Genomic DNA, 72,089 nt, shown 5'->3' on the forward strand with positions numbered 1-72,089 from the left:
TGATGGCGCCAAAGTGTAGCTAGTTAAATAGTGGTTTATATTAGCGTATTACATTAATAGATCCTGTAGATCCATGCTTTAAGTTTAGCGTCCAGTGCAGTAGAACGATATGTTATACGCTGGTCTACAGCATAATTTGGGATCTAAAATACTCATGGAAGCGTTTTCTAAACAAATAAAATTGATTCTTACCCCTCCTCCTCTTTCTAATGCTAGTGTTATAATGTCAATTAGAAAAAGTTAAATTTCTTTCGTTTTTAGATGAAACCATTTCTCAGACTGTTCTCTTTGCACATAGGAAAACCAAAACATTTTAGCATACATAAATCCAATGAAAATATTTTAGAGATCCCTACTCATTCTCCTAAGTTTCACTCATATTCCTTGCCTTTCTAGATACTGTTTCAAATTAAACGATAGTTATTCTCATATGGGTACTGCAATGTTGCGCCACATACAATGTACGGCATAGCCTTACCTAATTTAAGGAATTTGCTGTAAACCTGATGTTCCAAATTTAACTTTAATTTATATATTAAATCTGAAACGATTTGAAATGAGACATCGTAACTACAAATAAACTTCGACGATTATCCACATATGTTAAGTTGCAAACTATTCTTTTTACGACACGGTGAATACTCTTCTTTGTATTTAAACTTACTAAAGCAGAAGCAAACCAAATTTAGACAGAGGAAAAAATTTTTATGTATTTTTGTCAAAGAAACAGTAAGTTTTATTTTGTTAATATTGTAAAGATCACCACATCAGGACAACAGCACATGGTAACACATGTGCTATTGATCATAAAGAGAAGAGCAAAAGAAAAGCTGACACGAAAGGCACCGAGGGTCGCCGAAAGAAGACGGATCTCCCGGAAGGATCCGAAGAGGACAGGACCACCGAGGGACCCAGCATCAGTCGTCCAACTGATCAAATCACCTTCACCGCCAAGAGGTCGCACTGGACTAGGGGTAAAAATATCCTTCCCTAGGTAGCATTGTACTAAGGGTCCTTTCTACAACCAAGCCCTGCGAACCTGCCTTGAGCTGAGGGGGCTATTCTTCAAGACTCCCCAGAACCGGCATTTCCCTTGGAGACTGCCCTGAGAGAAGGGGAACCGTGGAAACACCTATTTTCCTCTAATCTGAATATAGCGAGATATACATTATTCTACTCTTTGTAATCAAAGACGTTTTGTTTTTAACAAATTTGATAAATTGGTGAAGAGGACAAATCTCGATCCATTATTGACCCTAGCAAAATCATTACATGGTGATATGCACAGAGCTCGTACGGGACGCTCTTTTTATTAGCATTTTAACAGACCAAAGGTCAGTATCATAATCTGTTTCATTTAACTTTTACTATCAAAATTCAGCTAAAACATATATAAATTCTTTCACACCGCTTTTCTTCTCTTACGGTCTTTAAGTGCGATTTATGCCGTAAACTACCTCACGTAAACAAACATACAGACTAGGAGAGAATAACACGAATATGGCAGAGGGTGTATCTAATATATCCCTTAACATGTTACATTTGACGATATATGTGGGACACGTACATGAAGACGCGGACATATTTTTGATGCTATTCGACCAAACCTGCAGTCATGATCACCGGACAAGAAGAAACAAACTCTACCAATATTATTACAAGACACAGCAGTAGATCTCGTATTACAACTTAAAAATCAAAATCCATTTGATAGGATGTCCTATGACGATTTCAAATCTAAGTAGTAGCATTATGTAGGCCAAAGGTCCCATGGTTTAAAGCAGAATAGTTCTAGGTTCAACAGGGAATGGAAGAGTCCATAGACACTTTACGTAAGCTTCGAGCAATGAGGCAGTTAATACCCGAAGCGACTGAAGAAGAAAAGATCCATCATTTATCCTTGGGATTGCAGAGGGATTTCCTTAATAAGAAATTCTACAGACTAAATTAAACACTTTGGAAGCCGGAAATGACCTTTTAAGAAAAAGAGAGAATAAGGAGCTACCACAAAAAATACACTTGTTGTACGGCCAGAATCAGATACCTAAGCCGCAGAATATATCCTATGACTTACAAAATGAACCAAAGTCAATATCTCCTGGACAAAAGTTATATCACCATACCTATCCTGTGCAAATGCGACCTGTTACATAACCGATGAACATATATATACCTGTACATCAACAACGAAGTAATCCTACGATGACAATTTCTCCACCCAACCCTCAAGAATTTCTAACCCCAAATCACGAACCTAAGACCGTTCCCCACCATAAGCAAAATCCTCCACAAAGTGACTTCTTCTTTGACCAGAATTGTCGCTGGTGATAACCTAGACGAATTACAGTAATCAGCCGAAAAATAGGAACCAGGGAATCAGAAAGAGAAATAAAAAGAGTAACATGAAGAACAATCCGCAAGCTACACCCACGGAAGATCAACTTTTGCTGTGCGTAGTATGCCAGAAGCGGGGGCATGGTGAATCTGTTTACTACAAGCGTCAAAAAACGCATAAGGCAGCTATTCAAAAGGGGCCGACAGTCATCATCACACGCAACGAGGAGACTAAACAGAAGCTGGAAAACATTAGGAAATTCCATTAATAAAATAACAAACAGAACGATTGGTAGAAAGAAGGAATCTACCTATATTAGAGGACGACAATATAGGTCGCATTTAACAACTAAAACTAAATGAGGCCCTCAGAATGCGATAATTGATACAGGAATTACGGTGTCCCTCTGGCCTTCCGAGGCCGTTCCCCCTCGGACAAATATAATTTCATTTCAGATAATAATACTGGAATTTCAGGCAATAACATTAATTTGAACCAAATATATATAATAAAAATTTAAAAGGCCAATACAATCTCCTTCTTTAAACGTGCAAGAAAACCACAGCTACCACTCGGAAGCAATGAAAATACACTGCTAGCATTTACGACTGAGATAGTATCGCAGACAGACCACAAATGTTTATACGTCAGTAATGGAATAACTGTACCTTCATGTTCTCATACATATATACAAGTAGCAGGATAGAAAAAATAACTGATAAAGAAGATTTGTACTGTATGTATCACTGCTTTCCGGACTACGCGAGAAGCCTAAATTGAATGTCTTCCCTCAGAAGATAGAAGGAAACAAAATGGAATTTATTTCAGATCCCAATGGCAAAAGAGTAACTTTAAAAAGAGATACATCAGTGGCGGGTCTTGAGGAAGGACAAAGTATGTATTTGACGCTCTAGAAGAACCAGATTTTTTTGAAAAATCATACCAATTTAAGACAAAAAAGGAAACGGAAGTACGTCTAAAATAGACACAAACATTTCCAAAAAAAGTGCTCTTTGACGTTAACCCTGACCTGGAGAGAAAGCAAAAACAAGTAGTTCACGACTTATTATTTAAATATAGAGACCTTTCTACATATGCAACTGATGATATCGGACATTTTAGGAGATACGTTCACGAAATTAGAATTTCTAAATAAACCGTATTCCACGACCGCTCTCCAGCGATCCCATTAAATCTTAGGAGTCAAGTAGATAAACAGATTCAACACCTTATCAAGGCAAAAATAATCAGTCCTACTGACAATAATGAATTCTCTTCACTTCTTGTGCTCAAGAAGCCTAATACGAAACATTTCGAATAGTTCTCAATATGCAGAAATGTAACAGTTATACCAATTATTTGTCTGTGAAACTTCAATCAGCAGAGGACGTGTTAAATTCTATAAAGGAGAAAATTTTCATAACAACTGTCGATCCTTCGAATTCCTACTTCCAAATTCTGTTGCATTCTAAGAGCCGTAAATATATGACTTTCTTGCCCAATCATTGTTACAAATCATACGAATTTTTGAGTTGTACTTTGGGCAACCCTATCTAAAGTCAAAGCTTGTCTCTTGCTACTGGGTTGATTTTGAAGGATTACCAGACAGAATTACAAATTTTTCTCACGTTTTGGTCACTACTTCATATAATTTTCCACAGCAACTGCAGGATTTATAATTATTGTTTCAGAAACTTAGAAAACACGATTTTAAGGCTTACTCCAAGACGATACACATTAGCTACCAGGAACTTGACGTATTACGACACCTTGTTAGTGGGGAATCCACTAAAATATCTCCAGAGATAGACAATAAGATACAAAATTTTAGATGACCGAATACTAAGCGGATTTTTAAAAGCTTTATCGGCCCATGTCCACACCTTAGGGCGCATATCAAAGACTTTAGGATAAAAATTGAGCCTTTTCAGCAATTAGTAACATCAAATCTAAAATTAATGCAAATTTTTATCCTGCAAATTCTAGTAATGCAAATTATGATTTTCACGAGGACGAGTTTTGATCTCATGTATAATTAAGAAGTAATAATGCTGATGGGCACCAGAAATGGTAAAAGATAGCTAATGCAAATTTTTACTTAAAACTGAAAAATAGAAATGCTCCTTTACACTTATTTCAATTATTGGATTCAACGTACATTTTTCCACGTTGCCAATCAGCCTTTTAAAGTAACTATCGCATATCTTCTCCAATTTCAACGAAATTTTCACAAGTCTTCCTTCTACTTGCGGAATGAACTCTATTTCAATTTCCAGCGAATCAAGAGTAAAGGTGGATATTGACAACATATAAAACATAAAAATATTTTAAGACTAACGTACAAATAGGAAATTCATGTTGCTACAAGATAGTGGACCTTTCAATTATTTCATTTATTACCGATGTCTTGATGATGAAATCAGCAGATTATAAGCTCACACAAGAAAGTGAATTCATTCCAAATCTCAAGTTTACAACTTAATTAGTATAAGAAAAAATGTTTCATAGTCTTCATGGAAATTATTTAATTTTAGTGCAATACGACTTATGTATTATTTTTAGTAAGTTTGAAGCTAAAATCTCCTACCAACGGGGATTGACTTGGTTGAGGTCGAGTTTAACCTCCTGTTCAGCAGTTAACCTATATGAGACATGACGAACGGGGATAAAATTACACGATTACACATTGAAACACATCAAAAGTACGATTCATGGTAATTCTTGTAAAACAAATTCGGTCTTAACAAAATATTTTACTTGCGCAACATAATTCTCATTATTAGTGGATTTAAAATATATCAAAATGAGAAAATTATTCCCCCAAAATATTTTTAAACATAATACATTCTATACATTTCGTAAAAAAAATCGCATACGCTGCATATTGTAGATTTGTTTCATTCAAATAGCTGATCCGAAAATCATTAACCTGAAAACGCCCACGTTAATTTTACCCTTAAAAGGCCCAGGGGTTGCCTCTGAGGCTCCCTGCTGCATATTCAAGCTACCTGAACTCACCGCGACTGCTTTTATTTTCCGTCATTAATAGGAACGCCTAGTCACAGTTTTGCTATAAAATAACTTGCCGATGGTAATAAACAATGAACAGTATCAAATAATTAAAAAGTACATACTTCAATAGGAGTCTCAAGGCACCCCTGGGGCCTTTACGTTAGTATAAGAAATAACGCTAATGTTTCTGAAGTAAAGTAAAAAATGCTTACGAAACGGAATCAGACGGGTGTATTTCAAAGAGATACAAAAATTTTAGAGCTGCAGAACACGAGACGAAATATAGTAGTGAATAATTCACTACAGCAGCGTGGGAAAAGTTTGACCCTAAAACCGTTATCAGGGGTCCCTAAACCGGTCTAAACCACTAGGTTGCTATGCTAGAATAAGGAACTAGACTCGTGGACACCTACCGGCAGTAGGATCAAGATGAAACATGCCTTTTTCGTGTTCTGGTGGTGTATTGTTTAGTTATTTGAACCCACGCCCCCGCCCTTCCCGCAAAGAGCACATGGTAAAATTTTGGTCGTGGGAATCATTGTTGCTGTGTTCATACTCTTGGACGGCTACAGGATCTTCATCACAGTCCTTTCAGTTATTACGATCCAAGCTTCCCAATTGATAGGTCTTCGTCTTTTCGTTTTGTATTGAATAGCTATTTTGGACCCCCTTAGCTATATATATATTCATTGTCGTTAGATCCTCTGTAGCGTAGTATATGATATATATCGTTCGAAGCTCTTCATTTCGAAGCACTATAAGGTTTTCAAGTGTTCAGTGATATAGCCCCTTTGTCCTATTCCCAAAAATGCCTGTAAGTTATGAACTGAAGGCGCGATATTCAAATAATCGAAACTTCTCAGCAGATTGTATTAATATTGTCTTAGTTGCTAAGGTAAATATTATATTTCATGATTTTTTTTAAAACGTGAAATGTGAAACGATATATGCATCTCATAGCGAAACACATACCCATACAATATTGTGTTGCTAAGTGATAGGTCCCATGTGGGAAAATTTTCGCCCTGGGAACATTCCCTGCATTGCTAAGATTTATATGTTTGTTTTAAACTCGTTGGATTCCGTTGATTGAACGTAATCTAATAACGGAAGCTTCCCATACGTAATGAGATATTGCTTTGAAACACATTCCCATAGAGATGTCTGTATAAACAAAATGAAACACGGCTTTCTCAAATCTTTGTGTGAAATAGTAATGACATATGTTTTCGATTACTAGTATGCGACCTCGATTATGGTAGGCATGATCGAACTTGTTCTGACATGATTGTCGAAGGCAAACACGTATGTGTGTGTATATATATATACATGTGATTCAGATTTAAATGAGTAAACGTGTGTGGATTACATCCTCTTCCGCGTAAAAAAAATTGGTGTTCAACGTACTGTGAAGATGTGTGAGTACCGCCTTTTCCGCCTAAAAACTTTAGTGTATTTTATGAGATGTATTTTTTGAGCTGTTAACAAAGTGTGATACCGGTCGTTCTTATTAAAATAGGTAAGTATATATATCTTAGTAAAATAGGTAAGGTGTGTGTGTGTGTGCGTGTGTGTGTGTGTGTGTAGGTGTGTGTTCTTTCTTCATTTAGTTATAAAGGCAGTTGAAAGAACAAGATATAAAGTGTATTTATTCATGCCTCAGTTTGTATGAGTCCAGTTTCTAACATTAAAAAAAAACAGACAAATACAATCATATATGTGAATGTCTGTTTGCTAGTTTCTCTTTCTCTCTCTGTTTGTTAGCACATTGAATTTCGTTTTAAAAGTTTTCTGTATTTACAAGTGTGCAAAAGGAGCATCGAGCCCGGTTCCTCAGTGTTCACTTAGCTTCATTTTCCTTGATCAGTGAAACTTACTTTCTCCATTTTTCCAGCGTTCGTGTATGATGTGTGCCAAGAAAGTCAAATTGAGAAGGGGCTTGATCCCCCTGAGCTTCCTTAGTTTCTTTCACTAGTTTCTTTTTATTGTTGTTTTTGTTTCGATTTTTTTAGTTGTTATTATTCTTATTGTTATAACATTTGTATACTTCATTTTGTCTTTAGGTTGGTACCACAGTTTCTAGTTTCTCATAGACTGTGTTCCTTCCCTTGTTCTTTTTTGCTTGTTTTGTTCTTCGTTTTCCTTCTTGTGTTTACATCCTAGTCGTCTGGTTTCTTTGTGTTCCGATTTTTCTTTTCCCTTTTCTTATGACATTTATTTCTATTTCTTTTGGTTTTGGTCTTCCCTTCTTTTTTGTTGGGGTCTTCCTTTGGTTGGTTTGTAGTTTGTCTCAATTTGTGGTTTTCAGTTTGGTTTAGGTGCCTTGACGCTGTTTGGTTTTTCTTTTCCTTTCTTTTCTTCTTGGTTTTTCCAGTATTTTCGTTTTCTGTTTTCCTGATTTTTTTGTTTTCTGGAGTCCTGTTTTCGCTTTTTTCTTTTCTATTTTTTGTTTTTTCGTTTTTCCTTTTCCACTTTCTGTTTCTTCCCTTTTGCTTTCTCTTTTGTTTTTATTGCCGCAATTTTTTTGCCTTCTCTTTTCTTTTTCGTTTTCATTTTGTTCTGTTTTATTTCTCTTTTGTTTTTATTTTTCATTCTTTCCTTCCGCGTTTTCTTGTTTTCTGTTTTTCGTGTGTTAGGTTCTCTGTTCTTTTTGTTTTTTTTTTCCGGTGTGCTTTTTGTTTTCTTAGTGTTTCCTTTTTTACTGGGTTGTTATATATTGCTTTTGTGAGTTATTCTTTTAGGGTTTTGGGTCTTCTGTATGCTATCATTGGTGTTCCTTGGGGCATTTTTGCCACCAGTCTTCTGTTTTGTATTCCATTTATACTCTTTCCCAGAATTCTTTGATAATTGTTTTCAGTTGTTTCTCATAGTTCGGGTTGTAGAGTAGTGGGAATATTTATCTGTCTGTCCTCTGTTTTCCCTTTTCGTTTTTTTTTTTTTGTTTTGTTTTGTTAGCAGGCTCTCAATTTCGGTTTTAACAAGCGCTTTTCTGTAGCCTCTTGTTATCAAGGTTCTGCCTAGTAGTTTTAGTCTGTTTTTCAGTTTTTGTTTGTTATCAATGATTCTTATTAGTCTTAGTCCTTGGCTTGTTATTAGTGAGTTTTTCAGGGTCGTGGGGCTGCTGACTTTGCTCTCAAGAATTGCTGTTTGTTTGTGGGTTTGTAGTAGATGTCTGTCTCTAGAACCCGCATGGCCTTTTCACTATTGTTAATCCAGGAAGTTTATTCGAGTCTGGTCGGTTTCCATGGTGAATTCTAGTCCTCGTTTTGTTTCTTTGTAGGTTTTCAATATATGTTTCTAGTTGTTGTTTGGTGCCTGGGAATATTCCCATGATATCGTCTACAAATCTATATTCGTGTAAAGGCTTTTATGGGGTCCGTTTCTTCCCGGGTTAGCTCCATGTGAACATAGAAGTTCGGATAGGCCATCAACACCGAGGCTCCCGTGGCTGTGACTTTGCGTTGGAGAAATATTTTGTCACCAAACCTGATGTAGTTGTTGTACATCAGAATTTCCAGTCCTCTTTTTACTAGAGCGTGGGCTGGTGGCTCCAGGGTTTCCCCTTCGCATTTTTTTTTAGCCAGTCATATCTTGAAGTGTAATAATGTGATACAAGTTCTATGCCTCTTTTGCTTTCTATGCTCGGGTACAGGTTTTTTTATGTCTGTGGTGTATGGGAGGTTCTTGGGATTCGTTTTCCTTATTTTTCTGATTCTCTGCAGGAAATCTGTGGTGTCTTTTAGCCATTCCGGCAGTGTTGGTAGGAGTTTCATAAGAAAATGTGTTAAGTATTTGTCTAGGTTTTTTGTGGGGCTTTTGCAGCTTGATACTATTGGTCGCCCTGGGGAAATATTCGTTTCTGGTCTTGGTTGTTTATGTATTTTTGGTAATAGGTAGAATCTCGGTAGGTTTGACCCTCTGTTTATTGGTCTTCCTGCATGAAAGTGTTTTAGTGCTCCTGTTTTAATCAGTAGGTTCTCAAAGAAAGTTATCTTGTTTTCTATAATTTTGATGATTCCTTGTTTTGATTGTTTTATTTCTATGAACGTGGTTTGTCTTCCAATTGGAGGAGTGCTTTTTTCATAGTCTTTTGTGTTCATTGTTACTAGTCCTCCTGATTTATGAGTGGGTTTTATAATTATATCCCTTTGTGATTTAAGTAGGTACAGTGCGTGTCTGTGGCGTCGGGATAGGTTTGATTCGTTTCTGTTTTAAAGAAGTTTGAGGAATTTTTCTTCTATCTTACCTATGTGTTCCTGAATGCAGTGTATGGTCAGGTCTGGGTCTTTGTTCTCTTTGCTTTTTACCAGGGGGTTTGTGTTTTAAGTTCTATTCTGCCTCTTTCTTTTCTTATTGCTGTCTAGTAGAGTTTGTTTACTTTTGTGTGATTTTTTAGGTCCTTTCTAAGGACCATTGTGTTTGTTTTATATTTTGGGCAGAAGGATAGTCCTTTTTCCAGCACTTCCAGTTCGTCTGGGTCCAGAGTTCTATTTGAGAGGTTGTATATGAGTGATTGTATCTTTACCATGTAGTTGTTTCTGGGTTTGCTTTTTTCTTTTTTCTAGTTTGATTGTTGGGCCTTAATGTAGGTCCCACAGATGTATTAGGGTTTGGTACGTTTGGTTTGACTCTTTTCTGGGTTTTTGTGGTCCTGAGAAGGACCTTGGGTTTAGATTTGGGTCTAGTATATTCAGTTTTCTCTTTCCTGAGATTTTGGTGGTCCTAGGAAGGACCGATGGTTTTTGTTTAGGGTTAGCATATTCAATTTAACTATTTTCTGGTTTCAGGTTTCAGGTTTCTGGTTTCTCTTTCAGGTTTCTATGGATAACTGCACTATTGGGGGTTCGTACTAACAAGTACGGCTCTGACGCGGGCTTGTACTTAGTACAATTACGGTAGAAAAATTCTGTTTAGTACTAAAAATACAGTAGTACTCGCCTCACTTGAGGCAAAGTTTTCCACCACCTATGAATAACTATAAATTTGGGTGGTCTACCTCGTTCCCTTTAGGAGTACAAAATTGCTAAATTTAATGCAACCACGTGTTTGTTTTTTTGGCTCAATTTATCCCCTTGGACGAGGTCCTATTACCCTATAGGGTTATATGGTTATGTATAGGGCTCTTTTTCCTATCATAAAACATAGGTAAATTTGTGCACCCCTTTAAAAATTTGGGAGGGGTAACTTGGCCAACCCTTAAATTTTGGAAATTGCCCATTTTAGACATTTGGTATAATAGTATAGGACCCTAATATATATTACTATAAATTTGGATGGTCCATCTCGTTCCCTTGTAGGGGCAAAAAATTGACAAAATATAAACGTAAGCAATAACTTGAAAAACGTGTTTCGTTTTGGACCTAATTTATCCCCTTGGATGAGGTCGTATTACCTTATATGGTTATATGGTCATGTATATTGTTCCATTCCCTATCATAAGACATGGATATAATGATGCATTCCTTTAAATTTTGGGGAGTGGTACTTTGGCCCACCCCTTTAGTTTTGGAAATTGCCCAATTTAAACATTTGGTATTATAGTATATATTACTATAAATTTGGGTGGTCCATCTCGTTCCCTTTTAGGGATACAAAATTGCCAAATTTTAGTACAACCACGTGGCCCAATATATCCCCTTGGATGAGGTCCTATTACCTTATATGGTTATATGACCATCTTTAGGAGTCCATTCCCTATCCCCTTAAATTTTGGAAATTTTCCAATTTAAGCATTCGGTATCGTAGTACATGACCTCAACATGCATCATGATAAATTTGTGTGGTACATCTTGTTCAATTTCATGGGTAAAACATTGCCAAAATCTAAACATAAGCAATATGTTGTACCACGTGTTTGGTTCTGGCCCAATTTATCCCCCTTGATGCGGTCTTATTACCTTATATGGTTTAATGGTCATGTATATAGGTCCATTGCCTATCATAAGACATGGGTACACTGATGCAAACTTTAAAAATTTGGGAGGGGGTATCTTGGCTGATCCACACAGTTTTAGAAATTGTTTAATTTAATCATTTCGTATCATACTACAGGGCTTCAATATGTACCACTATAAATTTGGATTGTCCACATCGTTCCCTTTCATAGCTAAAAAACTACCAAAAATCAAATTTCGGTGGTTATTAACCCCTTTGATAAGGATTTAGGACGTTATATAGGTATGTACGAAGGTCGTCACCTTTTTATGTTTATGTTCCCTTTTAAATTTGGGAATTATCAAACAACAAAATTCGGTAAACGCTTTTCTAGGGCCCATTGTAAAGGTTGGTGTTCCTCTTATGGCCAAATATTCAAAATTTAAAGGTTATTGACCCGTTTTATTTTTTTTGATATGGCTATATAATTGAACGTGTACAGGATTTATTACTTTTTCATAAGACGCAGGTGTATTTATGTAACAATCTTAAATTTTGGGAGGGGTATATTTCGTATTGTGATATCAATAATTGGTAATTGTTCTTAAAATATGATGGTATGTCATTCATTGGGTATTTCATTGTCAAATATTACTATGATCACGTGATCTATTATTGACCTATGATGGGATTAGGTGTTCAGGACATTGGTACATTTAAATTTTGTAGTATAATTTCAGAATTTTCAAATGAAATTACGTCATTGGTTTTGATTATTCCAGCCTATGTACCAAATATAAACGTAAGCAATACGATGTACTACGTGATTGACCTTGATGAGGTAGTGTACAGGGATTCATTTCCTTAAAATGCGTGGAAGTTATCAAATAACACGTTTATAGACAACAGTTGGTTCTGCTAAGATAAACAATTGACCTAATTGAGACCTAAATACAACATGTAATTATATGATTAATTCTAAGACTTAGGTATATCGAGAGAAATATTGTTTAAATTTGGGAATTGTGATAAACAGAATTTTAACATAAGGCGCGAAATTTGAAACACTGAATTGAACTTTAGTTAAGCCCATAGTGTTACGTCCCTATCCAGTAACATTCTTGTAACTGAGGTTTTGGGTCCAAACACGCCACCTAGCTTCCCCTTCAAACAGGGCCAAACACCAATGAAACCTTTTTCTTTCGAGAAATAAACAAGCCAATTAATCTATATTTTGGAGGCAATGACACGACCAACATTACACGTCACAAACATTGGACAAGAAACATTAAATAACTTAGTACAAAATATTTTAACACTCGCCTCCTTTAATCTTCAGTGGTATTTTACCTCTTTGCAATAACTCCTGGTTTCTAAAAACTTCTGGACTACTCCATGCAAACAAGAATAATTTTCATTTATGAGGAGGAAAATAACGGACAAAGAAATCACATGGTCGGGGACCACGTATTCCAAAATAGGATCCCTTCATTTCCCAGGAATGAAACGAATTAGTTACCTCCATTTACATATAGTTCCATCATTAATTTAAAAAAAAGACTATAATTCAAACACGCCACTCTTAAATCAAAAAAAGAAAAGCTGACTCAAACCACTCACTCAACAATAGCTACAAGTATTAAACAATATTTTACTGAAACACACGAAAAATTGCTTCATTCTCACAATTTAAATACGTAACATATTAACTGGAACAACACGTACTCCTCATTACACAAATTATTCTTAATTTGCACTGTTCTTTCCTTTCAAAAAGTAATATTTCGTCGAACAATCCAATAATCTCTTCCAATCGACAGGATTCCATTTCACTGCAACTCCATTTTACAAGCATAGAAAGCGCGACCACATTGAAACATGCAAGCACACAAAAGCGAGGTCACAAGCAATCCTAGCAAGTACGAATGAGTAACAAGAACAGCAATCCTTAACCATGATCCGGGCCACAGGGCAGCTTCCTTCCAAGTTACCACACAAAGGTGAGGCTTGGGGAAGTCAGCTGCGGATATGCGCAAAGAACAAAAGGTCACAACTCGCAATCCTAACTCGACCGTAAGGTCACACGGGAGAGAGGAAATCTTTTTACATTCTATATTTTTTTCTTTTTTTGGTAAACCTTGATAATATAAATAAACAGTAGTTAATGACATGAGTCTATGTTTTTAAATGCCACAAACAAATAATACAAATGGCGATAAACAAAATTATTTTTTGAAAGCGTAACGGTACGTTACAATAGTCTAAGATCATTGGTGGTGGTTGATTTTACTTTGAGATTTAGAAATCTGATAGCTACCTTATTGAATCTTGTGACTTATAGACGAAAGGCAACACATGCTACAACACTGGCAAAGTTATTGTTGATGCAATTTGATTGGCTGATCACTATCTTTCGTACAATTTGCTTGGCTGATCACTATCTTTCGTGCAATTTGATTGATCGATGATTTTCAAATCTTTGCTGCAATCAGTTTTAAGTTTTGTTTAAAATTTAAGAATCTTGGTTTCGTTCAACATATTGCACACATTGATAAATGTGATCAAAACCGTTTATTTGTAATTCAAATAGTTAAAAACCGGATAAAGTTTGACGGTTAACCGTGAAACGTGAAATAAATTTAGTTGAAATTTTTGGTTTGAATTCTTTTTGTTTGAAAATTTATTTTGAAAATTTTTGTTTGTTGTAACTTTGCTTTGAATTTTTTTCGTTTGAAAATTTTAGTTTGAAATTTTTGTTTCGAAATTTTGGTTTGAATTTTTTTTGAAATTTTTGTTTTAATTTTTTTTTTTTTGAAACTTTGGTTCGAATTTTTTCGTTTAAAATTTTTAGTTTGTAAATTTTTGTTTCAAAATTTTATTTCAAAATGTTCTTTGAAATTATTGATTCAAAATTTGGTTTCAAATTTTTCTTTTAATTGTTTTCATTTCATAACTGAAAAATTTTTTGTTTGAAATTTTAGTTTAAAAAATTGCTCGAATTTTTTCTGTTTAAAGATTTTTGTTTCACAATTTTTGTTTGCAAAATTTTGGTTTCAAATTTTTCAGTTTGTGCACTCATTAGTAAAGAACCGGAACTGTTTAGAATAAATTTGGTTTGTTTTTTTTTCCTTTGAATTTTTTGTTTGAAAATTTGTATTTCAAAATTTTTGTTTGAAAATTTTTTTTTGAAATTTTTGTTTCAAAGTTTGGTTTGACATTTTCTAAGTTTGTGCACTCATTAGTAATGAACCGGAAATGTTTAGAACAAAAACCTCTGGCAACATTGTTTATCATGCAGCAATAGTACACGTCAGAACATGTGGTTGTACTTGAAATGAAATAACACAATTCATTGAAACGGATCATTTTATTACACTGACCTGGTTAATCACATACATCCATACCACATAGTGGTTCTGGATATTGTCGATACAATGTATTTTCAACTGCTTGCACTAGTTTGTCTTTAGCATATAATTTTAATTCCAATTGAAGTCTTTTAAGGTATATTGCAATGTCAATAGGTAGAAACTCAATGTCCATTTGATCACAAATTAACTGTTTATCAATACAGGTATGCACCCACGAACGATGTTGACAACCATAACAACATCTAGATACATGTTGTACAATATGCATTACACGTTTCTAAAAATAGTACTTTTTCAGGAATATATTTGTTTTGTTACATACTTCCACAGCATGTTTAACACATTGGAATAGGTTGATGAATTTGTTCCATTCCGTTTGCGTTAGATACACCATGTTGCGAGGGACATGCAATGTACTCTTTTTACGTAACATCACCTTCTTCTTCTCGAGGACTGTACGTAACACCACTTCATGATTTGAGCATAATGATTTGACTATGGTCACATTTAGCTCATCATAAAAATAATCAGTCATTTGGTTGATTCGTGAACATAATATTCTCCATTCTTCACATGTCAGTTGTACACCAAATTGTTCTGCTTTGCCCAATCGAATTACAGGTTCAAATGTCGTAGCACTGATACCAATCATCTCATGTTTTTTTTTTAATATATTTATTGGATAATATCTTGCGAAGAGGAATTCTTTATCGTTAGAAGTACACATCTTTCATGCTGAAACGCACTTGTTATGTTATGCATAACGATCTTGGTGTAGTGTCTCAAATATTTAATAGTGCAAACTTGAAGTAAACAACACTAAAATAAGCTCAGAGAACATCATTATATAAATGGCTGAGAAACTACAAAGACTCTGATGAATCGTAAACGAGGTTCATAGCTTGTCAAGAATTGACCAATTCCAGAAGATGCCACAGAAACTCGTTCGGTTTCGCAACATTAATTAAAATACTTAAATGTGTAAGGAAAGCACGTTTTCTCTAATGGGCAGGAAAATTAATAATACAAATCATATGATAGAAATATAATTCACTAAAATACTTGATATTGTATATCTTGTGGTCAATGTAAGTCAATATATTTAATAGTTTTGTTGTTATTTGCTTTAGAAAATTCTCAAATGTGCACCTTTTTAGTTGAACAAAACATGTTTAGTGGATGCTTCTATATATTCAATTCCAAATACCAATAATGTAGAGCTAAATTTGCTATTCATAACAATACACACTGGTACAGGTATAATGAACTATCACTATAAATATGTTAGCATATTGTATTGAATATTAATACTTTACTGGATAATTTGATTAATCGTAAAACTCAACAGGACTTTTTATTAATAAATGTATATTTTTATTACAGGTCAATACAACTATTTTTTTTCTCGGGGTTATACAATGTGATACGCTTCTCAAGATATAAACGTCATAAACATAAGAAGTAACAATCCTAGCGCATATATTGTAAAAGTTAATAAAGTATCAACATATTCAAATGGTTATAAAATATAATTCTTAGAAAATTATATTAACGCATTATATTTCGGCCCCTTCGAAATAAGGAAAATCAATATGCTAGACCAATGTAATATTATTCTGTCACAATTTTGGACATACCTTAATGCTTTATAACCCAGAAACTATATTTAAATTGTACTTTATTTCGCTGTATTTTTTTAGAAGCGAGCCTGTATGAGATGTGGACCTACACCTTCACGTGCAATCATAAATAACGTGGAATGAGTTTTATAAGTTTCCTCCTATCTATCGAACATACACAATTGTTATTTAGATGTGCCATTACAGTTTTTGACATGTACGTAAATCTAGGGATTTCTCTTAGAATTAAATTGTATTGTGTATCAAATTCCGAATAAAAAACACAAAAGGGACCTTAAAGTATTGGAAATTGATCTGAAAATTATAGTATTCATGTTCCTTTCGATCCTTATTGTATTAAATATTTTCATATTTTCAGTTACAAAGAATGGGAAGGAAGTTTGTATACCAGAATTTGGATTCGTCTAAAACTTTTAAGCTACGTAACAGAGTTGCGCGCTACCCGAGAGATGGTTGACATTGTAGGTAAGTGTGCTGTTATTATACTCATATATTCCATTTAGCTACTATTAAATACATTTTTAATGCACCGTGTGAATATATGAATATTTTGTACCATATTTTTGAAATGTTTTGAAAGAATTGTCACTACTGAAATTGTAGCTTGAAATATGACTCATTCTTCGAATTCTCAAAATTATCTCAAAAGTGCAACACGGTCGTAGAGGTATACATGAAAAGAGTATACGTTGTAAACAAATATATTATAACTCTGAGGGTCATCCCTAAAAATTCAATAATCCGATAGAAATATATAAAGGAGCTAACACAAGATAACAATTTGAACTTACAAATATACTTCAGTATATCAGTCTAACCACAAAGTAAATAATGCAAGTAAATAATGCATGTTTTATAAAATGTATTTACATATGCAGAAATGTATTTCTTTCAGGTTTTCTTATAGATGTGATTAGAATCAATGTTTACGTTTTCTATATCTAACTTACCTTATATCTATCTTAGATTAAAATTTGATTATGCTTATTTGCAATAACATCAGTTTCCACAAGCATACTCACGTTTTGCACATAGAAATAGAGAGTATATTTATTGATGTTCAAGAACAGCATTATAAAACCATATTATTATTAGTAAGATTCTGCCTGTTGTTAACTTTATGTTGTTTTAAGCATCATTCTGTTTTAACAACAACACCATAACCGCGTCCATATACAATTTATGTAGTTTCTCGTCAAAATATTTCTGACAAGTGGGTTTCACAAGCTTTTTTTTAAACTACCTAACCATCATTCAGCCGAAACTCAAGCAAATAGTAGTATCTTTGTGTGTAATTTCTATGCTTTACGATGAATTCATTACAACATTCCAACCAACAGTTGGTGAAGAATTCTCACATATGTATACGGTTTGCATTGTCATCGTGGTAGATGACTCCATATAGCTTGACGTTTTCAGGGCCGTTTCTTCAGTTTGCTACGTGAGCTCGAGCTAATTGCACTCGACCTCCTAGTCTGTCGTAGTGCCAGGCGGCAAGAGCTCATCGTGTGCGATCCTGTTCCAATCTCACCAAATGCTGCGTAACCTTCATCATCGTCAGTGTATATTTTGCTATAGACTGTGGAGTTTTTCCTTGCTTGGACCAAGAACATGCCCGTTTACTGTTGCTTGCGGTTCTATTTTATTTTCATTAATCGTGAGGAAGCTCTTAAAAAAGATTCAATTTCGTTAGTTTTCAGTAAAGATTCGCACATAGGAAGCAAGTAATTTGTGTTTCAAATAAACGAAATACCACCATCTACTATGGCAGCTCTAGTTCAAATCTGTTTCTGCTATACTGAAATTTCAGATACTGATAATGCACAGGTTAATCCGATAATTAATTCTAGGATTATAACTGGAAAAACACCGTGTGCGTGGATTTTCTCAGGGTTATCCCGTTTCCTCCCACTTTCTACATTCCAGCATTTCATTCATTACTCACCATCACCGTCTCCTTTAGCCTAACCGGCATAACCGTAGGACGTAAAACTCAAAGATGTAATTTCATTTTCTAGGATTATAACGAGGTAAACGCTGGCAAGAAATATTAACGGCCTCTGCCTCCAAACCAACGCTTTCAGTATAATCATTCCTATTCTCAATTTACTCCTTCTATTATAACTCTGAATTTCCCAGAAGTCACTGGCCACCATACACACACACACACACACACACACATATATATATATATATATATATATATATATATATATATATATATATATTATAGCAACCTCGATTTTACTACAATACGCGGTATAGTGTGCTTCAGCAGCATAATTATCATTATCAGTGCATTTAAAATAAATCAAAATGAGGAAATGATTCCTCATTATATTAGAAAAAAAAGCATTTATGAGATATATTTCGTAAAAATAATTTTCACATGTTCATTACATTGTAGATATGTTTCTTTCAACTGTCTGATCCTAAACTCATTGAAAATCTTAAGTAAATTTATCTATGTGCGGCGCAAATTATTTCAGTATTAAAAATTATTTCATAATAAAATATATCGATTGTTATGTATAATATTATCTATTGTTTCCGAATTTTTAAATCACCTCCACTCTTAGCTTAGAGACAATCAAGAACAATGGTATTGAACTTGATCCACTTTCACATTAGTTGAAAACTAATTTACACAGTAAATATCCAGAGATTGGAATAATTATTTACTGGAATTCATAGTCCTTTGGTTTTCTGTCACTACATGAAGTGAAAACATAAACCTTAAGACTTTAGCCAAATTGACGTAACGTGCTTATGCTCTTCTACCGGCATTGAACCCAGTGCTTCAAAAATATCATATAACGTTAAGCTTCATAGCCACAATAACTACAGATTGGGATTTATTTATACCTTCTCTTAAAAGTCCCTTTCCTGATGATATTCGTTACACCAATGACTGTGTGTAGGTGTTTGTTGTGTGTGTGTGTGTCGAACATCATCTGGAAACGGACTTATGAGAATGTATAAACAAACCCCAGTCTGTAGCGATTGCGGATATAACACTAAACAATATAACTTATATGATACATTTGTAACACTGGGTTTATTACCGGTAGAAGAGCATAAGACACTTTACGTTAATTTAGCTTCTGCCTTAAGATCTCTGTCCACTCCTCATATAGTGACAGAAAACAAAAGTGAATAATGTTTCCAATTTCTGTATATGTACAGTGCAAATTAGTTTTAAACTAATATGCGTGGGTTTTAAATTCACTTCCATTCTTCTTTACTGTTTGAATAGTGGAGGCGATTGAAACTTTCAGTAACAATATACAATGTACATAATAATCGATATTTTTTAACCTACAACTATTTTTAATAGTGAAGTAATTTGCAACAATTATAAGTAAACTTACATAAGATTTTTAATGATTTTCGGATCAGACATTTAAAAGAAACAAATCTACAATATGCAGCGTATGTGCAAGATATTTTTACGAAATTTATAGTGTGAATTATATTTAAAAATAATTTTTGGGGAAATGATTTTCCCATTTTGATTTATTTAAAATCCAGTGATAAGCAAATTATTCTGCTGAAGTAAAATATACAGCATTTTGTATTAAATTCGAGGTTATTTTACAAGAATTACCGTGAATCGTACTTTTGAAGTGTTTCAGTGTTTAATCATTTAAAAGAATACTTTCATCCCTGTTCGTACAAGATTTTAGCTACAAACTGACTAAAAATACTATATAAATGGTATGGCACTATAATTACGTAATTCTTATGAACACTATCAGCCAATTTTTCTTGTACTAATTAACTTGTAAACTCGAAATTGAGAATGAATGTACTTTCTGTTGTGAGCTAATAATTTGCTGATTTCGTCCTCAAGAAATTGATAGGTTAGTCTCAAAAAGAAACTTTCATGTACTTGTTATTTTGTCAATTTTCACCTTTACTCTCGATTCGCTGGAAATTGAAATTGAGTTCGTTCCGCAAATAGAAAGAAGGCCTGTGAAAATTTAGTTGAAATCGGAGAAGATGCACGAGAAGTGCATTAAAAGGCTGATTGACGACGTGGAAAATGCACACGTATTGATAAACTCGAATCGAGTAATTGAAGCAAGTGTAAAAGAGCATTTCTTTTTATGAGTGTTCAGTAAAATTTGCATTTGTGGTGCCCATTTATGTCGCAGATCAGCATTATTACTTCTTTATTGTTCATGAATACAAAACTTGTCCTCGTCAAAATCATAATTTGCATTACTAGTGATGATGTATAATCTCTTGAAAAATGTAGAATAATACTATGAAATATTAATACGATCTATGTCTACGAGTAAACATGGAATATCGTAATGTATTAAAAAATTAATAGGGCAAACGTGCGTCGAAATAAGCATCCCGTATATTACTAGTTTTAACACTTAAACCGTATGCCCCGTTTGTGAGACAGGGAGGTATATTTGTTTCCATCGTATGGCAAGAATGAAGGCGCCAGAAACCTCCCCTCCACAATACCTTTCCTTTCTTTCACCCTGGACCTCTGGGAATTCCTACGACTGAGTAGGAGCTTGACATCTTTGTGTAGTAGTTGAATTTTTGAGAGTTGGTCCGTCTGACAGACGGGGCATACGGGAAATGTTACCTATTTCCCAGTTGTGTGACAGGGCATACGGTTAAGCGTATAAAAGTTTTAAGACTCTTTTTTATGAACTATGTTTCTATGAACCTTTTTGCAATGGAAAGGCATTGTACTAGCCATGGAGCTATTGCTTGTCCGATGCACGTATTAGTCATTTACTGGCAGAAAAAAGTGATATTCCTAATGAGAGTTTTGGCGAGTTTGACGATACGTATTCAGACTCGGATTGCGATCCTAACGTTATAGTGGTGTAGAAATAGATACAGGACCAAGCGTTGGAGAATGAGGAGGAAGATAATTCAGGAGATGTTGAAGACCTCACGGGATTACACCCCCTGACCAGTTCAAGTTGATGTTCTCCCGGCAAATTAAGTAGTCAAGGAAGATTACACATGGTCTTCTTAAGAGCCTCCTAGGAACCGTAGGACTTTACAGCATAACATCATTAGAGGTTGATTCACTGGTTTGACTATTCAGGCTCAACTCCTCGGACAAAATCCTTCCAAACATGAGGTGTGGTACTTGCTTTTCAGAGATGGAATGATAAATATTATGGTTTTGAAGACAAATAAAAGAAATACAATAGCTACATAAAGTCATTATAATTCAACTATTAAACATACTTATATAAACTCTGATCCGGTAGAAATTAAAGGTCTCATTGGTCTGTTACTTGATTCTCCACTTATTTCATAACATAAGTGAATGAAGTTACTGTTTGAAATGGGAGCTGGCCATCGACACGTTAACTTAAAAGACAGTAATTTCATTCTCTTATATTGTGGGTCCAGGTAAATGGCAAAGTTGCATTCTCATTTAACATTGGGCTCATGAAAAGCGTATAGCCCAAACGGTTTATCCGATTTAAAAAAAATCCTTGACTTTAGATTGAAAACATCATATTTGGAGACGGTATCCCTCTTATATTTTGCTATAACTCTGATAATAACTTTTGAGACCCTTGTCAAGGAACTTTTATGACAGCCTTTATATATATCTATATGCAAATGTACACGTGTAAAATATCTTGTTGCTTTTTAAGGTGTTTAAGGAAAGAATAAACCATTGCAAAGATGTTCTTAAACTATATATATTGGTGGCCGTCTGGCAGACGGGGCATGCGGTTAGGTGTTCGATAATAAATCATACGGTTTAAGTGCTAAACTTATTCGCTACAAATTATTAGTAAGTCAGAAGCAATATGGGCCATATCGCATCAGCATCTTCTACATTTGTTGTGCTTATGTTGCTGGGATTCTGTGCATACGCATTCATTCTCATCAACATTTGGAATTTCAAAAGGTATTTACATATAGACCTTACATAAAGATACATTTGTATATAGTATTTCCCTTCACTTATGTAGAAGTACATTGCTTTATGCGGAAAGAAATTCCAGTCTATAGTGACAAAATACGATTTCCCACTTAACTAAACTGATTTATTATTTTATGTGTAAGAACATTTAATTTATGTGTAATAACAGTTACACTTTTGTTTTATTATCATATGTTTTTCTGCAAATGCATTTCCATAATGCCTAATAATGTAGTTCCATTACGAAGAAAGGTGTAAAGCACGATTTGAAGATTAAAATAATAAATACATAAATATATATTTTATTATAATAAAACTAAAATGTCGCCACGTTCTATTTCAGTAAGTGTTGGTGGAGTTTTTGGATTATTTATTGGAGCCAGTATGATGAGCATCTTAGAGTTATTGTACTTCCTGCTGTTAAAGCCATGTTTCATCTACTATAAGAGCAGAAGTCACTTCAATTAAGGGAAACATGTAGAGTAACATTGATACTTTTTATTATTTTCTGCATTATGACATTGACCATATTATCATAATTGCATTGTTAGGACCAACATATTTCCAAATTTCGACTAATTTGTTTCTCCGTTCTAAGAGTAGTAATTGCGTAAATGTTACAATCATGCTTGTCACTGTTAGAGATTAATCTGCAATTGTCTGAAATCTATGTGTCGCTATAAAACGTATGTATTTCCCTGCATAAGGGGACAAAACAATAGATCTAGTCTCCCTTAAAATTTTATCTCTTTGCATACATATCGCTAATACATAAAGAACATTCCAAAAGAAACGTAGATTGGACCCCTATTATTTTTGACATGTGTTTCTACTTTTAACATTTAATGTCTGAATTTTGCTAGTAAATTTACATCAAAATTAGCCCTTGGACCTACCATATGGTATGGATATGGTCTATGAATAGAGAAGACTCTTCTCATTTAAAGATATTAATTCTTTAACAACAACATTTTTTAATATTAGCAAGAAATGTTTATTATAAGTTATTAAGGATTTTGTATATTGAATCATTTCATGTATTGCAGTAATAAAAACTTAATGATCGTGTACATGAATATTAGAATAATTTTAATATACAACATAGTTGTCATGAAACATCAAATTTAAGTATTTTCGTTGAAAGCGACGCAAAATAATTTTACATTCATAATTATTATTTTCGTAAAACTTATGAGAATTATCAATTCTTGTTTGTCTGATTTGTATGACATTCTCTCCTCGGTATGTATGTATTTGCTAGAACGTCGTATAAGAGTAATCCTAGATGCAACAAAAAATGATTTCCCACAACCCAACTAAATACATTTTGGAAAGGAAAAGACTAGTTTTCTAACAACGAATTATATATTTTTAGACTTCAGTTCGTTATAGTGTGAAAAGATATTATGTGTTTGCTGAATTGTTTTATATATAAGTTTTAGTAACAAACTGAGTAATAAAAACTTTTAAGGAGACAAGGTACAAAATTAAGATAGTGTGTAGTTTAGTCTTTTTTGTATGTTGTGAATGTTTCAGATGTATGTTTTCACATGTAGTTAAAAGTTACCTGTGAAGTTTCATATGGTACATTGTTTGCGGAAGGAATACTTGTATGTCTTGCGTTTTAAATATACTACTGTAGGAATGAATATAGTAGGAATTAAATTGGTATGATCCATTTATAGAACAAAACAGTTCCTTCAAGTGGTAAAATTATGCTGCCTTTTTCAACTCGCAGACACGCTTTTCTACACTGAAAGTATTCCATAACTCTAACTCTACATTGTTTTTAAATCTTGTTGGTTTCTTAAATTTATCGCATTGAATATTTTGTACTTCTAACATGAAATATTCATGGCGGTAATGAAGATTTTATGAAAAATTATAAAATAGCATTACATTAAAAATAGATTCGAGTTCCACTTCTGTTTCTTCACTGGTCTCTGTCCAGATCGAGAAGGGCATGCACTTCCACTGGTGAAAGTGACATAAGGTCAACAATTGCCAGAAAATTCTGCTCTTCACAGACTAGAATATCGTCGGTGACAATTTTGAAACAGACCCACTGCAACAATATGTGAGTTTTAATTAAATCATATTCGTGTTCTTACCTGAAATTTGCAAAGAAGCAAGTTTCCACACCAAATTCTTGCAGCTCATAAAAGAGAAAGTTGTTAGAAGTTGACGCTGAATGTGCACAGCACATCATTATAAAGTTAAACATAATATATATGTCGATGAGTCGGTCGTATCATGGAAAACGGTTAGAGAACAGAAGATTTAAACTGTTACTAAGTTGTGAAACATCAAAATAACTTCAAAGTTTATATGCCAATGCATGTAGTATATTGTGCAATAATTTATTTGTCAATATAATTCATTATTCCTACAATCCAACAACTAACTGTATATTTACTGATGTTTTCATTATGTTTATATATAATTTTGTGCTAATAATTGAAATTCGATGCTCCATTAGATTGTACTCCACTTATGTATTAATATTCGAAAAGATATATATTTCATTGAATACAAGGATAAAGCAAACAAAGGAAAAACTCTTACAGTAGCTATCATTACCTTTTCCTATATCAATGTATATTAAACTTCAAGGGTAAAACCAGTACAATTAAATGGCAATAAGTTCAGTTGCTTTATGTTGCTGTTAATAGATAAAGAATTAGAGGCCAGAGACAAAGTTTTACTTGTCTTCGTAAGAGTAGTTGAAGGAAGTATTTTGTCTTTAGTTAACATTCTACGACCGTCATAATTATTATAAGTATTCAGTCATTATTTGTAGATCACTTGCAGCAACTAAGAAGCTCTGGTGAACTCCAAGCTTCAACTAAATTTTTGCATTCACGTCAAATCCTAGGTTTTGAAATCGTCCATCACTTGAATACTCTTTTGCATCTCCTCTATTTCACATCGTTACACCTTCTAGCACTTTCCTCAAACTTTCATAACTGGTCTTGCTTACTCTTCTCAGTTTTATTTAAAATTGTAATTTTACTTCCCACCATCGTAATACTTCCTCATTTCGTTTCCAATCCCATTCTTTAAATGTAGGGCATCTTTTATATAAGGCGCCTAGTATTAAAAGTCGCCAAATCCACAATTTACCGACATTGAGTTATATATCGCTTATGTTTCATCTTTAGGAATTCCATGGAAACAAAATTTTATTTAAATACTTGATATTTCATACTAAAAAACTAGTTCAAATGTGGGACTTTGTTCCCATGTACATTGAGCTTCATTGCATGTTTTGTGAGATTACTCGAAACTAAGAAAAATGTATATGGCGGATGTTGATACTAGCGGCCTCATATCTTTGATAAAACATTCATATTTCCATACCGTGGAGTACAATACTCCACACTAAGTATTTATAGATACTTTTGCATACTTTTTTCACTCATGAAACTATACAATATACAATTCTTCCTCTTAAATGTATTTTCTGTCATTTCTGTCATTGCTTTTACTTCAGGACTACAATTCTTGTAACTTTAATAACATTACTAGGATATCGAAATCAAACCGCCTGTTCTATTTGTACTCTTCCTAAATCAATAAGTCACATTAATTTCTCCGTTCCAATCAAGATGATCTTTCTCTTTAACATTCGCTTACATCCCGAATTTTTTTGATACCCCTTCCTCAACCGACCGCAATTTTCTAACATCGCGTTGTTTCTCTTCTCAGAATCCTCGAGAAGGATCCTAACATTTGCAATCTATTTATATCCAGTAATGCTATTCCTACCAAAAAGTGATATTTATTATAAGGGCTCTCCTTCATCATTCCGTCAGATAGTTAATAAATAACATAAACAAGAGACAACATCCCTGCGAATTCTCATTTGTCTCTCTCCTTTCTAGCACTATTCTAATACGTAATTTTTAGTTCATAAAGTGTAAAAGGGAGTACCTCACCAGTGGCTAAGTGTACTGGGAGTTATAACGCGCCCGTAAAGAATCCGGCGAGTTAAAAACATGTAAAAAATGAACCATCCTTCATCAATAGGGCGTTTTGGGTGCATTCAATCTGAGGACTCTCATGTAAGATATCTCAGCTCAATCGCGCGAAAGAGACCTTACGTTATAATCCCCAATCAGTGTCAGCACCACCAAACTTCAATTGGGTATACTGTAAACAACCTATTAGCTGGAATAAAGTAGCATATACAATTGTACAGATATACATATAATGTAAGAAATAACTACTCAAGATTTATTCTTTAATAAATTTATTATACTTCAAAAGGAATAACTGCATATAAATAGTCATGAGTAATAACAAAAATGATAATAATGCATTGTCGTATAAGGTTGTGAGTTGGAGCTACAAAATTCCACTTAAACATTTCTTCTTTTTGTACTTTCAGATTACTTAAAGTAGATAAATTTCTTTATATTTTTGAATTTTCTATAATTTCAAAGCTATCTAAGGTCACTATTATATATATATAGCTTTCGAACTTTAATTATTATTAGATATTTGGGACGGACCTATACCTAACCTTAGTCTCAGTACGAATTTCTTTAAATTTTCTATCCTTACTTTTTAAAACTTTAATAAAGAAACTGTTAATATCAAAATATAATTCAACCGTTATAAGTGGTCTCGCCACGTACTCACATTCATGAGACACTGGTGATGAATCCCGTCAAAAACCAAACCTTAATTTCAATATTGGATAATGTTCCTTATTTATTATTATAATAGTATTTCCAGCAACAAGTGATGTCCTCCTCCTTTGACAGCTAGAAAAAGTTGTTTAGGATCGAGCTGAGTTTGGTCAAAGGCGACAAATGGTTGAAAAGCGGTCAAGAAAGATTTACATTTCGGTCAACGACAGTCAATTCCTAACCATAGGAAACGAGCTACGAGACAACCACCATTCTAGAAAAAGAATGATTCCCTAACATTAACAAGGGACACAGGGGTATACAAAAATGAAACTAATGTTCACCTTAGAATAGTGGTTAAATATCTTTCTTACCAATCAGCTCCCATTCGGCTCTCTCTTTTGGACTGAATTATGACCTTCGCTTAACTCCTTCTAAACCACTCCACTCACAACAAACAAGCAGAGAATTCGAAAGGCAGAAGAAAAATATTGTTACAAAAAAGTAATTACCTAACCAGGAAAGAACAAAACGAAGTAGAGCGATCGATTTTGCATCGATTAATTCACAAATAACCGATCTGATAATTTGCTTAATAACCAAAAATTATTCACTTTCTAACACACTTTTCTTTACCAGAATCAAATATTTGGTTCCGTATACCACTAAATTTCTTTGTGTTTCACAACTCCACTTTTCTCCCCCACTTTCCAACACTTGCGAGAATATACTAGTTCTCACCTTTATATATTCTTCTAATATATTTTCAACAGATAACTATTCATAACTAGTCTCATTTATTCGCAGTAAACAAAGGTTAAACGAAGCAATTAAAACATCACGAAAAACAAACTCATGTTCGTGTAACGAATCCACACTTCCCCATCTTACACAATTTTACATCGGACCTCCTCATACCAGGGCATGCTGTACGTAAATCTCCGGCAGGGAACACGCTTCGCTCCAAGGAAGAAGGAAAAACAGTGTTGCCGTCTGGAAATACTATTCACAGATTTCACCTTTTGTACAATCGTTTTAATCGTTCTGATTTTTCTTTACTTCTTTCCTTAAATTTAAGAACTAAATAACATGTTACAACATTTTTTGTTTCTGAACAATATCAATGGATTTTATAATCTATATCCAGCTTTTAAATTTGTACTAAAAGTCGTCCTGACGATCTTCAAAATGCAATGATTTAGGGGCAGGTTTTGTTACAGAGTGCAGTAACGTATAATTTTAAAGAAACTAAAGTTGTTTTAAATAGGAAACTTTCTTTCAAATGTTTTGAGATTTTTCAAATCTTAAAAACACTTTCTACTCTATACTTTCAGTCGTAGAATGGTAATCGAAAGAGTAACATTACCACTCGCATTATTACAATAGAAGTATCAGTTCATGTAAGAATTGAAACGATAGCAAATACATATCATACCGTAAGAAAATAACGGATAGCTAGAAATCTCGGTTTCAGTCATTAGGATATTCAGATTACAGTGGCCAAGAAAATTTGTAACCATACCAAAAAATGTTCGGAAACAAGTATCCAATATATGAGAAAACAGTGTAGCTGTTGTTATATATTATTGCAGTTATTATCTCGCATTTCTCCTTTCTCCTATTAATAGTGTTAGTTTAACAAAAAATTATGTTAGTGTTAATGTTTCTTATCCTTACAATGGATATTACGGTTTCGTATTTGAGAAGCAGCTGAAAAGCATAATGTAAAAGAGTAGCTACTCAAAAGGAGGCTTCTGAAGCCATCTTCAACAATATGATTGGACAAATTCACTGCAACGCGAAGAAGTACTGCGTAGAATTAACATTTTTTTCTATCAAATCACAAAAGTAAGGAAACGTTCGTTACAATGTATCCTGGAGAAATTTTATAATCTCTTTGTTCTTATATAAAACAAAATTTAATCGGAAGGACACATAATTCAATCTCTATGTAGGCAGTTTGCTTTTCAATGTTAGTTGTCATGGTATTGTTAAACAGTGCAATATATCTATTTATTTCTACTTTGTAAGTACTTGTGAATACTAAGTTGAATTAAATCACGATACTCCCTACATATGTACAGTTATCACAAGAAGCAAATTCCAATTCTTAAAAATCTGTCATCAGACTACAGCTTCGATAGTGTAGTAAATTATCGCTACTGAAAGGAGTACGAAACGTTTTCATCGTCTTCTAGAATCCATTGTTTTGTTAGATATGTTCAGAAACTAATTTCCTCCTTCCATGAAGTTTTACATTTAACTAAGTCAGATGATCTGAAAAATGTCAGTCTGAAATAAATGAAAAATGTCAAGAAAAGTCGGTATTCTAATCAAAGTCATTTTTTTCTAATCATGTAGGTATGATGGAACAAATTAGTTAAAAAAAAAAACAGGGATTTTTCATCTCAGTCAAGAAACCTCTGAATATAGTGTCCTGTACTTAAGAACTTAATTTAATTGAGAAGTGCGTATGCAGAATCTGATTCCAAGAAATTGAGAAAACTTGTATTATTAGCGTCCGTTGTTATTTCTATAGTTTAGCAACCTTTTGAACGCAAAGTTCCTGCTTTAAAGACTTTTCAAGGTTGTAAAATTAAGGATAATTTAAAAATTATCTCTGAAAAGATCTATATTCTCTCAGATTGTTGTTTTTCACGAATTGCCAAAATTGATGAACATTTGTTAAGCATTCACTTCTGTCAATATAATATTTAACTGTCTCATAAATGCCCGTGTTCTTTAGGTTACCACAAAGAATCTGGATATTTAGCAGCTTCCGTTTACTCAACATGCCTTACTCTAGTCTTTGTATACAAGTCCAAAAGCTGACTTACATCTAACTCATCTTTATCATGAGAGATAGATTAAATTGTATTTATCGATCCTGTATTTCTCACCGATAACTATTATTCTTTGCTGTCCAATCTGATGAGAAACCAGTAAAGATTGAAAGTGATTCAACCTGAGCAAAAGCTTTTGTAACACTTCACTGTAATTTGAACAATGATTTTTTTTTTTTTGGCTAGTGTATTATATAAGTATTTACGAAGCATACACGTCTCAAGCTTAAAACGTATAGATTCAATTAGGCGCAACTAATTTCGTTTCTCTCCTTCCCTGTCTCGCAGCCTTTAATCAACGCTTATCGTATCGACTTTCATATACAGTTGCATATTGCATCTTCATTTATTCTTTAAGTACAGACATTATCTGCACGTGTAATAAACATTGCTGCTTGCACATGTGACTTATTATGAATGTTAGTTTCAGTCGTTCCTAAGACACTCGAACTTTATTTTCTGTTATAAGAGCTTGCACCTATTTCACAATTGTAACAAACGCGAGTTAATTAGCAATTTTAATGTGTTAAATGCATGTAATCGTCTACCTACATCTTTGCTTCTAAGATACAATAAATAAATTACATTAATAAACGAAGATGAACATAATATCAGTAAAAACTAATGCCTAACGAATATACTGATGACGTAAGCTTTCCGGGATGCCATATGGGCAGGTTTCACATATAACTTGCTTAAGTGTTTGGTGCAACTCAGTCTCCTAGTACTAAATCTCAGTAATTATTGACGTTGAGCTCTTTAAGGTTGGTAATTGTTTGTGCCCACCAAAAACATTTATCAATCTGAAAACTTGCGTAGCTGATTGCGTATATGGTAAGCATTCCTGAAAACATTTCTACAATTTAATCGTATATTATACGACTAATGAAACATTGTGACTACTTTGTACATAACGGCAAAAGAAGTAAAATAATGAAGTCGTTGATAAAAGCAGCGTAGTTGCTTTAAAAATTAAAAAAGTCATTAATATTCTGAAAGCAAGAATGACAAGGAATTTCGACAAGTCATCACAAAAGAAACCATGACCAATATACAACGTTAAACAAAATAAATAATATCATGAAACTTAACATTGCAATTCTGTCAACAATGTTTCTAGGTGTTCCATAGCAAAAGCTGATTTTCGAAGATAACATTGTTACTCTACGTTTTGGTTTATTTCTCTCTATAAAAATCTCGTTCATCTTCATTGTTGAAGATATGGTATTTCCACTTCGTTCGGTGATTGTCTGTGGCTGTCTAACGGGACATGTGACATCAGCATTGCTCTGAAAAATCAAAACAATTTAAGATTAGCATTTATCATGTAAGGTGCAAGCAATATTGCGTAACTGTTATTGGTCGAAATTTGTTAGTTAACTATGTTACACATACACACACACACACATACACAGACGCACAAATATATATATATATATATATATATATATATATATATATATACATATATATATATATATATATATATATATATATATATATATATATATATATTCTACATAAGCAGACTCTGGTAAACAGTAACGAGGACCACATACTAAAAGATTCATTTCCATCTAGTAGATGTCACCCACGGGAGATTATTTCCTGCCACCTAACGGCAAGCCATGTAATTTCTATTACTTCGTTTCAATAATTAAAAATGATATAAGGGCCTCTACTGTGAAGGTTACTGTAACCATCAATTCTATTAACAGATTGTCGTCATTAAACGTAACCACAATAATCGCTTCCAGTATCTCTTTCCAATGAATGCCGTACTTGTGGTGGCGTAAAGAAGTGTGTTTTTCTCGAAACCTATCCAAGGGAAATTCACATAAAATTATCCAAGATTATATTATATATGCATCAACTTCGGACATTATTTCAGTTTGACCGAAAATAAAGTTTTATAGTTTGTGGTAACTTTTTGCCATATTCCATTGACAATATTATGTACTGAACATTTGCTAGTATCATAGTAAAGGGCTTGATATGGTGCTCGCGCAGAATGCGCATTTCATGGACAGAAAAGAAAACGAATGAAGATGTACTATAGGAAGCTAATGAAGGACAACAGATCAACAACATAATAGGAAAAAGAGGAAACAGCATACTTGGCCATCTTATTCGGCACTCCGATAGGATCACTATGTTGATACAGGGGAAGGCAGAAGGAAACCCAGGAAGAAGAAGACCAAGGAAATAATACCTACGAAGAAGATAGCTTATCAAAGTATAAAACAGCTCTATCAAGGAAGAGAAAAGTTTTAAAATTCCCATATTTCCCACCAACCTATAGTTGAGGTGAGAAAGAAGATACAATACTTAATTTCTACTTTTGCTTTCATACGTAGGTGATTCTATAAAGCGTAAATTTTTAAGTTAAGGGATAAATTCATTTGTCGTGAATTATCTCGAAACCTAGATATATATTCTTACACTCACCCATATTATTCTGTTGAGTTTAATGGAAAGAAATATATTGACATATCGTATACGGAATATCCAATAGACCTATTTGGAATTAACTCCTATTTGGCCTTTGCTATTTGGAATTAACTTCAGTACTTTACAATTTTACGAGATCTATTGACTGCTGTTGCTTCTAATCAACTAGAAATGTCAAGAATGAAGCGTACATTGCCTGTGATTTGTACAGTCGTCAGTAGAACTCATAAAACCAGATACACTATCGGTCTCAAGGTAACACCTCAAACTTTTAGCTACGGCTGTTGGTAATCCCGACGTCGATGTGAATCTTTCAGGTAAAAAAACACTAATAATACTATAAAAATAGCTAATCTAAACAAAATGTAAGAACAAATGCTAATACGCAGTTATATTATTCCCTAATATTATTTTATACTTAGATAATGATGGTGTATTGAGTTCATCCAAGGTGGTAATGGCTAGTTTTGGTAGGTGAACGAACGAATATTACGTAGTACTCTTCATGTGTAGAGTCGCAAGATACGTAATCTGAGACTACTTGGAGTTGAATAGGTTAGTTCTTTGAAAGACTCACGAAATTTTAGGTTTAATTTTTACCAAGATTAACTGAGGTAAGTTCCTGCATGTTTTTGGGCGGAAATTTCAAAGACATTGCATACAAAATATGCACGACAACACGGTCATGTGTTTCAAGAGCGCATACTCTTGAAGAGCAACCTGATAATGCGAATATGATGTAAGTAGTTTTGGAAAAAATCAGGTTATCATATTAATGCACGGAGAGCAAAATATGAGTCTCATTTGGAGCACTAGTAAGTTACCGTATTATCTATTCTTAGCACTTAAACTTACGAATTTTCCTAAAATATAAATAGTTAATTGGTCGAAGTCATTTTGAATTATAGTATATTTATGTCCTGTACATAGCAGGAATGACAAAAAATCTCATGCTAAACTACACGAAAAAAAATCTGTTATAAACTACATAAGTGCCATAAGAGGATTCAAAAAAGTAGTTTAACAGAATCTCATAGTATTCATGATTAAATAACAAAGTAATGTGAAGAACTGCTCTTACCTCTCGTTGATATTATATCCAACTTTTGTAATGAATGTTAGAAAGAAAGATTGTTCTATTTCTAAATCTAACACGTGTAAACATATTAAAAACTATAAGCCGAAATTATTATTTCGTACTTCGGAGAAGCACTCGAACCTATGCTATGCAAACAGATTGAAAATAATATAAGACGGTTCATGGAAGACAATGCGTACGGTGCAAAAAAATGCGTACGGGACAAAATTACGGTGCATGGTAATTTTCCAACTTCCACGTCAACTGAAAAGTAAACTTCAGCAATCCTATGCACTTCAAAGCTATGGCACAAATAGAACAAGCTTTCCATACTATCGCTAGATTCATTTTCGAAATTAAACTACCTGTATATTAATATGTCGTTCGATCCCAAATATTTTCACCTAATACATAAATTTGAGTGGAAAATTTGTTTTCCATTATCTTGTCCCTTATCTGCTCATAGAAAGATATCGAATTCAGAATAGCTCAATGTTTTCTTATAATGTAGGCTGAAAGTTAACAATTTTAAAGCAAACACATTAAATTAGAGTGGTTAATAGGGTGAAGCGTTTTGCACTTCTGTTGGAAATTCGATGATGGCTAGTGCAGAAAAGGTGCCATTAGCGCCACCAACCTTACTGAATATATTTTTTTTAATTTCTTTGAACAACCCCTTACCCTGCCTTGGGACTTAAAGTTTTTTTTAAGTATATGGTTAGGCAATACGCAAAACACCAATGACAAAAAAAAAGCTACGTGGTTGTTTTTAGAGTTAACCTGGTGGATATTATACAATTATTTTATTAAAAGAAACGTGTAGCAATGCCAGTAAATAATTTTAACATGTTTGAGTCAAAGTACAGCCATATTAGCTCAATTGTTGGAATTAATGTCCAGATTTTGTTTGGAATGCCACGTTAACGATGATTATAGGCATAGTCATTGCAACACCATTTTCTTCATGCAACTGTTCGCTTATTTTGCTCTGTACGCAAAATAACCCAGAACTCACCACGGGGAGGTGGATGCACATCGAGTTCCGTCCGCCAACCTACCCAGTAGGCATAGGTTCACATTTGACCTTACGTCACGTAGTTCTTCTTAGTCTCGAAGCGGGGCATTCTTGTTCTAGACTTCAGTTGGCTCTAACGTAGATATCTCTTGCGTACCGGCCGCACTTTCTCGACGCTTCCTCGGACACCAGCTTCACTGTGCGTTCCACAGCTTGACTATGGCAAGCGAATGTTGTTGTTAGAGTAGCTGAAGTTTTGATGTTTTCTTCAAGCTGATGATCCGTTATGTTTCGTGTGATTATTGGCTGTGTTAGACATTTAGGTCAATTAATCATGTCGTAGTAATTTTCAGCTGTTAAGAATTATTTCGGAACAATGAATTCATGTGGGCGGCTTGATCTCGGAGTCTTCTTGATGCGGCATTTTTTATCCTTCACCAGCCCAACGTTCGACTATGCGGGTTTTCATCTGCTGTCATCGATATCAAGAGGTTTTCAGGATGACCGTAGTATCCGTTTGTTTGTAGAACAGAATTAACTATGTGTTGTAGATTTTCTGGCAAAAACGTGATAGCTTAACTTTGCTAAACAGATGCACTGTGCCCATTTCGCACGAAGGATTTCGCCATATTGAAAAACAGACGGGAGCGTATACTTTAAAAATGAACTGGCAAAGTAGACACAAACTTGAACTACGTTTAGCAGTACTGATGTAGTGGCGAAGCATCCTACAGGCCAATGTAACCCATCGTAAATGTGACAATGGTCCTGGTTTTCTGTTTGCTAGATCGGTAGTACAAATTCCTCTGGCATCAGCCTTACAAATTTCAAAGAGATAATTTTAGTCGCTGCTTAAACTATCTGTTTTTTCCATTTCAGACACCCATTCAACTGGAATGGGTGTAGAGAAGACGATCGGTGAAAGTTCACAGTCCTTTAGTTTCTTTCCGATGGGACAAGGAAAGGCGTTGTGTCCGGTCGTCCCACCATCCAATTCGGTAACCAGGTGTCGAAATGGCAACTCGTTGGTAGCAAGATGGCAAATGAGTTGCTCATTTCCTTTCCTAGGGATCTTTGTATCTGACTTATCACGCCATTATCCCATCCTGTGTTCGTGGCTTCACCATCGTTGCCGACTGCATCAAGACTTGACACGTCGTACTGGTTCTTCTCTCAAAGCTCCAATATAGAGTCGGCAATATCCTTACCAGTGCCTGATTTAGGTGTGGCATAACCCAAGCATTTTGAACCGGGCTCCGGTGGAACTGTGATATGCTTTTCTGTAACCTCTCGTTTTCGTAGTTTGCCTTAAATTTTTTTCTTGCACAAGAGTTGCATCATTTTCCCGTCGAAGTAGATACTTGTAATCGCCCGGCGTAGGTGAGCTTTTTCTTTCTGGATCTTCTCATCAAGTTTATCTTTTCCTCTTCCTAGCTTAGATCAGTCAACAACCAGATTTTTGTCCTCTAGAGTTATGAGTCTCGCATCCTGAAGTACGGCATAAGCGATCAAAGCACCCTGTCTGTCTGAAGCTCCAGTTCTAAATGCTGCTTTTGCTGTATTTTGAAGACAGATGCGCTTTAGCCTATGTTTCCTTCTTGGTCGCGCCTCGAAGTCAGATCCCGACATGCTTCCCAATCCATCAGCATCGCTTCGTTCCACTGACGACGCCTGTATCTTTTAACCTGTGCCTATGCCTAATGTCACTAGTTGATGGACTTGCTTCAACACTTCCAATATCTTTCTTGGTTCTCTGCCCCTTAAATCTGCCCAATTTAAGGGAAAACATCTTTCACACAGATTTGCTTGGTCGGACTTCAATTGTATGTTCTCTGGTCCAAAAGAAACTTGAATTCTCGTTTTGGAATCTTGCGTAACCTCTCACAGTTGCAATCTTCGGTGGTTTACATTTGCAAGACGCAATATCAAAAAGAGACTTTTCCGCGTGTGCAACAAAATTTCCATAAAGTGTCGTTTCTTGTCCTTGTCGACGGTAATGTTTTTCTTTGGTGCGACACTCATTATAAAATCTTTTCAGAATGTCAAAATCTCTTTTCTGGAACCACAGAATGCTTGCTTTACGCCAAATATGCACAACTGTTAGTCCAACTAGTTAACAAACGTCAGTCACTGGCAATTTATTTGCAATTTCGTCACCACTTAAACCACTTCGAAACCAATGATGATGTATCATAACGTCAGCGTACGTTTAACTGCACTTCACTCATTTCACTTGGAGTGCAAAATAAGCCTTGTTTCACACTTTCCCGTGTTGGTCTGCTATAAGGCTTTCTTCATCTTGCTTTCAATTTCTTCCGCACTTGGAAAACAAAATATACAAAATGTCTTTGAATCATATCGCAGTAAGAACATTGTAACTTTAGATACAATGCACAAACTCTTTGTCTTAACAGAAACAGTAGCAGACAAAAACCGTTAAAGCTTACGCTGCAATAAACTGGCCTCTTGGATTGGTTGGCCGAAGTACGAAATATTTATGCCACCGGCGAACTTCGTGCGAATATATTCTAGAATCGTCGGCGTAGGTTCTGGAGCCAATGAGGCGAGTGGGAGGTGCGCGAATCTTCTCGACGGAGTCTGACGTTGCGACGACGCTCGAAGAGCGTTTCAAAACTGAGCAACCACGAAGTTGCGTAGCCTGCCGCTAGATGGCATTTGCTGTCGGTGTACATAAAAAGAGAAGAGTTGCGAAAACCAAATCGTGTTATATCAAGAGCTATGCCTATAATCACCTTTAACGTGGCATTCCAAAAAAATGTGGACATTAATTCCAACAACTGAGCTAATATTTATGTAATTGGACTCATAAACATTTTAACATTAATTACTGGCATTGCTATAAGTTTCGTTTCATTAAATAATTGTACTATAGCCATCAGGCAGTTCTAAAAACGATCACAATTACCTTTTCTGTCATTGGTGTTGTGGTGTTGCCTAACCAAACACTTAAAAGCTTTATGCCCGTTGGGGCAGGGTAAGAGGTTGTCCGAAAAATAAATAAAAAATCAGTAAGGTTGGTGAAACTAATGTAACATTTTCCGCACTAGCCGTCATCGAATTTCCAACAAAAGTGCAAAACGCTTCACCCTAGTGGTTAAGGCCGCGTTATTTTCACAGATGTTGCAAAAGTATTATATACTGTGAATACAAATAGTGAAACTTGGTGAAATATGTTTTTCAAGACAGATAATTTATCTGTTTGAGTATTAATTGAAGGACGAACGAAGTCTGTTGCATTTAAAAATACAAATTACCCAGTACTTACAACTATCTAGTGTTTCGCAAGGATATCTACTAGTTGTAATATTTATAAGCATCTCGGTTTGAAAATATAAAGGTCCAATAAACCTTTATAGGAGGATGATGTAAATTCTTTTCAAAGCTATCAAATCAGTAATTGGCAAAAATGAACCTCTATATTATACAAATGCAATGACTAAGATGACACAACAATTTACTACATATAAATAATAATAAATGTAAAATCATGAGCTTTACAAAACGTAAGAGGCGATCGTAGCTTCACTACACAACAAATAATATATAATACCCTTTTTAGGTACTATATATGATATAAATGTAGTATATGATATAAAATTTTCACTTGAATGCCTTACTAAAATTATAATAAATTCAGCTAGTACAAATAGTTGGTTTATTCTAATAGTTAGTACAATATTTAAATAACTTGTTACTCATTAAATTCTATCAAACTTTCGTTCGCTCCAAGGTTCAATATGCAACACTTCTCTGTAACTAGATGCAAAACCAAATTCACGAATTACAGTTAAACTAAAACCCAAAACCTGGTATTCACAAAATATACTATTCTTAAAGTATAGCCCTTAAGCCAGGATGAAATTTAAATCACATGAGACTCGTATACGAGGTTCTTAATAATAGCGTATATTGCAACAAAATACTCTCAAAATTTTAAGAAAACGAGTCGAACGCAGAGACTCACACAGAGAATTGTAAATTATTTTATTAAACAAAATGGTAGAATAATATGCTTTGTAAATCATTAAGGTAGTGTTTGAGTGCAAATAAATATATTACTTGGAGCATGTATATATACGTGACTGTCTGAAAAAGTTTAACAGTGAAATGGTGAACATGTACTACATTATGAATGATGATCATCGGAATTGGGTATAATGATTGTTCTGGAGTGTTCATATTCAATCCTGGGATGAACACGATATTATATTATATGTATTAGCGATTGCTATATTTATTATTATTATTATTATTATTATTATTATTATTATTATTATTATTATTATTATTACTTACTTACTTACTTACTTACTTACTTACAGAAAGACTTCTCTTAAGGACTAGCATTCTCTTACAACAATAAAAGTGATCTCGGTATATTTATTTAATACAGTTTGTCTTTCTGTGTCCAATTCATATAATATCAAGAAATAATATGGCGCAGATCCAACAAACTGGAAGTCCTTTATATTGTATTTTCCCTATTACAATTAGCTATTTTTTAAACCTTACCATTATCTTGAACTGTATGTAACATAGCTGGTAAAGAAAGAGATAATATGATATTTAAAATGTGTAATTATCATAAAAAACGCCGAACAAAGTTGGCATTTCCATTAACAGTGTTGGTGTTATAGAAAGTGTATGGTGAAGTAAATAATAAATTTTATAATTATTCATACTAGGGAAGTAAAATTATTCAAGGATTTTTTTTGCTAATTTTAATTTTAGTCACTATACTTACCATTCGTTTGGCTAAGGTTAAGCTGTGTTTCTTTTCAGCAGAAATGAGCCTGTACTCCCAAATATAGGCGATTACGAACTCGAAAAGGCTAAGGAACACAAAAACCTGAAAAAAGTGAATTGTAATTACAAATTGACTAATCGAAAACATACAACTAAACATTGATTTCATCTTCTTGAAATAAGAAAAAGAACATTAAAAACGGTTGAAATTCTATGTAATGGTTGGTCGTGCGAGCAACGTAAATTTCGTTACCTGAGAGCTCGTATTACACATTGACATATTGTGAAATGAAGATCAAATTCACATATAGAAAGACTTAAGTGAATGTAAGTAAAGAAGACAAGAATTCCAGACACATATTGAAAAATTCAGTTATAGCTGAGAGATAAAATATGTAAGCTAGAAATGTAAAGTTGCGAACTAACTAGTTATGACTTCTTCAATTAGCTCATCTTCTATATCTCAGTCCCTTTATATTTGAGAAGACATCTTAATGTTGCACATAAAGACACTTGCAACATTGATTTGACATTATCTTTTCAAGAAAGAATCTCAAACAGTTATTAGAATTAACAATATCTGCCACGTTAAGACATTTTTTAATAGAAATTTAAAACAAGAGATCTTAGAAAGCTCCTTATCCACTCATGTTAAAGTTGAACATTTAAAATAGACTATAATATTATTTTTTTTATTATTCAGGATTACATTTTCGAATTTGAATAAATAGCGTAGTTGTTTTCAGTTGGACGAATTTCCAAATTTTGTAAATTTGGATGGCACCACTTTGCTCATAAGCTCCAAACATAAGCCAGAGTCAAAATTAAATCTTCGGAGATCTAATAGTATAACCTTGAGTAAAGAGATTAAATTTTCTTACAAAAAAACATATATTGCTTTATTCGCTGGGATTTTTAAGATTTCAAGAAAATTCGAGAATAGGATTCACTATATCATTTAAGAACTGAGACAAAGAGAGCTACACATATTCTTCCGTTCCCTCGAAACAAATGCAACGTACTCAAAAATATATACAGAAACATAGACAGTAATTGTTTTCATTTAAGATTCTTGCGATTGAAGTTAATACAAATGAACTTTCTAATTTCTCAATAAACACTAAGATTATAGTAAGCTGCGCAACAAGGAGGGAGTATTGCAGGTGCGACTCGAGGCAATATAATGGTATGTTAAATTTTCTAACCTAATCTGATATCTGCAGATGCATTTCTGAAATGAACTACTGTTGTGGCTTTTTAAGGACAATTTGTACCTAATTTTTCCATTTCACGGGCATGAGACGCTTATTATTATGTTCGCCCGAGCTTCTCATATATAGGATGAATGAGTTAAAGTTACCACTTCAGCCAACTTTTAAACTCATTTATAGAAATGTTTAAATTTTGAAACAATTATATTACAGGAAGTGAAACACTCGGCATTATCGCCAGATAAACAGTGTTGCGAATCCAACATGTTATATATGTTTGAAATCACACTGTCAGGTTATATATGTTTCATATATACATATATACGAGTTATATATGTTTCCAATCTAAACGTAAAAATACTGGTAATATTATATTTCTAATTGTGTGTTGCGGTGGCTCAGTGGTAGAGCGTTCACCTCCGGTGCTTGGGGTCCCTGGTTCGATCCCAGCTCGCGCCGTGTGGACTTTGTGGTGGACAAACACCGTGCTCGTGGGTTTTCTCGGGGTTCTCCCATTTCCTCCCACTTTCTTCATTCCACCATTTCATTCATTTCTCATCATCACCGTCTCCTTTAGCCTAACCGGCATAACCGTGGGACGTAAAACTAAAGATTTCATTTCATTTTTCATTTTCTAATTGTGTGTTAGTACCATGTTTATTATCGAGTTTTGTTCGTAACTAATGGTAATGCAGATCATAATCAGCAAAAGTTCGGAGGTGTCTATAACAGTAATACCATAACTCGCATAAATGTTGCAAGGCATATCCAAAATAACTTATTATTGGTTACCACTACCACAATATGAGTCATTTCGAATAATTAGGTGCGAAGTAGCATCGGATTAGAAAGTTGACGTTTTTATAAAAGTTGTACATTGAAAAAGTGGCATACATTAAAAAAATAATATTACCGCCGCAGCAATTTTATTTCTCAAATCATTCCGGAAATATGGGAACATTCGTAAAGTTTCAAAAACTGCCTAATATTATGCAAGTATAAAAATTTGTTATTACTACAATTAGCAAATGCTGTCATTATAAAATAGAAAATTAGGAAAAAGAAAGCAGCAATCGTTTCAAACATTTTTCTAAATTTCGTCATTTTTAGATCAATGCTATGTCAATTACGACGACTTTTGGAGCATTGTCAACTAACAGTGAAAGGCTTTCTGTTCACTCGTTCCACTTTAATAATAGACTTAATTTCGTAGTAATTACGAACACAAATAACACGTTGTTTAACACTCCTAGGATGTCCATAATAATGTTATGGTGTTCTAATGAAACGGCGTTATCCCTAAAAGCAACCACTTCCAGGCTTTTGCGTCTGTGGCATATTTACTTCCAAATATGGAAGTTGGTTTCGCGACGCCTTGTACTAAAATGATCATATTAATATTTACTCCCAATATTTATATTGGATTGAATAGTTCACTATTCCTGAGAAGCGTGAAACTTCCACTCAAGCAAATAGCTCAGATATCTAACGGACATAATGTACGTGTAATATACTGACCACACATGCAAACATCCAAATGTCTACAGCCATTAAGTATGAGACTGGTGGAAGTGACTGCTGAATGGACATGAATTGCGTAAATAGTGTAAGTAGTGTCGTTGTACCAAGGGCCAATCTTCCTGGCACAGCTGATGGCTCAATCCAAAACGACAGCCAAGCTATGCAGACAAGGATTAATGTTGGGAAGTAGATTTTCCAAAAATAGAAGCTATATCTTCTGTCAAAATATATTGTGACGCCAACACACGAGTATTCATCTGAAAAAGAAAAGAAAATAAAAGTAATGTTACTAAAATGTATACAGAATTTCGAACAAAAATAGTAAATCTAGAAGTTTTATGTCCGAACTACAGAAAGAGGATGTTTATAGAGTTGACATCTATAAAATGAATCAAAACGTATGTTTCAAAAAATATATCAAGAAAATAGTTAGTGTGCATATGGTCAATAAAATTAGCGGATGTTATATTTTGCTTCCATATTACTTTAGAGCAATGCAATTCATTTCCTTAGTGACAAAAAACCAGAAAGTACCTTTACTCTACTTGGTATTTATATACAGAACATCACTTCCACATTTTAATCACTAAAATATAAAGAAAACATAATTAATTTGATGACCAAGAATATTAACGTCTTATAATGAAGTAGCTAACCTCCTTGCTTTGTACTGGCGCAAAAATTAATTCTTTTCATTGATTTTTCTTACAGCTTCTTACAAAACCTAATAGTGTCCTATCAGGTAATGGGTTACACTGTTATATATTCTCCCTTCACATACTCAGTATTAGGAAATCCAACTCCCTAATTACATATTATACTTTATTATTAGTTTTATGTAAAGAGCTCTTAAATATATAGTGTAACTTCCAGGTGACGAAAGTTCTAGCAAATACGTATGTTAAGATACAATTATAATTTTCGAAGTACACACAAAAATGTTGAATGTATTCCAACTATAAGCATAACATTAGTTTTAATCAATATAATGTGGTAATTTAAGATATTTTACGAACAAATCAATAAGAATAAAAGAAATAATAATTGAAAGTAGTTTTCATTTTGAGTCTCAAACTAAATTGTTCAAACAATACATTCGTAGAATCAATCCATTCTAAGTGATCAAGGATGTGCCATTCGACCATTTGCACAAAAGTCTTTTTTGCCTGAATGATTATTCTATATCAGGGTACTTCAAACCCGCAATTAATTATTTTTTACATTCCATGACGACACAGAAGCTGGCGCCATTTTGCGCTTTTTCGATTTTAGGTGTTTACTTTGTTTTGAATATCTCACCATGCATTTGTTCTAACAAATCGAAAATTGCAGGACGTCTCCGACTCGTTCAGTGCTAAAACTTTGATCTGTTAACATTTTTGCCTAAAGCCACTTGAAGGGGATGAAATCAGGGTGTGCAGTTGCTACATTTTGCACATTGAAAACATGCTTGGGAAGAGGAAACAACTGACGTAGAGGCCTGAATTTGTGTATGCATATAGTCCGGAGCCATATTTTAATACACAAAAATTTACAAACAGTAGCTGCTCCCAAAGGCCTGAGAAAACTCGAAAGATGGGCAATTATGGCAATGTACCATATTTCACTCTCCAATATGTCCAATGGTCCTGGGTAGTAAAATCTGAAATTTTGGAAATAGTTAGTCCTTTAGTATACCATAACACACAACAAAGCGCATTTTGTGTTTTTGAGCACAAGGCGTCAAAGTATTAAGTAATGACGCCATATTCTAGGAGGTGTTTTGTTCACAAAACCAATTTCGGACATTGAAAACATGTCTGGGAAGAAGAAACAACTTACGTGGAGGTCTTAATTTGGAAGTGTATATAGTCCGAGTTCATAAGTTAATACACAAAATTTACAGATCTGTAGCTGCTCCTAAAGGCCTGAAAAAATCGTAAATTTGGGGAATTATTCTAATTTAGCATATTTAACTGTCCATAATCTCCAATGGGTCTGGATAGAATAATCTGAAATTTTGGGAATAGCTAGTTCTTTAGTATATCACACCACACAACAAAGCGCGTTTTGTCCTTTTGAGCAGAAGAGGGTCAAAGTACTAAGTAATGACGTCAAATTCTAGGAGGTGTTTTGTTCATAAAATATACTGGAAATTTGTAGTTGTGAATTAAAATAAAGTAGGATGAATGGTTAGTCCATTAAAGGCTCTAAAGCTCGTTTCTTTCCTCTAGTTGTAACACTGTCTTATCAGACCCACAGCAGCACTGGTTAAGAATGCCGATATCAGCAAAAGGCGAGGAAAGTCAAAATACACCCTCTACGATTTTCTTCAGGCCTTTTCGACCAGCTGCAGGTCTGTAAATTTCTGTATATTAACTTCTAACCCTAGACTACACCTACTTACAAATTCAGACCTCAACATAAGTTGTTTCCTCTTCCCAAACATGTTTTCAATGTCCGATAAATATTTAATAAACAAAACACCTGTTTATTATGGCGTCATGGCGTCATGGCGTATGGCGAGTATGGCGTCATTACATAGTACTTCAAACCCCTTCTGGTCAAACCCACAAAACGCGCTTTTTTGTGTGTTATGCTATAATAATGGACTAACTATTCCCAAAATTTCAGATTTCTCTATCAAGGCCCATTGGAAATATTGGACAGTGAAATATGCTAAATTGGTAGGGAAGAGTCACGCACGAGACGAGTCGAGACAAAATATTCCTGACAAAATTCGAGTGGAGAAACGGCTCTTCCAATAGAGAAATATACATTTTTTGAGTCGAGACATCAGTTTTACAGCATATTTTCGAGACGAGACTGCCACAAATCTTGTCTCGTGCGCATCCCTATAAATTGGCAAAATTCCACAAATTTACGATTCTTTCCAGGCCTTTGGGAGCAGCTACAGGTCTGTATATTTTTGTATATTAATTTATAACCCTGGACTACATGCACGCACAAATTCAAACTTATACATTAGTTTTTTTCTTCTTCCCAAACATATTTTCAATGTGCAAAAATGTTGCTACTGTAGGCCCGGATTTCGCCTCCTTCAATCGATTTTAGGCGAAAAGGTTAACAGATCAAAGTTTTAGCTCTGTACAAGTTGGAGATGTCCAGCAATTTTAAATTTGATTGGGCAAATACATGCTGAGATATTCAAAACAACGTAAACGCCTAAAATCCAAAAATGCAAAATAGTGGCAGCCGTTGGTTTTTAAGTAGCCTGATATAAGATAAACATTCATGAAAAACTAGAGTTTATTTGGAAAGGTCGAGTCGTAATTTTTCCTTTTTCTGAATTGATCTTGTAGCTTTATATTATCCATTAATTAAATTTCCAATGCTACTCTTTCAATGTATTTTATACGCATGCACACAATGTTAATATGAATAGGTTTCTATTCATAACTAGTATATATTACCCGCTTCGCTGGGTTGAAATAAATAATCAAATGTACATCTTTGTATCTCATGTATTTTATATGCACTAATATTTATTGTTTATTGTAGCAAGTATGTTTACATAGCTTTTGTTAATGTTTGGGGACCTTATGACGTAGTAATAATCTTTTCTCTTAGTTGTAAATTAAGTGTGATTCGTGTTCTAATACTGCACAAATAACTAATTTTGTTCGTAACTCAATTAGTGTCACTGTTCATCACGACGACAGTAAAACTATAGATTCAACACTAATATCGGTCATTTTCGATCAATTTTGATATGTCGTCTTCCCCCTCCCCCAAATTGCGAGTTTGAATTTGGATTTACAAAAGATCGAAAATGTCACTGTTCATCCGAATAATCCCGAAAACAATGGATTAAACGCTAATATTGCTAATTTTCGATCATTATTATATATAGCTCCGCCTCCATACTGCGGCACACGGCATCAGAATTATCGCTGTTAATCTCAGCTACTCCTAAAACTATGTATTCCAAACTAATATTAGTTATTTTTGATCATTTTTAAATGTTTATCATCCTCCACTATGTTCTATTTTCCCCCTCCCCAACTATCAGGGATAAACTTGGATTGAAAAACTCCATCAGAAGCGTCACTGTTTCTCTCTCGAGCCCGATAACTATGAACTCAACATTAATATCGGCCATTTTTATCATTGGTCAATTTCACTTCCCCTCCGCCTCCCTACTTTGCATCGTCAAAGTGAATAGCCTAAAGTACTCCCTGCCCATAAAGTCATATATGCTGAAAAACTTCATTGAGATCGGTCGAATAGTTCAAGAGTTCTTAAGTTACAAAAATAGTCACTTTGAGTCTCACATAAATTAATTTTTATATATCTCTTCCTCCTTCCTTCGTCAAATCTGAATCATAGAAGCAATTCTAGGGCTGAGCTGCATTTATCTTGAAAATTTGATGAAGATCGGTCGGTCGAGTTGTTCAGGTGTTATTAAGTTTTATTTATTTTTGTACCTGCTCCTCCTCCCCCAAACGCTCTGTTCTACCACCAAAGTGAATAGCCTAAAACCAGCTCAGCCTCGGACCTCATCCATGTTACAAATTTGATCGAGATCGGTCAGGCGGTTCAGGAGATTTAGAGTCACAAACATAGTGATTTTCAATTTTATATATATAGATTCATTAATTCATGATTATGGTTTAACGAAGATATAGCTTAATCAGAATTACGTAACTAATGATGTGGAGTAGGACGGAGCCACTTCATGGACATCTATGCATGAGCTTTGTATCCCTTCATAAAATCCATTGTATTTGTTTGCATGTGTCTCAGTTTTGGACATTTCTCGTTTATCGAGAATCCTGTAATATGACGTGCTTCTATGTAACGAGTAATAACGAATAATAACGAATAATATCTGTTATCTTATACACTGCAGCTACATTTTATTTATGTTTTAACCAATGATGTCATTGTAGTCAGTTAATGTTTCAGTCATACATCTACTACTTGTACATTTTTTTCGTTTTCTTCTGTGGAACTATCGGATTGTTTCTGTGCTCCGACGATTACAGCTTATTAGCGTTATTCAGTCGAGATTTATCTAATAAACAAATTTGGGTATTTCCTTAGTTCTGTATTTGAGTTGCAAACGCATAGGTATATGGAATTACCCTAGCTTGAATAAAATCCTTCATTGGTCACATGTTTTATCGTTCTTTTGCGGGAAAGATGGCCAATATGGAACAACATTTCTAGCTTTTGTGTCAACCATGAGAATGAAAATGAAATATTTAAATTTTACATCGCTTTACGCTAAGGGAAAAGATGATTATCACAAGTGAATGAAGATGAAAAATTGGTGGAATAAGAACGTAGGAGGTCTTGGGTGTATCAACAGAAAAATCATAGACACTATGTTGTACATAGCAAATTTATAAGGGTGTGGATCAAACCATGGACACGACTCACCAGAGGTAACCGTCATGCAACTGAGCCACCGTTCCCCTCTTCTGTGTCATATATAATAAAATATTATATATAGCACCAAAATTGAATTTGGGTGGTATGAAGTTCCTGATTGTCTTTCCTTTCCTTTTTGCCTGTCTTGCCTTTATTATTCGTTTAAGAGCAAGTTCAGTAATATATTTCCTTTAGTGCGTTATCATAGCCAATACCAAGTTTTCTGGATGGGCAAGAAATGCGTTTCCCTCAATTACAAGCTCTACCACTTGCCGAAGAGTTTCAGGGAGATATCTTGTTGTAGCAATTTTTTTCAAAAAGAAGTTTCGAACCATCTAAAAAGAATGGCTTGTTTTGATTTTAAACCACAAAGGCACGTACGAACGCAATATAAAGAGTACCAATTCTTTAAGACCTTCTGAGGGATTTTCTGTATTGATGTATAACCTAAGAACACTGTTTTCGGTTGTCAGCCATCTTGAGTGCAACATACTGCCAGAGTCTCGATAAGACAAGTCTTTTGGACATTCTCTTGCATTTGCTGATCTTCAAATATCCAAAAGGCGCTGCTGGTCTTTGCTGAGAATTTGACGGTCTACTTCAGGGATTATACAGTCAACTCTTTCAAATTCAACTACAGGTAATCTTTCACAATCATTAAGCAGTTGACCGATCGGCCCACTAAAGGTGATTGTTTCCCCATCAACGTTTTGAAATCAGTGACGGAGAGGCAACTCATTAAAATTGAGAAGACATACAGCCCACTGCGGCGGTCGACCTATATGAAGTTCAAATTTCCTAATTACACCATTCCTCCATTTTATATTGGTAACAGTACCATCACAACCAACAAAATCTAGTTCGGCCAAAGTAATGTCAACTTCAGTCAAGTAGGACATTATGCTGGAAGCAATATCAGTAGAAGATCCCGATGATGGAGAAACGTGGCCAATATATGCCAACCCAGGTTCTGGAATGATAGTGTAGTGCTCCTCTTTTTGAAGTCTACGAAATAACTTAGAATCACGTTCTTCAACTACCAAGGTATCGTCTTTGCGCCCATCAAAGTATAGACCACGAAGCAAAGTATCAGGTTTACACTGCAAAGATCTCCTGACATCTCCTGGAATTTTCTGCCTCCGTATTTTATTTTTTTCGACCACGTGAGAATAGTCCGTAACTATTACCATTCCCATATCTTGTAGGACGCTTGAAGCAATTGCAGCAGTAGCATGGTCAGATACACCAAACCTATCACTATTTAATGCTGTTATCTTCAGTTTTATTCTCATTTGCCATTCTGACGAAGTTTTGTTGTGGACATCTGGGACGAACTCATTATTTTCACTTTCACAGAACTCGGAAGAGTCCGAACCGTCTTGTTGAAGTCTTGAACTGAAACAATCTGTAGGGTCGTTTTCATAAATGGTTGAGGAACTCCAGAGCGTATCATTAAAAACACGTTTATGTTTGTAGTTCCTTCTTCTCAGTCTTGAAGTTAGCCTTTTCGTTTCTTGAAGATCTATTGATCCAATTTTGCCCAAACCACACTTCCTTTGAAAATATATGAATCGTAACTCAAGGGCAGATATCTTCTTAGACTTTTCACACTTGCACTTGATATAAATTAAACATATACACAAATCTTCTGTCTTATCAGATGGACAGTTCAAAATGATGGGACATTTGCATGCTGCCACATCAAATAACGACAATGATCTTTGCTTGAATTCTGCAATTTTCTTTCCAAATGTTGGTTGTTCAAATCACGACCGTACGACTTTCTCAGTTTATAGTAACTGTCGTGATACATAACAAGCTGCACAATCCTGTAGTCAGTAACGGTAGAAATGGGCGCTCTATAATAAATGTTTTTTTTATTTTTATTGCTACTATCCCAGCAACATTTGAAAAGCTCACTTTTGCATTGTTTGTTTTTGGATACAATTATAATTTTTCTTGAAAACAACACCGAAATACATTTTCATATATAGATAGTTTAGTTAGTTGCAAATCTTTGAGGTGACCAAAAAGAGGACAGTCAAAGTTTTGCCTCGTAATCATCTTCGAATCTGCTATTGTAGCGCTACGAAAGATCACCGCACGGAATGCAACAAAAATACTAAGCACTATAATTAAAGATTATAAAGAACAACTAATACAAATGTAATAAAACAGCTATCACTGAAGAGGAATTCTGCACAACGCCACACTTAATAACTAGGTGAGGAAATGACGAGGACGTGATGGACACGGAATGCGTGTCAAAACTTGCAGCGTTCAACATTCAGCAACAATGCTCGAACACTCTCAAAGTCAAGCTATCTTGCAGAAGGGGAGGTGAAGTGGGATTAAATCCAGTAAATTGCCGGACTGCGGTGAATTATTTCCCTGTCAATCTTCTTGTTTTTTTAAACCAATCATTTAACTCATGTGTGCAAAATTACCCAGACATAAAGTATGAAAATGTTTTTTTCTTTGTAGAAAAAAGTTTTCAGTAAAGTTGTACAATTGGAAAACATAAAACAAAACAACACACTGTAACTATTTTTATACTTTACTTCAACTTATGTTAACGAAAATAAATAATGGAATCGAGTAATTATTATTTATTTATAAACAAAAGGAAATAAAAACACGAGATTTTTCGTCATTTTTGGTAACTTTAGACTGCAATGCGCGAACGGAAGATGTTAACCGATTTTCAATTTTTTTCTTAATTTTTGTAATCAGTACCAAAGCCAACTTTACCGCCCTATAGCGACTTAAAAAATTAAAAAAAAGTTTTCTTTTGGCCCACCCTAATGAGCAGAGTACCAATTCTATACCACTACAAAAGTCATTTTAACAGCCTGATGAAACAGTCAACAACTTCAAAGATTTATAAAACAATATGAATTTCTAATTTATTTATTCTAATATAATATTTTGTGCCTCAGAAAGCGAAATGCACTTGTTGTGTAGTTGAAACTTTTTTTATAAGGTAAACGAAATATAAAACAAACAGTTAAGCTATCTCTTCCTCTCCAAACAAGAATATTATCTACGCTATTGGTTAAGCTGTCATATCAATTTCAAGTTAACTTACCGTCTTCGTCATCAATGGTAGAATCATCCGTACAATTGCTTCCTTCCACACTGTGTATATCGAATTGTGGCAAAATTGGCATCTTTTCATCCAGTTTGATTCCGTTTAATTTCAGTATAACATCCTTCTTTGTAGCAGAGACTACAATGTTCGATTGAAACGTAACGTTAATGAAATATCACAAAAAATATTTTTTTACTACTTCGGTTACTTACCTAAACCACTCTATATATAAAAAGTAAACTATTGTGTCATATTCCACCTGATAAACTCTATAAAGGTAACAAAGAATGTTCTGTCGCTCTTTCACCCACCACCTTCGGATACCCATATGTTACCTAATACATAAATAGAACATAAAAAATAGCCCACTCAGCATAGACGACCTTCTTTCTACGTTTTGCAAGGCCATGAGTTCAATCGCGATAGAACTTAGTGGGGCGCGAAGCGAAGAAGGTATCAAGTGGATATCGCACCTCTCTTAGAAATTTGAACTGCCGTCCTCTAAGATGATTATCAAAAGAATGGAATAGGTGATAATCGAACGGTGCAATATCCACGGATTATGACGGACGCAATAGTGTTTCCCATCTAAGGCGTAAAATGGTGTCCCGGGTCATCCTAGCACGTGGGACTTAGTATTGTCCTGTAACAGGAGGACCACTTTGCAATTCAGGGGTTTGAGGTTTTATTCAACATGGCTTAACAGCTGACAGTACAGTTACATTGATGCTCTGACCAGCTGGTAGCAGTTCCGGATGCACGATGCCGCCAGAAGTCCGCCAAACATACAGAAGGACCAGCTTCTGGTGCAGTGCGGTTTTGGCTCTTTTGGAACCGGTTCATAGGATACTAACCAATGATGACGGCACCATGAAGCTACGTACAAGACACACTTATCATCAAGTGCCAACACCCTGTACAGAAAGGACTTCTTCCTCAGAGGAGACAGCAAAGAAACAAAGGCGTCTGCTCGCGTTGCCTTCTGCGCGGAGCCAAATCATGTGTGATTCATCGACGCAATTTGTAGTACTTAACAATTTGATGGAGGTGATACCGATGATATCTCTACTCACACTGAATTGTAGTCACAATTCTTCACATGTCTAGACACTGTTCGCCTCAATTGGTGTGGGGATCTTCATTTCGTACATGTGCTAGTCTTTCGGCACGTGGTGTGTCTTCGAATGTTTTGTCATTATTCTTAAACTACTTAAAGCACCGTTACACTGTCCGCGTAGTCACGAAATCTTCACCAAAGACCTTTCATATCTTCCGCCCGCTGAAGCAGCGTGTGACCCTATTTTGAACTTGTATAGGATACACGGCCTTCTGTCCTTATTAAACTTCAAGGTGTAATTGAACTTCCCTAACCTGATAGTATGTTGGATATGCGCATGACAACAACTGACCTTTTTCGTATCTCCAATCACATTCAATTAACTGTATGAGCTTCAGCGGAATACAGACCTCCACAAAAGCGACAGAACTTTCTTGGTTAGCTTTATATAATTATATGTATTCTAGTTTTTTAAGCACGAGTAAAATGCTGTCTACGATGTGTCATTTTATGCAAATCCTGTTTAATTTCTAATATTCCATTTCTAAGTTTACTTATTATTAAGAAGAGGAAACGAAGGTTATTGGGACATTGGCTAAAAAGGAACTGTATCATGAGGGACATGGTTGAAGGTATATCGTCAGGAAGGAGAGGGATGAAACGAAGAAGACGGTAATTGATATTAGACATTAGATATCCAAAAAATCGGAAGTGAAAACGAAAATCTCGGTGGAAGATCGTGGAACATGCAAACTTTTCAATTCCTGCAAGCGACCTGCCAATAATTGCAGAATACTTTTCATAATGATGATGACGATCATATGGCGTGAGACAGAGCTCTTCGAATAGAAACATATAGAGGTCTGATGCGACAAGAAATTATCACAGAGCTTCTTACCAGTAAAAATTACAATATTACGATATTCCGCGTGTTGTGCATTACAGAGTTCCGGCAGAGAAGATGGAGGGAAAAGTCGCTACGAATTTGTATCTCGAAAACAAATCTCAGAGATCAAATTATGTTTAGGTCCATACATTGGGCCGCCCAGAGAAAGGGTTCAACATTATTCAAAAGTTTTAAAAATTATTCCGTAAAATTACACTTGTGTAACTGGGTGATTATCATCACAGCAAAATGCTCCATGTTTCAGATAGCGGGGGATGCACATGGCTTATAACACTTAACCTCGCACAGTGATGCTGTCGCTAACATTAAGCAGACCATTAACTGGAAAACGGGCCACTGTGATCCACACCAACACAGACTCGCCCCTACGTTTCACGTTTAGGTGCATACACTCGGGATTATTAGCTACTTCGGGAGTACACTACACGTAAACAAGGCCAATGGGTTTCACGCAAAGTGAATGATGAGTCATCAGATGACTTTACAGGTTTCTGTTCATCTGCGGTTAATGCTGCATGTTTCCAGCAACATTAGCATAACACTAAATGTTTTATCCCTTGTCAGTATCTGGCCATCGAGAAACGACAACGGAGATATGTTTCATGTCGTCTAACGCAAGGCGTACTGTGATTGCTGAAAGGGGCTATGGATGGTGCTCCTTGAGTTACTGTCACTTTTTTCGATGTACGTTTTTGGAAAACAATCCGCTTAAATGCTTGACGGTTATCTTCAGTAAAGACTTTGTTCAATTACCGTTCCCCTCTTACTATAGGGCTTTACCGTAAGCTTCCTAGGCTTTCATAAATTTGGATACAGTGATTCGCGATACAGTCATCATACTTTATACTTTCGTAACCTTCGTACACTTAACTATTTGCTTCCCTTACTAAATTCAGAGACTTCGTATAATTTACAATATTACCTTCTCTCAATTTATTGAGAACTGCTTCTCTACTGCTCTTCAGGATTTTTAGTAGCACTTACGCATCAACACCTTGGTACTCTGGTCGTAGAATGTTCGTTTTGAATTCAGACACATAGCGTGTTTCTATCTTTAGCTGTTTCTATTATTTTGATAGCAATATCTGTATATAGAACAAATTCCATAGAAGTAACTCAGACGATTCTGTTCATATAAACAATTTGCCGACTGAATAATTATACAAACGATGGTTTATTTTATAATTGTTTACCCCAAAACATGTCGGGCAACTTACTGCATGTGCATTTTATGAATCAATGCTCAATTAAAAACACCATCTTATGTTCTATGTTACAGGAAGATTTCTGATTGTGAGTAGTAAATGGCTGGTAGGTTGAGAGATAACTAAAGAGATTTTTGATCATACTTTATAAATGTATTTGGTCTAGGAATTAATTCATGCGGGTGGACAAGAGATGGCGCAACGAACGGAGCGTCCCACAATTCCGTGTATCCACACATGTGTTGCAAACCCCTGTCATCGCGTATCGTTCGTAGTATAGGGCAGTGGATTAAAGCGTCAACAACACCAGTTTGTAGTTAAGTGAACATGGCGCAATTTGTGCCTGATAAAGTGTTTTTGCGGGGTGTCCTGCTGCATTACTTTAACATGCAGAAAAGTGCGACTGAAAGTCATCGTATTTTCGTGGAAGTGTATGGTGACCATGCTCTAGCTGAACGAACGTGTCAGAAGTGGTTTGCACGGTTTAGAAGTGGTGATTTCGGCTTGGCAGACCAAGAGCGAGCTGGACAGCCAAAAAAATTTCAAGACGAAGAATTGACAGCATTGCTCGAGCAGGATTCGTGTCAAACGCAGGAACAACTTGCAGCAGCATTAGGCGTTGATCAAACAACAGTCTCCAAACGCTTGAAAGCCATGGGAATGATTCAAAAGATGTCACATTGGGTTCCACATGAATTGAAAGACAGAGACGTTGAAAGACGAAAAACCATTTGCCAATTGCTGCTTCAACGACAGAGCAAACAGGGGTTTCTGCATCGAATTATTACGGGTGATGAGAAATGGATCCATTACGAGAACCCTAAACGAAAAAAGGCCTGGGTGAAACCAGGTGAACCAGGTCCATCACAACCAAAACGAGATATTCACTGTGCATATGGTGGGATATGAAAGGTGTGGTGTACTATGAGCTGCTGCAACCGGGTGAAACTATGAATGGAGAACGTTATCGACGACAATTAATGCGTTTGAAGCAAGCTCTGGCCAGAACACGACCAGAATGGGAGAACAGACATGATAAACTTATTGTTCAACATGATAACGCTCGCCCACATGTCGCAAAACCGGTCAAAACCTATTTAGAAAATGTCGGATGGGAAGTTTTACCCCACCCGCCGTATTCACCAGACGTTGCTCCTTCGGACTACTACTTGTTCGATTGCATGAACAACGATTTGATTGGACAGCGGTTTACTTCTTCAGAAGATATCGAAACATGGGTCTCTGACTGGATCGCTTCCAAGGATGAGGACTTCTTTCGCCACGGAATCCGTACATTGCCTGACAGATGGGCGAAAGTGGTGGCTAGCGATGGACAATATTTTTCTTAAGGTTTTTATGTATTTTGTGTTTGTACTACAGCTTCAATGTGTGCGTACCAACCGCACGAATTAATTCCTAGACCAAATATATAGAAAAGTTTAGAATATTTCATATAACTTACAAGATTCAAAGATAAATCCAGAATTTGATGTGGTTCTCTAAAGATCTTCTTGAACGCGAGTCAGGCAAATTTGTCCATATTTTATCCTAAACAATTCCATTAACAAACAATTCCATATATATATATATATATATATATATATATATATATATATATATATATATATATATATAGATAGATAGATAGATAGATAGATAGATAGATAGATAGATAGATAGATAGATAGATAGATACCATTCTCTTAGATAGAATCAAAACTGGTCCACTGGAAACAGCATCTATGAGGCGGTTATTCGTAATTCATAATTGAATACATTCTTTTAACAATGTAACTTGAAAAATAAATAAGGCTTTTACTGGTAGAATTTTGTTTCTCACACAATTTCTCAAAAACACTTCTTACGGTTTTCTTGATTTACCAATAACAATTTCATTGTTGAACATGTAGCCTAGACCTCACAGTATGAAATAACCAGCTATGTAAGTTTCTTGATAAGGTATGCTATCCAGGAAAATTTAAACGATATTTATTATTATAGTTTTCTCCACATTTAAAATATTTTTGTAATGGCCACAATATGCCATCTTGTCATATTACAACCCATTTACTTTTGTCTATTAGCTAATTTTCCTATTTAATGCTTACAATACCAAGTTACATTCCTAGCAACTGCTTAAACTTCAATTTCATAAATTACTCGTCTTCTTACTATTCCTAATATCGAGAGTCATATTTGTTTTTCCTAGTTATAATTCATCTCCTGTTGATGGTCACGCCATACACTGTCCATGCCTGATATTTTCTAGTAATATAGGTCCCGAATTTTTCTTTGTTTAGTAATTTTATTAGATATGAGCATAATCGTTCCATCATATGCAATATCTTTTTTCTTATATTTAAATTTTCGGCGAGAAATTGGATGGAATATTATGTTTTCTCTGCAATGTACCAAAGTGAAGCAATACCATTTATTAATATATTTTACAAACACTAGAATGTATTCCACAGAATAAGTAGCATGCTTAAGTGAATTTCATTAAGTACTGGTAATACTTCCCGTGAAGTAAACATAGTAAAAATAATAATGATAGCTTTCGGAGAGCTTTATTTTGTTACGTGAAAAAAAAAGAGCTACTCTAATAATTCCATGTTACTTAAGATGAAAGTCATCAAAGTGTGCATTGTACAGTAATATTGGAGATATAAATAACTTAATACCCTTTCAAAACAATCTGTATTTTCCTTGAAACAATATCGAACTGAAATGTAATGTTACCGGTATATCAAATGTGGTATTCTGTCTCAATATATCATGCATATAAGCACTACAAAACTTCAAGTTGAGTTTAATGAAATCAGTAGTATAGAATACGATGCAAAATACAGTCGTAACTAAACGGTCTATAGCAGTATTTCGTGTATTAATACATTTCTCTTCCTAATTCCGTTGATTTTGTCTTGCTAACACCGAAAAATCTTGTCGTCTTTCTTCCGAGAAATCGTCTCTATATTGCGTTTCGAATATAAAGATTGGTAGTACTGTGGTATAGATAATAAATCAAATCTTATATTAGCAGCTACGACATCACCATGCGTACACTGGAAATGTTACCTGATCGCCTATTGACTACGGAATGTGGTCTTGCAGTAACGAGAAAGTAAAGATGAGTTTCAGCGTTTGAATTCATATAAAAGATGAAATACGTCTTTCCTTATTTGAAATGAAAAGTCCGAATATCAAATTTTCTATCTACCATTAAAAGATTCCTAGATATGGACATTTTATTATAATGATTCTAATTTAGTTTTCTTCCTCTAAGTCTATATATAATATTAACTCAAATATGTCCCTCAAGTCGCTCGAATTTCCTGAGTGTATACATAAAGTTCACAAGGACAGTTCTGTGGCTTTTCCACCCACCACCTTCGAACATCAATATGTCACCTAAGACTTACCTGGAAGACCAAAAATCGCCCCCACCAGACTCGACGACCTTCTTCACAGTCCTGGAAGTCCATAGATTCCATCGCGGCAGAACTTGGTGGACCATGAAGCAAAGAAGGTTTTGCAGCTCTACTGGGAACCTGAACTCGCGTACTTTAAGGTAATTGTGCAAGGAATAGAACAGATGGTAACCGAACGGTCCAAGTCCGAGGAGTACAGCGGATTCAATAGTGTTTAATATACGAGGTGTTGAATGGGGTCCCGGGTTATCTAGGCACGTGGTTGTTAGCGCTGTCCTGTAAAAGGAGGACCCTTTTGCGATTCTGAAGTGCTGGCTCTAGCGGTATGAGTTTTTCTTCAACACGTCTCAACTGACATTACAGAGTTGCATTGATGCTCTGACTAGCTACTAGCAGGTCTCGATGCACGATACCACGGGCAATCTACCAAACACACAGGAGAACCTTCTTCTGGTACAGTACTAGTTTCGGCTGATTTGGAACTGGTTCATGGTATGCTAACTAATGATGACGGCGCCTTGGAGCTTTGTACAAGACCTACTTCTCATCACATATCAACACTCTGCCCAGAAATGGCTCCTTTTTCAGACAGCAAAAACACAGATGTCTGCTCGCATTGAATTCTGGAACGGAGTCAAATTATATCGGAACTATCGACCCAACTTGTAGTGCTTCCCAAGTTGATGGAGGTTTTGCCAATTGGTTCCTTACATGTCTGACCACTGTTTACCTCAATTACTGCCTGAAGTTCTTCATTTTGTACAATTTTGTTCTTCCGGCACGTGGTATATCTTCTAGTGTTTCTTCATAGTTCTTTAACTAGCTAAACCACCGCTACACTGTCCGCATAGTCACGATACCTGACAGTTCTTCCGCCAAGATGCTACGGCATTTACCCAGTTTGAACTCGTACAATATCCACACACATATAACGCTCTGTATAGTTCCGATGTTCACTCTGTCCTTACGCAAGTTCACGGTGTAACTGAACTGCCACAACCAGGATATACCCACACCAATAACTGACTTTCTCCCTCTTCACATTCGCATTCAACTCACGATGTAAGGGTCAATGGAACACAGCCATCCGCAGAAAGCGACTGAACTTTCTTGCTTACTTTTAGATATTGCCTTATATTGCTAATAAAAGTTTTACAGATATTTAAGATACAGGAGAAATAAGAATGCCACAGAGCAGGGTGAGTAATAATAGAACAGAATATTTGCTGGACACAGCACATTAGAAAATCGAATTCCTCAGCAGATACTCCTGGGTAGTTTACAGTTGTTTATTTTCTGCTCCAGTAGGAAAATTCTGAGATGGTCATATTAAATGCATTACATAGTTTATTAAATGTTGAATATTTCAAATGCATAATGGTGTTTACAACGCCATGTACGTATTTTCTTCAGCATGGTACATGTGTGTTCTTCTGTATAATGACAAGGTTGTTTAGTAGATATTTTACAATCTATTCTAAGATTATATACATTAAAAGCAGAAGCTAGCATTGTATGAAACGTTAAGCAAGAACTTAGAAAATAATGTTAATGAGAACAGTATCGTGCCCATTAATTAGCAAGTACAATAAATATTAAACAGTGTGGATGCATAATTAAAAGAGTAAAAGCCTGGTAAGGAGTACGAATCGTTTCGAGATAATTAAATGCCAACTTACAGCTTTGTATCTGCAACGTACAATGTTGTTTATCGAATGGATATTTGTGAAAGTTCATTGCACAAATTACTGTGGTCATGTACCTGTAGCAAGATAAAGAAATTTGGAGTATTTAAATACTATAATTATTTGATTGATTGTGTAGTTACACAAATGTATATAATGTGTTCAAACACATAGATCAAGACGTAACATTGGAAACGTAACTAAAATACACAATAGCTAGGGAAAAAGATAAGATTCCACAATTTATAACCCAAGTCAAAAAGCTGAAGGGAAATATTTTAGTAACGAGATTGCTTTACTGAAAGTACTTTTTTAAACTTATTTTACCCGCGTGTACATTCGTCCAGGAGTTAAGAAATACCGGTTTTCTTGATGAGTTAGCATCAAGTTCGTCCACGTAATAAAGGCTTAAAAGATAAATAATGGAGTTCATTGATGAAAATGGAGACCGTAAACCCAAAATCATTCAGTTTTAAGGTTGGTCCTTATTGAGCAAAAGCGATTAAATATTCTGATTATATTTTTTCCTATAGTCAAATAAAGTACTAAGGAATATATTTGATTTCCATCCTTAACTCTTTACTAGTGCCTAAAATGTGATAAAATCTAGTATAACTTTCTGTTTAAGTATTGGTATATGTAGAGCAAAACTGAAAATAGATAGTGAGAATAAATAGAAGTCAGGAATCGATTTAAAGTTCTAAGAGTAAGTACCATGTTGCATCTCAACTCCCTATTGATACCACAAGGATAGAAATCAACAACTTCCGACCATGCACTTTGTTTTAGAAATTTATATTCTCCCAACATGAGCTAGAGAACACCAATAATATTGCTTTGAATACAAATCTCAATTGACCAAGAAAATCTATGCTAGATTTAACTTCAAATGTAGTTAATTTGGAATGATTTTAGTTTAGATTACTCTCTTTTAGTAACAAGGCTATAAGGCAATTTAGACCTTAACATAGGATACAAACTGCATAACTCAAACGCTGGTCTCCACTTACACTATCTACATATCTCGATGACGCTCAAGTGTAGATAATATAGCAGGAAAGAGTTGAGTCACCAGGGTTTTGGAGCAGGACTATACGTTGATAATATAGTACCTTAACAGTGTTTAATATTTATGACATGTTTGTCTTAAACATTTTCAAATTCAATGAGGAATATATTTTCTGTTTTCTCTGAAATTGACGTAGAATTGAAGCACTTTAATTAATTGATTGATTGTCAAGAGAATCGATCATTGCCATCATAGTTATTTGTCCTGTAGTGGTATAGACTATTCCCTGCGACAATATAGAATAATCTCATTAACGTTATAGACTACTCAAAAGTCACTCGATTTGACTTACTTTTCTCGTCAAAGTTATTTAAATGTATCCTATTTCGTGAAAATTTGTTTCTGTGCTAAGTCTAAGTGCGATGCAAGGTGCCCCACAATAAGTAGGAGGTAAACAACAAGTGAAACTTTAAGGTCAATACATAATATATGTTCACGAGAAATAGAGGTGAAAAGTTGATAATTTGTACTAGACGGCTCTAAATATGTTAGACTCTTGGTTATAAAGCAGAATAAGTGAAACGTAGGAACATTATTAATAGTATTTAATGAAATATATTAGTGATTCATCGCAGGAAATATTTGAAAAGTGAACCGTTGATCTGAAGATTTGCACAAGACATGGCTCTATAAGGAGCCTTACACACGAGCGTAAGTACATGGTATATGTTCGATGTGTGTAGGCGAATTGTGGATGAATGCTTTCATGTAAAGTAGCCCTCAGATTACAATCAATATCACGTTTAATGCATTAGTCAATAGGGTCATTATTCTGGTATAATCAACATTGATTGCTACACCTTGTCACCTGCATAAGCTTTCAACATATACTGTCATACACTAGAATCATCTAGCGGAAAAATTGAAATCTCACTTATAGTTCTCCAGAACATATTTTATCTATTGGCCTCAAGTAATAACCTTCTGCCTTACATTGTACTTATTTCGGGATACCCAATGTAATTTTAATGTGCAATAATCACACTTAACTTCAGTAACAATAAATGTATATATCATGTAAATAATACTATATTATGTAAATTCAATTAACACCTTAAGCGCCATGTGCATATATTTTATGCACACTTGGTCAGTTCCTGGGGGCCATTGCATATATCTTATGCACAATTTTGTTTTCTGCTGGAGGCCAATGCATAAATTTCATTTTTTTCTGTTTCGAGTCTCTCTTTTTTATTCTTTGTTCGTAAAAAATATTAATTTTGTTGTTCTATACTTTTCATTATACTTTATGATGATTTTTGCGAAAATACGAGTGTGCATAAATTATATCCACATGGCCCCTGGGATGAAATTGAGAAGTAAATTTTCATGTTGTTGAAATGTACGATAAATTTAATTCAAAAGTTTGGCTAAATGAGTTCTTATAATGCTCGAAATTTCAAAGTATTTGGAGATAACATTTCAAACAAGTACATTTTTCTTATTTTTGTTTCTAAATATTCATTCTTATCTTTTATAAGCCAAGTGATAACAAAGATTTTCTGATAAGAAAATATAAGAACAAATGAGAGTATATCTCAAGAGTTAGCAGGGAAATCACCATTTTTCTCAGTTTTTGAAAGTTACATTGTGCTTTTCAAAAAAGCAAACTTGGCAAATCGCTTTGTCCTCTGAACACCCGGGACACATGGTTAAAACTTCCTTAGAGTGTTTCGTTGCATGTGCTCTTCCAAAACTCAGAGACAGCTTGGTATGGCATTCTGTACAACGACGCCTTTTCTTGTCTGATGTTTGGAGAATGTGTTTTCTTGGAGAAGGTTGCCCATCGGGATGAACTGTGTCTTCCTTCTTCATACGAAATATCAAAGCAAGGGAAAGCTTTTCAAGAAAGTCAGTAATTTGGTAAGTTTCGCCCGTCAGCTTTTTGAAAATTGCGTGCGCATTAACTACAGCCGTGTTAGTAAGTAGTTCTATTCCCAGTTTTCGGTACCATTTCACTCCCTTCCGTGTTGTTATTGCATAAGAAGCCATCTGGTCGGATACATCAATATACGATTTTGCTTCATTGTATTCCAAATTCCTGGAAGGTTTTTTTGTTGTGTTTTTGTTGCGCTTGTATGTAACTTCTGGCACATCTTTGGTGGAAAGAAATAGAACATCACGCTTATCCCTCCACTTCCCCACAATCAAATTGGTATTGCTTTGCAGAACGATCACTTCACCTTTCTGGAGTTTCGCTGAAACTACTGGCTTTGGATTTCCTTTCCGTTTTTCGGCAAGGTTCCTATCAAATGTGTTTGATTGCTGTTGAGTTTGTGAGCCAAAACAACACTGTTATAAAAATTGGCTGTGAACAACGTTCTACCGACATTCAATAACGGACTCATCATTTCCATCACTATCTTTGTTGACACAGCTTGCTTTGTTGATTTGGCCTCCTTTCCTCCGTAGAGTTTTACGTAAAAAGTGTATCCACCTTGACACAAAGCTTGAATAATTTCAGTCCGTATTTGTGTCTCTTACCTGGTATGTACTGCTTGAAACTAAGTGTTCCTCGAAACGGTACCATTGTCTCATTAATACATACATTTTGTTCGGGTATGTACACAGTCTTGAATTTTTCATTCAGCATGACAATAAGGGGATTGATCTTATGCATTCGGTTAGATTTGTTTCTACTGATTCCTTATCAGAGGAATGAAACATACTAAGAAGTAGTTCAAACCTGTTTCGAGGCATACACTTATTAATATTGTTTTCATATAATGGACTTTTAGACCAGTATTTCCTGATATTTGGTTTTCTATCCAACCCCATCCATAAAATCAAACCTAGGAACTAGAGTATTTCACTCTTATCTGTATCATACCACATGGACAATCGTGCATGATCAGTTGACGTTTCGTTTTCAATATGAGAAATAATACATTGCTCTGCGTATCTGTTGATTTCAGTTACAATTAAGTCCAATACTGAGCCATCAACAAATAGCTCATAGTATTTTAGAACGTCTTTTGTACCTTGCAAAGTGTCAATAACCTCGCCCGTCACACCACTATCGAAATCATATTCGAACTCGTGCAAGTTTCCAGACACTGGATACCACACAATTTCTTTTGTGGAACTAGTCCCAGATTCGGTTTTCTCTGGGTCTGTCTCGGAATCACTCGCTTGATGGCCACTAAATATTGATTCACCATTTTCTGATCTACGTCTTCTTTTCCGGCATAACTTAAGGATATCTTTGTATTCTTCACTGCTAGAAGAATCACTGACAGTCTTGGGTGGTGAAAAAGGAGGATCATCAGAATTAGTAATATCACTTCCCATTCCTTGCAAAATATCTCTTATTGCGTCTTCGTTTGCCATGTTGAGGTAGAAAAGAATTGTTACACGGAGCAGGTGCTTCTCACAACAGCGTAATGTTAACTGAAATGCACTACAATTTAGCTTCTAACAACAATGAACTTTGACTGCCTGCAGTGGTACCAACTTTTGAGTAATTAACGGCCTATCGCTATATGATGTTCCCAGGGGCCAGTACTAAATATTTGTGCATCTGTTTCAACGATAAATGTATAGAAAATCTCTACACAAACCTATAATCAGTACACTGAATCATGCAGAAAATATATGCACATGGCCCACAGGTAAAAACTTTTTGTGCATACAATTTATGCGCATGGCCAAATAAGGGAAAATAGAAAATAAGTAGTTGGTACCAAGAGGAAAATTTTGACCCTTGGCGCTTAAAGTGTTAAACATTATAAAAGAAGTATATCAGTAAATTCACATTATTTAAATTTAGATTAATTGTTAAGAAATGGTAAACTGAATTCACATACAAATCTGTGAGCTGTAAAAAATAATTACTGAAGACCGTTAAATTCAAAGATAGATGAAACTTTGAGAGATCGAAGAGTGCGAATTTCACCTTTACCATTATGAATACTCAAACGTATTTAGCAGAGAAAACGTACGTAGGAACTAATATTACGTCCATAACTTAAAAGTAACAATTCTAACACCACTTCACTGATTTGAATTCTACAACACATAACATAATGAAACAAACCAGACTTCTTAATGTCACTCTTGTGATCCGAACTATATAAAAGATTTATCCTTTTGTGTTCTATATCATATACTTTGCTACCCACTGCTAACAACCTATCACGAAAGTAAGTTTTAAAAACTGCATACACACCATTAACAGTGTCTACCACAAATCAGACATTAGCACAAACAACATACCAGTAGGTTTATTATTACGTAACAATTTCTCCAAGCTATCAAGGAATCTAGTTATTACCCAAGTTATGCGAGTATATTACAAACAGTAACAATCAGTTCCTCTAATTGTCGTGTGCAGTATTTCGAACGTTTACCTAGTCACAAAATTATCAAATTTTATAAATTTGTTTCATTGTTGGATAAATTTTAAAATATCTCTTCCAAGATTTGCACCTCCAGAGTTATCATCCAATTTTAACAAAGGCCATGAGAACTCAATTTGTTCTTATAAGTTCAACATCTATCCAGGTGCTAATTTTCTGACACAAAGAAATGAAAGATATTAAATGCATACCTGTCACTTTTGTACATTAGTTTTCCCTTTTTGATCTTGAACAATGGTTCGTCCAGAACCCGCTTAAAAGCTTTCCATTCTTTTGCATTTCGAAACTCAATCTACAAAAGAAATAAAATGATAGGTGGCACGTAAAGAGTAGATCGGGAAAAGATATTAGTAACCACCAGCACCATCAAAATTGAGTTATTAGCTTGAATAGTTTCGAATCGGATTACACAATAGTATATTTAAGTATTTGAAGTGCTTGTATATATCTGGACATGGAAACAGAGTAATGGTATTCCATTCCATGGGAATGTTCAACCTTCTCTTTCAAGTTTCTTTAAATATTTTTAAAAATGTCGCTTACCATTACTTCCCTCTATCCTCTCAAATAATTAAAGAGAAATATGGAACAATTAACACCAACGAAGTAGAAAAATTGTATATATTTATATAAAAGTCTCAATTTATATATATATATATATATATATATATATATATATATATATATATATATATATATATATATATATATATATATATATATATCAGAACGATGCGAATCAAATAACAAATCCTCTCAAGGTGAGCCATTTTCAAACTTCAAACAAAAATGAAAAAAGAATTAGTTGGTTGTTCGTCAGGACAAAGTAGTGGATGCCAATTTGTTGAAGCATGAAATAAGAAAACTAAAGTGAAATTGATTTAGGATGCTAACACATGCAAAACAAAGAAAAGTTAAAGAAGACAACACAAAAACGGAATAAAGTTTATAAAATAAATAGAAATTACGTTTATAAAGTAAATAGAAAAGGTTATAAAAGAGGAATTCTCAAGTCATGGTGAAGTCTTGGCGCAGTTGCTTTCTAATATGACGAAAGTGATGGTTCATGGAAAAAAGCAGAAGTTGAACAAGTTTAAACAGACATGATAACTTTGCTCATATAAATAAAGCTGATGCAGATACCAGATTTTAGGAAGAATCGATAGTACGTTGGGTTGCCGAAAATTATTTATTAATTGTGCACATACCCTGTTGTCAAATAGTTTACCATGTGATTGAAAACCAACACGTGTCATGTAGAATTGGAATTTTCACCGATGTTAGGTGGAAGTTTATAATATATAAGGTGAATATGATTTGGTAATGTAATACATATATATACGACTGACAAAATTTATGCGTGAATGTAAATATGAATTTACGGTGAATTCCTTAATAAAATGGAAGAATTACGAATTGAGTTGTTATTTGTAAAAGTGATTCTATTTAGGATTAGGTAACCACTAATCATATTCCTAATAGAAATATAATTAGGGAAGCCAGAAGACTATTTCTTAGTATTATCTTTGTTATGAAATATCGCATTGGTACAGATTGGATTGAGGCAGCGCAATTATTTCATCATCATACTAGTATAAGAAGAATTTTCACAGAATAATGTGTGTCTAAGTTGTCTGCAATAACACGATGAATTTTCTAGGGGGTTTATATCTACGGTACGTGACCCTCATCTGTTCCACGGAGCTCATTTCACATTTTTCCCGAGCCAACATAGATATGCTCTTTGACGAAAAAGAAATTTCACAAACAAAGGGAAAAAGGATATTCAATCGCAGTTACTGACGTAAGTGCACATCGTTTGTCCTAGTTTGAAATTACAAAGAAATTAATCCTCAGTTATATATCCTCAAAGGACTTTTCATTCAACCCTGTTGAGGAATGAAGTAACTCGTTAATATCTAGTTAGCCAGTCATATTTTTGGATACGTACAGAATTTCTGACATTAGGCATAGTCCACCTGATCAATCTCAGACTAATACCTATTGCTAGGATAAATATATCAATGGGATTAGCCTACAGTTTAATTTCCTTGTCTATAACATATGACAGAAAACACAACATACTGTATAAAATAGGATATTAACATTTACTACTATGTGCACCCGATACTAATATAACACACTTGGCCACGAAGGAAAACAAGAATGTTATGTCAATTATTAATTAATAATGTTTATGATAAAATTTACTTTTTAATATGTCTGACTAAACAGAGCTATAAACATATTTTAAGTGTTTGTCAGATATTAAAACTTCAAGAATCGTAAATAAGAAGCATGTTCCTCCTTTAGAAAACAAAATTAAAACTGCGAGTTACTAAGAAATAACATAAAGAAAAGAGAAATGTTTAAGCTATATTCTATTGAAATTTAGAAGAATTTGTTGTCAAGCAAAATAAAATATAATTACAATTATTATCCACGAAAGTTTACAGTACTAATACGGTTACGACAAGTTTCAACGGAGAGATTTAAGTGGTCAGTATAGTAGATTCTTTGAATATTTAGAAAAAAGGGGGTAAATCAGAAGTTTATTCCCAACTGTATCGGGTACTCTTTCAGCCAAATATTTCCAATAAAATCAACTTTAAAATGTTGATCTCCTCAGCAAAATCATGAATGTATTAGTATTGTTAATTGGTCAAGGTGAGTGCTCATATCGTCACATTCACTTTCAGAGATAGTGGTTTGAGAAATTACTCAATCTTGCGTGGTATAGTTAGTAACTTCGTAAGAGGGAAACACGTAAAAACCCTCTACTATAGTAACTAGCTAGTCTACTTTTGTCTGTTTTAGCTCTAGGTTTCAGTCGCTACGCTACCTGGAAATCATTTTATACCTTTCCCAGACAACATATCACTTTCCGAATACCTTCAGCGAATAAATCATATTTTTTCAGTCTTCTCAATACTTGATTTTGTTCTTAAGAGAAGATGCTATATAAATAGTATTTTCTCATGTATAGTGAAGTAGTTGAGACACCCGCTCCTAGCACAGGAACAATAGGTTTTCGGAAAGTGTTTGAACTTGTAACCGCATTAAACTACCCATTTTAATGAAAATGTAGTTAAAAATCTATAACGTCACTCCGTTCTTGACCCACGATCCACAATTAGTGGCATCCGTGTCGTCGTGCCGAACTTAAATGCCTTTAGCGACATAGAAATCCATGAATATAATGCTAATATTTCTTTATCGATTAAACGCGCTCACACGATCCTACGGGATGCATTTTGACTGAAACGGCATCGACGGTTTAATTATTCACTCAGCAACTCAGGTAATCTATGGATTGCATACTAATGCTGGTTGTATTGAATTATATTAAACTACACCTTTTCAGCACATCATCAATTGCTCTCACTCATGTCAAAAATTTGATTGAAGTTTAAGTTGGCCTTAAGTACACTTATTTCTCCAAAATCATCTAAATCGTTCCAGTGTTTTATGAAGAGTCACACAAAGCTGTCAATATATCTACTTTTATTTATACAGATGAAAAAATAGGAAATAGTACTTACGTCTGGTTGCCAAAATTTGGAAAAGTCTCGAGGTTGAAGTAAAATCTCCTTATCATCAAAGTCCAAAATGCGACAATCGTACCACGAGGCCCTCATGAAGAATGTCAAGCTCATGTCCTACAGGGAAATATATAATATTCATTTATTTTCCTTTAACCAATTATTTATATAGATAAAATTATAATATATTCTAGTAAAACTTCACAGTCTTATTAGGTTAAATACTCTTGTGTAGGTGGAAAATACCATTTGTCTCGAGGTGACTTATAACAAATGTCCATACAATTAACAAAGGAAATACTTACAATATATTTCATTGCTTAGGGGAATTACAGAAGTATTATTTACTTCAGGATTCACTAACTTTCGCCAATCGTGAATCCAACAGCGCTGCTGAATGAATCTCTTGTGAATAATTACAAGCTTCATGTAACATAATTTACACCACTATTGGTAAGTTTACTAATTTTATATTCTTATTTCTTTCATAGTATTTAAATGATACTCTACTAATCCAGTAGTTCAAGCGTAAAATATAATGGATAGCGGCAAGAATACTGGTCTGTTGATCACTCACTAGACTAAACCCTCTGCTAGGAAATATTTCGAGAAACAAAAACTTAAACCTCATACTCAGTAATACAAGATTTGTGTTCTGCCTATATGAATATATATTTTACGTTCGTCAAGTAAATTCATCAAGTACTTTTTTCTTTCAGAAAACATTGCAATCGTTCTGACAAATATCGGTTGCCGGTGACCGGTTCTGGGGTACTATATTGCAGACCGCAAGGTTCAGACCAGTGTGCTTTTATTTTAAAGGGAATAGTGGTCAAGTTTTAACTGATAAAAATTTTGCTCTAGATTTGATTAAATAGAATTTAGCTTAAAAATGAATTAAACAACGCTGAAGGTATAATTATTAGGGTCAGAGAAACTTTCAATAATAATAATACCAATAATAATATTACCAATAATAATAATAATAATAATAATAATAATAATAATAATAATAGGAGAAGGAAGAAGAAAATTGTTGTTAGTTACACTAAATTTCTCAGCAACCCCGTTCCTAAGTACTGACTATATCCCGTACTGGTTAACTTCACTAATTCTCTGGAATTGTATACTTGTGCACTAATGCTATGAAAAGGTATACTTGTGCATTGATCGATAGACAATACGTTTCGCTTCTAACGGTGAGTTAGACTCTTCCTCCCCTGACATTAGAATAAAGTAACGTTTAATATTTGGGCTCTAAAAGAATATGAGTGTGGTAATAGGTGTTAAGAAGAAGCACTACACCATAATGTCCTTTAACACTCGCTCAACGGAGATCGGGTCATTCTTGACCCACAAATATTTTGTTTTAATTTTGTCACTATTTCTTCTTCCTTTTTTCCGGTCATCGACCTACATATGCTTCTTTCAACACACGTGCCTTGCAGTAGCACTTCTGTTACCGTAGCATTTTTTATTTGTCAACCACAAATAAAAAGTTCTTTGTCTGGGTGTTGAATGACCCGGTCTTCGCAGTTTACGTCAACGATATTTTATTTGCCTTATTTACTTCACACCGTCAGATTTATTGTAATTTTTCTCACTCTGTATGATCATTTCTACTCTTTACTCATTTCCATAGCATGCTGAGACATTTCAGCAGTGTTACCAGGTGGCAAAATATTCCCACAAAACAAGAAATTCATATCAGTGACAGGAGTGCTGGATATTTCGTTCCAAATATGTATGATCTGACAAAATTTTCTTGAAAATATGTACCAATGGAAACACATGGTACACTTTTTTAATATATATCTGAGTGCGTTTGTGGGAACTATTTACTTACTGGAAATATTGTATCATATTGGAAAATTTCATGTCTATGGACGGGAAATTTCCCTTCATGAACTGGTAGCATTGCCTGTCAGAGTAAATATCAAATATTATAGTCCAGTTTCACTTGTGTAGGCAAAGAATATAAATAAACTGTGCGTGTCTGTTCTTTGTCTTCTAATAATATCCGAGCAAACATTTCTGAAAACTTCATGTCAGATATTTCGTGAACAGGTTAGAAGCAAGAAGAAAGTGCTGAATCATTCATAGTATGAGTTCTGGCTGGCTCCCAAATCTTTACTTTCTCTATCCGCCACTGAAGACCAATATGCTCTTCACCAATATCAAGCTTTAAATTAATTGGAAATCATGATAATACTGTTTTGATTTAAAACAAATTGATGGATCAAAAATGACCCTATGTTCCCAGAAGCGTTTTTTCTAGTATCTTCGCTGGGCGAGTGTTAATGACATACGTTTCTCTACACACAGACTAATCATGCCAAGAACTTAATTTGGTAAATGCGTTATTCTAAGAAGTATTGTTTGTCGAATTAACTCAAAGCTTCACTGTAACATCAAGAATCTATGTATCTCTTGAAAAGGTTTTTCTTACACGAAATATTTATAATATGAGATGGATAAATAAACAGAATGCTCCGAAACATGATCGTTGAACCCAAAACATTTTTGTCTTTAATAATTTGGTTATATCGACAAGTCAAGTTTCTCAAAGGACTTATTACAAATGAATTTTTATTTAAGTAAAATATTTTTATTTAATGATTCCATGAAGTACCAAAGGATACATCTAGTAACATAATACGTAGATATATATTTTAATTGATCGCGATTTTCTACAGTATGCAAGTAATACAAAACATCGCACACTCTCTAAATCGACCTCGAACCACTCTGATTGGTATCCAGATGTAAGTATTTCTGCCAAGACTTACAACGTGAACAATGGACATGGCGCAACGTAGTAAATTGAGGCTTGATGAGGCATTAGATCCTTTTGGAAACATATTACCAAGGTATTAATGTACACATATAGTGCACATGGTTTCAGTTCCTACTTGAAGCTCCAATAACTTCCTTGATAGGAATCCGTTGTATCATTGATCACCTAATTCGCATTTGCATATAAATTTTACTGTATTACAACTTTGAGGTATTTTCTCTCATTTCATTCGATATAGATGGGGCATTTGATAAGATCTGTAATAAAACAGTTTGCAAAGTTGTCACATTTTTTCTACATAATAACAACATAATACTTGTACGTCTCCTGCTTTTCATAATGTACTATCATATACGAATAAATTAACAAACCTTTGTGGAATTTTCTTTTAAAAAACTACGATAAAGTAATACATACCAAGTCTGTTTCTCTAACAGAAGTTACTGAGCCAACAGCTACGTCAATAGTAACTGTCACCGGTTCACCTGTGAGATAAAGAACAATCCTTGATATTGTAAGATTTTGATTCAAAGTTAAAAGAATACTTGCAACGTTAAATAAGTATTTACTTATGAGACATTTCGGGTGAAACAACCAGCAAACTAATATTTACATAGGTAAAATATTAATCAATCATGAAATATACAGCTTTTCAAAATAGTGTGTGGTGTGACGGATTATAAATTTTACTTCGAAATTGGTGTCTAAGGGTAATCAAAAAGCCACAAACTATATCACACTTTAAAGATCTGAAGTGTCATCCATACGAAAAACATTTATTATGTAGATATAGTGACGCGTGGCGGAATCCAGGATGATTAACCAAGATCGCACTGAAATGTTCCGAAATATCACCTTTCAAGAAGTTCAGAGTCTTTTTCTGAGCTTAGATAAACTCAATTTGACATTCTGTGATATACAAAACATTCTTCTGGTAGAGTTTCGTTCACAGTTATTGACAACGCAACCTTGTGTAACTACTGATACACTAATAATATTGCACATTGTTCTTCGTGAGAAACCTCCCAATAGTTAATATCAATATTGGGGTAACGTTATCTTTATTTTAAAAAATACCCAAAGGCTCAAAACGCAATCAGTAACTGGCTCTTTCATATTTCCTTCTTATTGGTTTTCTGGCGTTTTTATCTGAAAGTTATATGAAGCTCGTATCGCGATGTCTCGGTCTTCTGATAAATTATATCGTTCCTCTCGAGACAAAGGGCGTATCTCATTTTCTTAATTTTTCCAGGACACAACTTTAAACCTTTTCTTATTGTTTATTTTATCGTCTTTCAAAATTTATTTCGATCACGTAAATTAATAACCTGAAGAAAGAATATCAAACGAAATTTTGAAAAGAAGACGATAGAATAAACAATTAGAAAATGTTTAAAGTTGTCTCCTGGAAAAAATTAAGAAAATGAGATATGTCACTTTGTCTCGAGAGGGATGATATGCATGGCTTCTATTTTCTAATTTCAAACTACCACAAACAATTAAATTTCAAACCGACGTAAATGTTGAATTTGAAATACAGTATGAACCGAAGGTCTCATTTAATAATAGAACGCCCAAGCAGCCTATGATACAAAAACTCTTAAAATGGATGGATGTTAGCACAACGTAATCAGGTTTTCATACAATAAACATGCAAAAACTTCAACAAAACTCTGTTCGGTACAATTTAATGTCAATCTTCCATCGTTATTAATTTTCAATCCAGGTTCGTTGTAGAAGAGTAAACGCATATTGCATTACATATTATTTATAAATAAGTGTACTGCAAATTATTGTTCCTCAAATTTAATTTTGTTTCCTTTACAAATATATTCATAATATTAAATTTTCGAAAGGTAATATGATAATTCTTACTATTTATTAACTTCACTGTTTGTC

This window comes from Thermobia domestica, chromosome 3, assembly GCF_964235325.1.
Source record: "Thermobia domestica chromosome 3, izTheDome1.hap1.1, whole genome shotgun sequence".
Lineage (NCBI taxonomy): Eukaryota > Metazoa > Arthropoda > Insecta > Zygentoma > Lepismatidae > Thermobia > Thermobia domestica.